Source organism: Momordica charantia, assembly GCF_013281855.1.
Source record: "Momordica charantia cultivar OHB3-1 chromosome 10 unlocalized genomic scaffold, Mcharantia_2.0 BLBB01000010.1, whole genome shotgun sequence".
Taxonomy (NCBI): Eukaryota; Viridiplantae; Streptophyta; class Magnoliopsida; order Cucurbitales; family Cucurbitaceae; genus Momordica; species Momordica charantia.
This window is the reverse complement of record NW_028275158.1, coordinates 14928344-15000432: the sequence shown is the minus strand read 5'-3', so window position 1 is coordinate 15000432 and position 72089 is coordinate 14928344. Positions and strand designations below refer to the sequence as shown.

Below are 72089 nucleotides of genomic sequence, written 5' to 3'. Positions count from 1 at the left end.
TGAGTCATAACGAGAAGAAGTTACTAAAGAAGAAGCCAGGGTCTGTGAGTTTTCCCATAACAAACCAGATGTACAAAAGCTCACTCATATCAGGCCTCAATAGATATTTGTTTATTATTTTATTCATTAAAACCCTAAATATTGTAATATAAATTTTGAGCTTTTGCTCAATCAATGAGACAAGACAAATCAGTGCAACTTTGTGAATTTCTTGTAATTCTCAATTTTGAGCAATTTCTCTTACTAAGGATAGAACATAACAGAGGAGAAAGAAAATACAAAAATTATAATGAGTGCAAAATTAGTTCTCATACTTCAAAATGTCACGTATAAAAATAATTTATAAACTTAACAATTTTTGTAAATTTTCGAATATATACCTATTTAAAAAATTTTATGTAATTATTTTTTTAATAGAGAATAGATGAACCCGCGACAGCCAATTACTCCAGCCTGCTCTAAAGGCTTTCGAACAACTTCCTTGGGTAAAATCACATATATACCATTTGTATGGTATTTTAGTGCTATATATATTTCACTGATATACCAGTTTTACATTAATACGAGGTCATTTGGTTCAACGTTTCAAAAAATAATCCTAACTATGTTTGGTTGTGTATGGAAAAATGTTATCAGATTTTTATGGAAATAAATGATTAATTGCAGTTAGTTAATTATAAAGTATTAAAATTAATCAAAATTAACTTCTATTAATTAACTTGAGTTTAGCCCAAGGGCCACTTATTGATGTTACAAATTGTGACGATTTATTTGTTTCACATAATAAACGACCATGACATGAAAATACTCCCCCTTCCAGTGTGTTCCAACGGGAAAGAAACAAAAAAAATACGTCACAAAAGAAAATTGTGGAGCCCTATCTTTCTGATGGTGCTAGTTTATCTCTACGGTTATCGGCGGCGCCTACGTTGCAGACTCGCCGATCGCCATGACAATCCTATTTTGGAATGCTCGTGGCCTGGGGTCTCTTCGGGCATTTCGGTGGCTGCACAATTTGGTGCAATTGAAACGACCCCAATCTGATTTTTCTTTCTAAAACGAAGTCTTTATCTAGTCGTATGGATTCTATTAAAAGGCAACTTAATTTTGGCAACTGTTTTAATGTGGATTGTGTTGGGCGAAGTGGTGGTCTGGCTATATTATGGTCTTCTAAGGTCTTTTTTAGTCTAGTATCTTCTCCCAAAATCATATTAATGGTATGGTAGATTGGCTGAGGGTCCAGTGGCATTTCACAGGTTTCTATGGCCATCTTGAGGCAGATGTGAAATATTTATCATGGTCCCTGCTTCGATCTCTCTGAGGTAATTTTGATTCTTACTGGCTTATTGGTGGAGATTTTAATGAGATTTTGAGTTTGGAAGAAAAGCGGGATGGTCGGGACCGATCCAACAGTGACATTCGTGATTTTCGTATTGTGGTGGATGATTGTGGTCTTCTGGACTGGGTTTTGAAGGGACACTATTTACGTGGGTTAACTGCCACCCTGGTGCAGCTTTTATTGAAGAATGTTTGGACAAAGTTTTTTGTAATCTGGCTTGGCATTGAGCATCGTGCTCCTTTTCTGCAAGATCCCTGATGCCGCATTCTTCGATTTGATGACTTAAATTTATTGACTATGTTGAAGTAGTCGCACAAAGCTAGTTTCCCGCTTCATATACATCAAGTTCATCTTTGATTGTGCAGAAAACAAAAGCATGTATGCGGAACTTGTCCACTTGGGGTTGACAGAAAATTAGGGGTTATAAGGCTAAAATTCGAGTCACTTCTGCCAAGTTCAGTTTGCTATATCTAGTCTCTCGTCTGCTCATAACCGAGATAATCTTTTTGTCGCTGAGGCCAATCTTGAAAATATCCTACTGGAGGAAGAACAATATTGGAAATAGCGGTCCCGTGAATAGTGGTTGCAATGAGGGGACAGGAATACCGTTGGTTCCATAATCAGGCTTCTTATAGGCGAAATGCTAATTCTATTCATGGCCTGTTGGATTCTATTGGTCAGTGGTGTACAGATCAGGTTGACGTTATACATATACTTTCAGACTATTTCTCTAATATTTTGCTTCTTCTAGGCCTTCTACCGAAGATCTCCATTTAGCGTTATGTGATGTCAAATTCAAGGTGACTAAAGAGATGAATCATGACACTTCCAAACGTTTTACTGAGGTCGACATACAGTTTAACTCTTAAACAAATTCATCCTCACAAAGCCCCTAGGCCTGACGGCCTATCCGACACTTTCTTTTGGAGTCAATAGGAGACTGTGGGTTTCGTACGCTCCACGTTGAGACTGATTTGTTGCGCTTCTTTCGTCTTTTGACAGATGATATTGAGGACATATCAGAAGTGGAGATGCTTCTCTTTAATGTTCGGCGTTGCTGCAATCTGTCATATTTTATTAATTTTTGCATTACTTTTCAGGAGGGTATTGATGTTGCATACCAGTTAGCTAAAGTTGCTCTAGTGCAGCGTGTTAATAGGGTGTGGCTTAAGGAAGATCCCACATCCATCACCCGAGCTCTTGCTTCTGATCATCTTTATTGCTTCGTTGTTATAAAAAAAATCACTTGAGTTAATTTTAAATAATTAATTGTAGTTAGTTAATTTATTTCTATTAAGTCAAATTTAAAAGAAATGCAGTTAATAAACTTATATGAACGTTTCATTGTAATTAATTAATACAATAATCAAATCAAGTAAATAATAAATTATAAAAATCATATTTTATAAATCAATTATAATCAAATCATTGGTAGGAAAAGATTATTGTGTTTGGTTAGGATAGAAATACTTTGAAATAAATAAAATATTGATGGAAATTAATCTCAAAATATTTTATAATTATAATATTTCAATGAATAAATTAATTAAATTTATTTCAGAAATATATATAAATTTATTAATTACAAATAATCACTAAATTTATATATAATTATTAAAAATTAATTTTTAATATTAAATTTAATTTAACTAAGCTAAATTAATTAACCTTTAGGGGCCATTTGTTTCGTCCACATTTATTTTGCAGTAATGTAAGATACTCGGCTATCTCGAGATGCCCATACGGAAGACATCCGAGTCAATTTGGATACCCCTTTTGAAACATGGGTTTCCATGAATCCCATGTCGAGGGCATCCTATATTGACATTTTTGCCCCTCATATATTTTCTTTTATCAAATTTCTTTAGTTTTATTTATAATTTTATAATTTAAATAAATTAATGTACTATTGACTAATAAGCAATTAAGTATATTTATGTATTACACGTACGTACAAAATAAACTTCAATTAAATTATATAATATATCCATCTACTTTTAATATTTGGAATGACTTATTATTAATAATATCTATTATCTTAAATACATAATTTTAAAATAACATTTTTTTAACTATCAACCTACCTTTGATATTCTTCTTCTTAAAAGAATATAATTTGATAATATAATAAATGAATTGCACAAAATATAAGATTAATTATAAATTGTATTTTTTAAATATTATAGTTGAAAATGAAATTTATATTCAATATTAATTACTTTTAAAAAAGTCTTATATTAATATGAATTCTACTAACATACAAAAATTAATACATATATGGAATTAATATAAAAAAACATAAAATATTAAATTAATTTTAAGAAAATGTATTATATAAATGTAAATTATATTATATTATATTAATGTATAAATTATATAAATATTCATAAGGGTATTTTTGGAACATTGTAGAAATTTAGACATTCCCATCAATAAATCTTGGAAAACAAACGTGGCTATCCAAATATTCCCGGATATCCTTATATATTTTTCTACGAAACAAACGTGGTCATCTCAAGATGTCAAACATCTATAATTCCGAACATCTGAAATTTCAGGCATCTGAAGATCCCGACATCTACATTCCCAAAAAACGAACGACCCTTAGTAAATGTAGCGAGAAGAAACTCCCCAGGTTTGGGATAGTAGTCCGGAAGAAATTCCTGTATAGTTGACTGAGAAAAATTTACTTTCTTAATGTATTTACTTTTAGTTTCTAAAAAAAAAACCTTTTAGTAAATTTAAGTTCTAAAATAATTTAATTATTTAGTTTTCATGTAAAAAATAAAAAAAATCACATCAATTTAGTTTAATTAGTAAATTGATGGTAAAAAGTGTGTTTAAGTTGTTATAGTTAATCCGTTGAAAATCAATCTATTGAATTGATTTTATTTAGTAATCCCTTTTAAATTATAAAACTATATTAAAATATAGTAAATATAAATCATATAAATTTTAAATTTTTGTTATACCAAATAATTAGCACAATTGTCAATTGAATAACTAATAGTCAATGTTTTTTTTACTAAAATTAATTGTGAATGTTATTTAAATAAACTTCAACATATACCTATTAATTTTATAATTAATTAGTAAAAAAAATTTTTTTACAAAAATTAGTATAGATTTTTATTGGAAAGTTAAAAAGATATATCTGAGTTTAAAAATATTTAAAAAACTGTAGTTTCTGAATTTATTAGAGTAGTATAAGAAAATATATAGATATATATAATAAATTATAGGCTTTTATATGTTGTTTAAGAGATAAACTCATGGGCAAATTCATGAAAATAGAAGGATAAATAAAACTCTGGTCAGGAGTAATAATTGATGCATGAGAATAAGTGATTCCCAAGTAAAAGTATTAAAAAAATGTGTACCAAACATGAATTTAGATTAACAATGCTCTTTTCCACACCACAAAACCTCCCACTAAACGGATCTGATTAATGTCTAGATATGTAGGGTTAAAAAAATGTTGATGTACCTTTTTTACTTTTAAAACAATTTTTTTGGGTTGGGCAAAAATTGTGTTATATTTGCGCAAAAAAATAAATTATACTGTGCTAAATTTTGTTGTTATTTTGGGTCAATTGGATATGTACGTAGATATCTTAATATTAATGAATTTTACATAGATATCTTAATATTAATGAATTTTACATTGAAAATAGTTTAGGGCCTAGTAACGTTATTGTTTATTTTAGTTTTGTTAAAATAAAATATAACACTATGTCTAGAAGCTTCTTAAGGTATCTACACAAAATAACTTTCTTTAAATTTATCTTAAAGATTGCAAATAAATATCTAAGGAAAATGATCTAGAAATATGTTAGCTTTTCCTTAGGTGGTAAGTAATTCTAGAGAACGTTTGAATAAGGATATACTAATTATAATTAGAAGTATCTAGAATATGGTGAGATCTAAGAAGTGTCTAGAAAAATCTATCCATTGAGCTCCAAGAATCCTTCTTTGGAGAGATGTCCAATACGTGAGACAATTAAGGGAATTAGGTAAAGAGGGTGAATGAAGGAAGTGAGGGAAGTTAGAAAGTGGGAGAGTTTAAGTTAGAAAGTGAGGTTAAGACACATATTTCTAACCAAAAGATCATAAGTTCGAATCCCCACCCCTACGTGTTGGGTACTTAAAAAAAAAAAATTATTCAACAAGTTTTTGTTTCTCATTTCTAGAGTTTGAGAAATATTAGCATTTGATAATTGTTTCATTTCTCTTTCTCTTTCTCGTTTCTTATAAACATTTCCAAATCTGTTAGAAATTTTGAAAATAACAAAATCAAGCTTTTTATTTATGGTAAATACACTTTTGGTCAAGTTTCTATTTGGTCATTGAGTTTCAAAAATCGATAGTTTAGTCCTTGATCTTTAGAAAATAGTTCTAAAAGATCCTTAGAGACTAACACTGTTAAATGTCACTAACGGAATGCTGACGTGCTTTTCGTGAGTTGCCCAAAATTTTTATTAATTTTATATTAATTTTAGGTTATTGTGACATTTTTTTTCCTTCACTCTCCTCTTTCTCTCTCTTCTTCTTCCTGTTTCCCCCCATTTCTGCAAATTGCTCAAGCCGTCAATGGCAAAATTGATGATAGGTTATGAAACAATTTGATACGCGACAACTCAACCTTATGGACTACTCGAGCCACTAACCACTTGAATCCAATCGTACAAGAGGTTCAACCTGAAAGGCTAAGGGTTACCTTTGCAGTCGTTACGTTGAGCAGACAGAATACTCACTATGTTCGAGGTCGAAAACACTCCACGAGTTTGGTGACCAATCAAAAAAGCATGCTCCGAGGGGGTAAAATATGAGATTGTAAGTTCAACCACACAAAGAAAATTGATATTTTGGGGGAGGGGAGTGTTGCACACGACAATGAAGAGAAAACTCTCACAATTTTATTCAATTTGATAATTCCAAGATGTCTAAAACAAGAGAGGAAGGCCCATGGTCTTTACGAGAAAAATTGTAAAATTAAAATAATAAAAATTGTAAAAAGCAAATAAATGACCCTAAGGATAGCTTCGGCGGCTTGGGGCCTCAAGGAATATCTTTGAGATCTTGAGTTCAAGTCACATGGACAAAACTAAAAGTTTATTTTACCCATAAAAGTCTTATTATATAAAGATTGAGTTATAGAATGGCATTAAATAATAAATATAACATAAAATTTGAATATTTAATTTAAATCAAATTACTTTTCAATAAACTCTACATTTTTTTTTATATATCCTTACCCTACCTAAGTTTGAAAACAAAAACAAGAAATAGTTATAATTTATTTTGTATTTTTAACAATAAATAAATAAATAAAAACAAAAGGCAAGAAACAAGGAACAATTAACAAATACCAAATACAACTTTTTATTTTTATTTATTAAAAAAGAATACACAAAAAATGAAAAATAAGAAATAAGAAACAAAAAAAAACCGCCGCAATGCATTTAATTAATCTTAATCTCGGTAGGAGGGAATTATCAATAATTAATATTAATTTTTTTTTTGACATCCTTGAGTGTTTGAGTCAGCTTGCAAGCATCTCGACTAAATATTAAATAATTTATCATCCAAAAAACTAAAGCAACCCAACTCAATAATTGGGTTGAGAAACTTTACAAATAATTTATCATCCGAATGGATTTGTATGTTGGGAGAGTTTGTAGCTTAATGCCATAGTGGAGTAGTGGTATTGGGTTAGAGAGACTTTGAAGGGTAGTAGCCTAAGTAGTGGGTTAGTGGCCTAAGTAGTGTGTTAGTGATCGGTTTTCTTATTTTCCTATAAATTCTTGTCACAATTTCTTTGTATGATTGGGTTAGAGAGACTTTGAAGGGTAGTGGCCTAAGTAGTGGGTTAGTGGCCTAAGTAGTGTGTTAGTGATCGATTTTCTTATTTCCCTATAAATTCTTGTAACAAATTCCTCCTTCGTACGATTTCTCTCTTGCTTCCGATTTTTTCTTCATCTTCATTTTCATTACACTATGTTCATATAACAATTATGATCGTCATACTTTCTAATCATCCATAGAACAATGTCTCTATAACGAGATGCTCTAACATACCATTGACAACCCAACTGATGCATTCATACTCGACTATTTTGAAGTTTGATTTCAAAATCTTGAACTGAAAATTATTATTTATAGCCATAAACTGAAAAGCTTTTTACAAGGTTCCTTATTTGCAAATAGATCCTTCTCAGTTGAAATGTAGAAAACATACTAGTAATATCAACATATTTATAAACTTTAAAATTCCTTTCAATTATAACAAAAAAATTAGCATAGGAAGGCACTAAATTTTCACTCCCTGAATTAATAACACCAAATGACTCCTCCAAAGGCATATTAGTTATATAAGCAACTAAAGGATATCTTGCGCTGTCATCCTTAACCAAAGTCAAGAACCAAGCAACAACTTTATCTTCATTAATTTCAATAACACTCTGCACTCCACTACTACCCAAATTTAATAGAATTGAAAACCGAACAAAACATGTTGATGGATCCAATCTCACTTCATTCAATATCAAATTTTTAAAGTTCTCAAAAATCATATCTTCATCAACCAAAACCCCAATAGTTTTGTAATTGACATAGTAGTGACTATTATCTCATTCACCACTGTGAAAAACAAGTAATTGCAAGCTTGCTTGTAACTACAAATACTACAATAATATAAAACATTGATGATATTAGTATATTAATCAACAACTAACATAGAATAAAATAGCAATGATAAACTATAATATAAATAACTAATATGCCACTCAAAATTTAAAAAATAATCAATGTACTACTAAAATTAAAAAACCTAATATACTTAATTTAAGCAGTTGATATATTCTATATTGATAATATCATTTATAGATATATCCTATATACTCTATATGAGTTATAGACATACCTAATATAGAATATATATAAATGTGATATACCTCACTGATATACTTCATTCAATATATCTGCAATTAATATCACTCACATATAATAAGTGAAATACATGAACAATAAATATCACTAATATCAATTCATAGCCAAATCCAAAAAACTAATCGATGACTCAAAAACCCAACAATTACCAATTCATCAATCATTGAATATTACAATTCCTCTCTTAGATCTCAATCAATTCCTCTGTTAAATATCTAACAATTTCATCACATAAAAAATCTAGTAAAAACTCGAACAGAAATGGGTTAAAAATTGAAGCTAAAAATTAGGATTCTCATAAAGTTGCTATATCTGAAAATATGAAAAACGCATCTCATATCGCTAAATATTGAAAATTAATGTGCTACCCAATACAAATCCCCAAAAACAAATGACCCCCCTTTAGGTTTATTTCATTTTGTTCTTAAATTTTTAAAATCTTCATTTTGGTCGTTGAACTTGTTATACGGATAGAAAATTACTTTTCACTCCTCTCCCAAGGTTGTGCCTTATTTTTCTCTTTCAAATTTTTTCTTAGATTCTTTATTTTGTTTTTCAAATTTTTTTTATTCCTTAATTTTCTCTTTTAAAATTTTTTTCTAATTATTTATTTTGTTTCTTAAATTATTTATTTTGTTTTTCAAGTTTTCTCATAATCTTCATATTTCTCATCGTCATGAGAGAAATTCGCTAGATTTAGCGAGAGCGATAAAGAGAGAGGAGAGAAAGATAGGAAAAAAAGAGAAGATCAATAGAAAAAAATGAGCAGATCGATAGAAAAAAGGGAACAAAAGGAACAAATCGATAGAAGAAAAAAAGTTAGTGATCGATAGGAAAAAAAGGTAGCGATCGATAGGAAAAAAAGGGTAGCAATTGGTAGGGAAAAAAAAGGTAGCGATGATTACGAGTGTACAACGAAACCGACCAAACTGGTCAGATCGACCAAAACCAAAGTTGATCGGTCGTTTTCAATGACTGGTCGGTTGGCCGGCGGTCGATTGTCGACGGTCGGTTTGACATTTTTCATAATGTCGGTCAGTTGGCTAGTAGAAAACCCTTATAACCGACCGAACCGACCGAAATATACCTTTTTTAAAAAATTATTATTTGTATATATATATATATATATAATGATTCATTTTTTCAGGGTTTACATACCCCGTCGCCAGCCTCCCTCTCATTTCCTTTTTCACTCTTTCTCTCCTCTACTATTCTTTCTCCCTCTCTTGATTAGTTTCCCTCATGGTGTAGCCATCGCTGCTCAGACCTTCGCGCCGTCCACCCTCACCCATGTGCTCCCTCTCCCTCGCTCACCTCGTCTCGCGCCACTGCACCCAACGTCCTGTTTCAACCGCTACCTAGCCCCCACCGCCCCATTTCAGCCGCTACCCTGTCACAGATCCGTCAATCGAAAAACACGTGTTTGGGGGTAAAATACCCTGAACACTTGGAGGACAGCCATTGGTGCTCTGAAGATGATTGGAGAGCCAGGTCCACCCCGAGTCGCTAAGAAGTTCGACGACGACCATTGGTGAGACTAAGTGTAAAGGCCGAGGTGCGACCTAGTCCGGGTCCGACCTACCGTGAGTCCCGACAGGTCCGATGTGAGAGAAGATAAGTAACCGTCAGTCGCGAGATTGTCGGGAGTAACCGTCGGACGCGAGATTGTCGGGTGTAACCGTCGCGAGATTGTCGGGTATGCCACCCATAAATGGAAGACTTCATTTCACACTCAGGTATGAAATCGAACCTGGAACTAAATTGAGAGTCCGACCTATACTGACTTGAGCGTCGGAGTGCTTACCCTCTTGTGCAGGCCCACTCAGGTGTTCAGGTCGAACCGGAGACCGGGTTCGAGCTAGGTTCGGAAAGATACAGTTATGCATATCTTTGCATAAACATTTGGCGCCGTCTGTGGGAAAGGACTATCTAAGTCATCCCGATTAACAAACGCGAACAAAAATGGTTCAACCAGCGAATTCAACCAACACCTCCAACCGAAGAGCTCTGGCTGCCAATGATGGCCACCAGAGGGAGGTTGGGGCAGAGGTGGTAGAGGGGCAAGTTCATGAAGGCCTGGGGACGGAGCCTCTCCGCAGGTCGGCACGTATCACCACGCCCGTACTACCACCAGCACACCCAAAGCCATCCAAGGCCCATCGAGGCTGAGGTGGAGCTTCCAAGAAAACCACCCGAGGGCCAGCTCCACTCTCGTCGGACCCTAAGCTATCATCGCTAAAAGAGGAAGACATGAGGACTACGCTTGAAAAAAGAAAGTGAAAAGGGGAAAGAAATCGACCTACCGAGGGTTCGAGCTGCCTTCAGATCGAACTCCAAGAATTCAGGAAGCGTAGAGAATGACCTGAAGATTCGGAGCTATTTATAGCTCATCGGAAAAATCTCTGCACCGTACATGTGTAATCAACGAGCGGCTGAGATTGTCTTGAAAGACGAAACGACGGAAAACTTAGATGCTCCGATCGATTTGCCTTCCCCAACGATCAAATTCCTTCAACAAATTAAAAGTCGCCACGTGTCCAAGATAAAGTCGAATGAACTTCTCTGCCAGATCGAGATTGAACCTGACAGAGAGGGGGCCAATGTTTGGGGGTAAAATACCCTGAACACGTGGAGGACAGCCATTGGTACTCTGAAGATGATTGGAGGGCCAGGTCCACCCCGAGCCGCTAAGAAGTTCGACGGCGACCATTGGTGAGACTAAATGTAAAGGCCGAGGTGCGACCTAGTTAGGGTCCGACCTACCGTGAGTCCCGACAGGTCTGATGTGAGAGAAGATAAGTAACCGTCAGTCGCGAGATTGTCGGGAGTAACCGTCGGACGCGAGATTGTCGGGTGTAACCGTCGCGAGATTGTCGGGTATGCCACCCATAAATAGAAGACTTCATTTCACACTCAGGTATGAAATCGAACCTGGAACTAAATTGAGAGTCCGACCTATACTGACTTGAGCATCGGAGTGCTTACCCTCTTGTGCAGGCCCACTCAGGTGTTCAGGTCGAACCGGAGACCGGGTTCGAGCTAGGTTCGGAAAGATACAGTGTGCATATCTTTGCATAAACAACACGAAAGGTAAAAAGAAAAGAAAGAAAGAAAGAGGGAGAGATCGGTTTGTCGACAACTGACCGATCGAACCGACAATGAAACATCGATCGGCGGGAGTTTTGGTTGGAAAACCGACCCGACCAACCGATGTATACCCCTAGCAATGATCAATAGAGAAAAAAAAGGTAACAATGATCCATAGAAAAAAAAAGTAGTGATAGAGAGAGGAGAGAAAAAAAATGAAGGAAGAGAGAGAAAGAGAAAAAAAGATCTCTATGAGAAAGGAGAGGCAAAAAATTATTTGTAAGTGGAGAGTGAGAATTAAAGATTGCAAATGAGATGAGATAGAACAATATTGCAGGCGATAGTAATATGGAACGAAAAAGAGATAGATGGCAAGAGGAGGGGGAAATCGACGAGATAAGGGGAGGGGGAGAGGAGAGGTGAACGAGGGTAGAGAGAGGGTTAGAGATTGAGTGAAGTTACAAAGAAAGGAAAAACAAAGATTTTGATTTTATTCCATAGTAAAATTTGATAAAGAAAAGTAAATAAATAGAAATGGAATAAAATAATGTGGGGGCGGGGATCAGATTCAGAGTGGGGGCGGGGAATGCAGTGGATTGAGATGGGCCAGGAGAATAATATGGGCCCAGGACGTCAAAAAGGCCCAAAAATTAAAAATGAAAAATAAAACTTTCTGGAACACGGAAACGACACCGTTTTTGAAGTCGAAGAATTCGACCGTTGGGATGGAAGGGAAATGTATCCGTTGGAAGCGCCCCTTGATTCCAATAGTCATCATCCATCAGGCGTTATTCAACAAACTGTTTAAGTATCATCCAACTTCCCCCTCTGTCTCCACGATTCAATCTCAATTTCCATTGTAATGGCAAACGCCCACGTCGTGGAAATCCAAATTCCAATCCCAGCGGGGCAAGAAGATGACGAGAATAAGAAGCTAATTTGTATGGCCATCGAACAGCACCCGTTAAGGGAAATCTCCGAGAGGCCAGGGCATCTGCTCCTGCTGAAGCTATGGCAGCGAGAGGAGCGTCTGTTGGGGGTCCGAATGGCGGGCCGGGAAGCCAGAATGGAGTCTCAGAAGCAGCAGATCTTCCACCTCTGCTGCTTCTTCCTGCTCTTCCACGCCCTCGCCCTCACGCTCCTGTTCACGGCCCCGGAAGACGGCGGAGCGTGCAGGCGGTGGTGGGCTGCGGGGGTGGCGGTGGGGGCGACGTCGGCCGTGATGGCGGTGCTGGTGCAGGCGCGGGTGTGGGCGTACTGGAAGGCGGCGGGGCGGCTGCAGAGGGACAGAGACTCCAACAGGGCTCTCCTCAGATGCGTGCAGGAGCTGAGGATGAAAGGAGGCTCCTTCAATTTGAACAAACAGCCCATCGTCGGGAAGAGGATGAAGAGCTCCAGCGTGGAGATTAAGTGGGGCCCGCTCACTTGGTGCTCCAGGAATTTGCCTGCGGTTTCTCTGCTCTGCTCTGCTGGGGCTGTTGTTGCGGCTTCCAGGTTCCTCCTCTGTGGATGAACCATTGGTTTCTCTAAGCAACACCAACACTACTTGTGGTGCACCCTCTGTTTTGTTTTTCTTCTTTTTTTCACTACAATTAAATTAATTGGAATTTGTATTTTAACATTTTTTCACTAAAAATTTCAATTCCTTTTTTATCATTTTACTATTTACTCTTTCGATCTATGAATTAAGGTGGCCTTGTGTGAATGGAAAGTTGATAAATTTTAGAAGAAAGCTTAGATCAAGTTTTGCTGACTTTTAAAAAAATTTGAGAGAGAATTAGAAAGTTTTATATCAAAATTGTGTAATGCCTCAAGCCCGTGATTTGAACTAAGATTTGAAATTCGAATTCGTCACCACTTGGTGAAATGTGAGACTCGAGTAGAGAGAATTCTGTACATGAATGATGAATGAACCAACTACTCATCATAATGAGGAAGGGAAGGATCTTTAGTTCATTTATACACCTTCCTTTATGAACCTTCTTTTTTTTATGTTCTCAATTATAAAAACTTCAAATTTAAGACTTAGAGCTGGTTAGTGAAAATAAAGTTGATTTGCAGAGACTGTTTTCACTATTAAAATCAACTTACATCAAGAAGGTACACAACCCTCATGGGACATCTGACAACAATACCAAAGAATTCGAATTCCAAAATTTGAGTCTAAGACGTTACAAAATTATACCTAACGTTTTGCTAATTTGCCAAGTATCATATATTTATCATCAACCAATTTTAACAACGAAGTATAATTAATAAATGTTAAAAGGTAAGGGATTAAATTGAAAAGTTTTGAATAGTGATGGAAGGAGAAACTGAAAAAATAGTCAAATATTAAAGTAATAAACACATATTTAGCCTAAATTACATGACTAAATTATTTAAACATTGAAAGTTGCTTTTTTTAAAAAAAAAAATCTAAATTATCTCATACCCACTAACAATGGGAAAGTACACTTACATATAGAATCTCTAAACCAGAAATGAACGAACAGAATAAATTCATCTCAGAATTGAAAAGTAGTTGATCCCATTTCTCATGCACTTTCAAACCCAAAGATCCTAAAAATACCTGCAACAAGAAAATAAAGATCAAACTTGTGAAATCTTGTAAGTAAAATTACATTAAATAAAAAAGATAACTTGCCTTCATCAGCCTGATACTTGTTCTTGTCATCCCCAGCATATGCAAGTAAATTGTGTTTTGGATTCCACTCCACGCTGTTCATCGCCGCCCGACAAGGAATCTGATGTACCGTTCTTCCCGTTTGGACATTCGACTGTTTCGTGCGAAACAAAAATGCTACTAATGAACCCGTTTTTGCCAACTACCCATCCACAAATTTAGAAGTCTGAGGGGGAGGGGGAGATTCATAGATTTCAGACATTCAAGAAATGGAGAGCTTACTATATCAATGAACAAGTCCTCGCTGGCAGAAGCAATGTATTTTCCAGTGTAGTTGAAACTTATTGTCCTCACAGGCCATCTGAGGAGAGTATAAGAAGTGACAAGAAAATGTAATTTTCAGCCTACGAAAACGCCCAAGTTTCCAACAGACAAGATATGGACAGAGGCAAGAATTTACTCGAGTTTCGTAAATGTTCGCACGCAGAGCATCTGAGAGATATCCCATAGGCTAACTAAGGAATCAGCACTTCCAACGGCAAAATACCTATATGTAAGAAAGAATCCGTTTATCTTTCCCAATGGCTAATTGCAGAAGTAATTTTCTCAAGAAACGAAGCAAGAAAACAATCAAAAGATCAAAACCAACAGTATTTTTTATCAAAGAAATCATATGCATGACTGCAGATTGCATGCAGGAGTTGTGCACAGTTCTTTAATCATGGAACTCAGAATGATCACTCAAGTTAGGAAGGGAAGTTAACTTTGAAACTTACGCTCCAACTGGGTCAATTGCAATGCAGTAACAACCAGCTGTATGAGCCATAAGAGTTTCAAGTGGTCGAAGCGACGGGTATGCTAGTACTTCAACAGTACCTGAGCACAAAAAAATAGACATGCAATTTTTTTTTTTCCAAAATAGTGAAAAAAGACAATCTACCCAATCATTGCATTAAAAAGAAAGGTAATTGCTGCAGATCATCACCATTTCCAGTTGTCAGGAAAAACATCTCCCCAGTCATGTTCCAAGCAATTTCATTCACCTGGAAGAGATACGCAAAAAGTTGTGTCAACATAATCAAAGTGAAACAAACATGGCCGTGAAAATCAAGCAAATAGAATTAGCAGAAAGGAGGGTTAGATAGTACGGGGTTGATAGAATATAATCCACTAGATTTCAAGAGTATCGAGAATCCACTATTCAAAAGTTCCCTATCTCTCCCCACCCACCAAACTATCACAGTCTAAGCATGTCTTCTCTCTTCACAAAAGACTTAGGTGAGTTGGCATACCTTCTAAGTTAATCGCTTTTAAAAATATATATATTTTTTCTTACAACACTTTCTATAAAATAGTTTTATTTGAAATACTCGTGTGTTTGGTTACATTTTCTTAAATGTGAGTTTAACCACAACTTTGTATCTTTTCATCTATTAATGAAAAGTTGTTTCTTGTTAAAAAAAAAAAAAAAAAAAAAAAAAAAAAAAAAAAAAAAAGAGTGAAAAAAGGTGACTCTACACATGTCAAATTGCTATAAAGTGATTCTAAAATGATTCCTGGTCAATTGCTATAGAATCACTCCGGGGAGAATCAACTTTAAAGTGATTCTTCTAAAAATTATAATAAACCAATTTGAATACTGTAAAAATGATTTTCATTTGTTACCAACCATTCTAGATTTGTAAAGAAATATTTTTGGACCTCCAAATCACTTAGGTAGTTAATCCAAACATACTTTTAGTATATACTACAACAGATTCCCACCTGCACCAGTTATTCTTACTAATTAACTCGACAAAGGGTCCACATTACACATTACATCACATTATTTACACAATACATTAGTCCCTCCCCTCACATGTTTCCTTCCTCCTATACACATTAATAACAATTAACAAGCGGCCGCTCAAGGGCTTTCAAGAACAGAGCAAAGACAGCCTCAAATAAAATTGAACTTATAATTTTAAAGGGTCCAATACTCTATCCTCAATATATTTCAATAATCAACCCTAAAATGGGTTACAAATCATACAAAATTCTTGAGCACTTCGAGAGGCCAAGAACCCTCCCTCTCAAGGATTATCTCCTCAAGCCTAAACCATACTAATCACGGCCTACCGCCCCCTTTCTCCTTACTATCTTTATAACAATTCTCCCTAACAATTTCTCTATCTAATTACTAACCTACCCTTATTATTCTACTAATAACCCTAAATACCCCTAAAGGCCATTTCTAACAGAAGACCAACATGACTACGTCAAAGCATTCACATCACATCCATGACATTATGTCCTGTTGTGATTTGTTAAACTTATTTAACACAATCCTCTTTTTATGTTTTCATAAATGACCAATGGTTAAGTCACTGTCGTTTATCTATATAAACATTACCTCATAATTGAACTTGCGCTTGTGAATTGGCTTGAACTTCCTAACGTCTAGTATTGTGAGTTCATCATCCTGCAAAATGATGTAGAAAACAGTGAGAATTGAAATGGTCAAGTACTTCCACAGGGATAAAAATTTTCAAATGTACATTACAGAAATAACAAGTCTGAATTGGCTTTATAATGCACAAATTTCACCCTAGAACATACCCTATTCCCAACAGCTACGTGTGTCCCGTCAGGTTTGTAGGTGATGTTGATATTTTCCCCACTGAGTTCAACTTGCTGTGAGCATTTCCCACCTACCGGACAGAGAGAAATTACGAACCATATTCTAAACTTCAATTAGATCGGTACTTCAGAAATCTCAGTTCAAATGCTTACTACGAGCATCCCATAGTCGAACAGTCTTGTCCCCAGAAGCAGTTGCTATAAGATCAGAATGTTTAGGATCCCAACATAGCTGATCTACACTATCAGTATGCCCTTTCAACTCAACATCCTTAACCTTACCCTGAAGCAAACATCATCTGAGATGATTGAAATGATTTGTTTCAGGGTAGTAAGTAAATACATAAAAACAAGACAACACTGAGTGTTATGGTGGAACAGCATCGTGGGAAAACAACCAAGTCCTATAAGGTACCAATGATAAATGATGCAAATGGAACATACAAAAATATACACAACTAGAGAGTTATGCACGCTGTACCCCCTACTTTCAAGAACTTAAACGCAAGAGCTTAAGAAAAAAGGAAAGTAGGCAATAGAATTAAGCTGAAGCTTTCTTTAACTTCATTCTTCAACGAATAAAAACCGGAGTGACCAAGGCTTATCCTCTTTCCTTAATAATTTAAAAGATCATGTTGTCTCTCGGAATTGGCCTTACAGCGGGCAGAGCCTCCAGAGGAAAGCCATGAGAGCATGGAGCCCAGTGTTTTCTTACTTCAATTAAAATCTATTTCGATAACTTCATTCATGTGACAACTAGGAAATTCGTCCATACGCAGCTAAATTTTATCAGCAAAGAAAGTTGAGCGAGAGACAAAAAGTGTTAGAGATCGTGCTAGCCAGTACAAACTCCAAAACGCTACTTGTGTAAGAGACAAATATGATTTAGCGAGAAAAAGAAAACCCACAGGGAGAACGGAATAAAAGACAAGTAGAAACGAATTTGAGTACAAGATTCCACAAGAGAAACAACGAACTGACAAAACACCACGAAGAGAAACAAGTGCGATAAGAAAGTATACATGTCCATGAGGCTCAATGTGCCAAACTCGAGCAGTTTGATCCACAGAACCGGAAGCAAGCTTCATGCCCGTGCAATTCCATGCCACAGAATGTACCTTGAGAAGATGAAATTTAAGATTAAAACAAGAATGAATCGCAATAAAGAAGAGAACAGCAGGCAGAGGCGCGGAGGGATTTGATAAAAACCTTCTTCTTGTGACCTTGATACTCTCTGCTCTGAAGATTCTTAAAAGGTAGGGCAGCTTCTTCCATGGCCTCCTGGAATCGGACAATTTCAAATCCAGCGATTTTTGTTCATGAGAAGACCCATTTTGCGTAGGGGACTAATTGCCCTCGCAAAATTTCACATTCGATTAATAATACTTCATAATTCTTAAAAATTCATTTTTCCTCGATAAATTTGGTAAGATTCATCCGTTTCACTCAAAATTTCATTTTTTTTTTTTTACTGCAACAACATGGTGAATCCGTGATTTACTTTTGCCCTTCATCTTTTAATTTCATCTAATTAATTTATGCGCTAAGTTTAACAAAAATAATAACATAAAGATTTTGAAAAACTCACTTATTCAATGAAAATAAGTTTGGTGCACGATCATGTACTTCATTTCTTTCTTTCTTACTAAGTTAAGTATAGTTGAGTTTCCATTTTATGAAAATATCAATAGAAATATATTAAACCGTGTTCGGTTGATTCTAAAATTAAGGAGAAAAAAAATTATTAAAAAGTATTTAAATTAATATACAGGCATTTCCCACCTTTAATTAAGTTTAGTTAAAAATCTTATCATTAGTATTTATGTTTGCATTAATGATATATTTTTTTAATTTTTTTATGAGCTAAATACATGTTTTAGTCCCAAATATTGGAGTGTTTTTTAAATTTAGTTTCTAATATTTAAGAATTTTTTCAAATTAGTCCATTGCGTTTTAATATTTTCCAATTATACCCTTACTTATAGTGAACATTCATTAAAATTGAGAGATAATAACTTAAATGATACTTGGTGAGTTAACAAAATTTTTTATGAAAAAATAAGCCGCTCAAGAGATGAAATTTTCTAATATCTTCTCCAAATCTCTTAAAAGCTAGCATGAATTTTCACTTATCGTATATAGCCTAAATTTATAATTAAAAAAATGTTAAAATGTAAGAGGATATACTAAAAAAAAACTTTAAACAATAAGAAAAAAATTGAAAAAAATCCTAAAACATTCAGGATAAAAAAAATATATAGGTTTTTGCAACTTTTATACATTATTATCAATACTTTCACTGTGTAATAGAACTATTATCATAAATAAATATATCACATTATCGATACTTTAAACAAGCTCGGACTACTTAGAATCATAATTCAAAAGGTCAATGACGTTATTGAAACATTTTAAAGCTTACGGTCTAAACAAACTCGAACATTATTAGTTTGGTTCGACTTTGTGATATTAATGCAAAAAGAGGAGAGAAGGAAAAAAAACAGTCCCTAATATTGTGAGCAAGTTAAAGAAATCCAGAGAAAATTCAGACAGTAAAGCTCAACAAGTTGGCATGGAGAAAAATCATGAACAAAAACATTCCCCACATGAAAAAGGCTCAAGCTTGGCTTTCTCCAACATCACTTCAATTATATCAATCAGTACTCCTACTCTTCACAGTACACAGTATTTACATGGAAAAGCATTGACAAACCATTGTTATCCTTACTTTCACTACCCTACCACGGTTTCACCATCATCGAACTAACAACAACTGGAAAAAGGATATTCCAAGATTTCATGTTTCATTCCTCCTCCTCTCCGTCCTCATTCTCGCCGAGTCCGACCCAACGGGTGAATGCGAAAAGAAACTCTTTAAAGTTTACCATTCCATTTTTATCCCAGTCCATCTCCTCTGCAATGTCAAGTGAGTGAACAAGCTCAACCATTAATCCACTGATGCAGCAATCAGTATACAAATGGACAGACCATATAGTTTATGAGTGTTACCGAATCTCTTCATCGCTATCCGTCCTGAAGAGCGTTCTCCGGATGTGGTTTCGTGTATTGCAGATACCATCTCACTCTTGCTTACATAACCGTCCTTATTCTTGTCCAAGAACACGAATGCATCAACCAATGACTCAAATGTCTCCTCCAGTTTTGGCATTCCGAATTGCGATTTCTGTTGAAGTCAAGGAATACGAAAGAAAAGAAAAGAAAAGCACACACATAAAGAATGAAGCAAGAAACTTTCTGAATAGAGAAACGTTATAAATCGAACTGTCCGGATACAGCAAATACAGCAGCAGTTGGATCATCCCTGAGAAGATATACAAGGGAGAGAAGTACAATGAATTCATTGAACTTCACTCCCATAGCTGTACTAATATCGCATGCCTCAAAGAGATCATCAATTTCCTCCTCGGTAAGCAAAATTTCCAGCCCATCAAAGCATTTCTTAAGCTCCCGACGGTCAATTATCCCGTTTGAATCCTCATCTACAAATAAATCATAACTTCTAAGAATTGTGTTGAGTGTAAGATTCAATTAAACTCAGGTTCAAACCACCTCGGGCTGTAACATAAACTGTGTAGAGTGTACTCACCAAACTGTTGAAAAGTAGATATGCAGTTTCTGAAGCTATCATCAATTTTGGGGAATTTCAAGATGATGCTATCAAATGACCTAATGATGCTTCCTTTAGAGGCCCTTTGTATCATTGCCTCAACCATCTTGGCTTCAAGTTTTGTTTCTGGCACACAATCCCTGGGAGACTCGTACTTTCCCACAGCACTCCCCATTTGCAACAAACTTCACAACACAAAATGGGCTAATGCTAGGGAATCAATCAACCAACAATCTCTCTCTCTCTCTCTGCCCACACAACAAACAATCAGTCTACACCATATAATAAAAAATTAAAGAAAGATAAAGATTATCAATTCATAGAGAAAAAGGGTTTAGATTCTCCTTTAGTATCTAAGTTATTTTACTTTGATCTCTAAAGTTTCATTCAATCATTATACTGAATTGTGCATAAAAAACAGTTTAGTCTCATTGTTAGATTCTTGTTGTTCAATAAAACCTAATATAGTCGTAGACACCTTTCTTGTTTACTTACCAGTTACCTATCATGATGAATGTTTGAAACTATATGAGTAGGTAAGATTCGAGTGATCAATGAAAACTATCGAAAAGAACTAAAAGAAAAAGATAAAGATTGTCAATTCATAGAGAAAAAAAGGTTTAGATTCTCCTTAGTATCTGAACTTTTAAAGTTACTTTTATTTGGTCTCTAAAGTTTCAATCATTATACTGAATTTTGCACAAAAAGCAGTTTAGTCTCCTTTTTAGATTCTTGATGTTCAATAAAACCTAATATAGCCATAGAAACTTACCAGTTACCCATCGTGAAAATGTCGAGTGATCCATGAAAAGTTATCGAAAAGAACTAAACTAGTTTTTCTTTTCTTCTTTTTTTTTTTTCCTAATGTACATATGAAATTGAGGATTAAAATCAAAACAATTGAAAGTTAAGGGAGGACACAAAGAAAGTCGAGGACCAAAACAAGAATTAAATCAAGAACAGGTGTATCTACACATGGACCAATAACGGAACCCTAGGATTGAGACAAAAAGAAAAAGGAAATGAGAGGAGGAAACATTACCCTGGAACCGGAAAAGATGGATCCGCACAAGCTTTTGTGACCAAAATGGGTTCTGGAGACTGGAAATCCGAAGAAATCCGGATGAAAACCGCGAGCAGTGAGCTTCGTCTCCTGGTTGTGGTTGAGGAATCCGAGAAGGCGAAGAACAAGAAGAAGAAAGAAAGAAGCGGCGAGCGCAGGGGTTGGATGAAGAAAACTGAAGACAGAAAACGGAAATGAGAATTCGGGCCTTCGATTTTGTTGCGATTATGGAGGAGACGAAGAGGAGTTTGGTGGAGGTTCGTTGGGAAGAATGAAGAATGGCAATGGCGGATTCTTTGTTTCTTTGCTGCGTCGTTGGATTCTGTAGCGCTTTCTGAGGTCCACCCACCACGTTTCTGTTTCTCTATCGGCCTCGCCTCCGTATTATATAATCACCATAAATTATAATTTATAAATTAATAATAATAATAATAAATACATCACATACAGTAATTAAACAACCTTTATCTTAGCGAAAGCCACGAAATCACCTGTGTTTTGACCTCTCTTTTTTATATTATGTAAAATGTCAATCAAGTTTATTTATTTATTTTAGTACGGGTGGGATCCAACTTACCCCCTCGGTGGGACATAATCGTAATTAATTATCATTTGTGACTAATAACATCGACATAGTTCAACGATTAAGACATTTTGTTGAAAGCTCAATCTTCACCCTCTCATTTCTTGCACTATAATATGATTAAAATAATAATTATTTTTTAATTTAGAAAAAAATATACATTTTAAATTTTAAATATCAAAATAGAACTTAAATCAATATTCGATGGAGGCAGAATTTTGGTAGAGAGACACATCATTGATAGCTCAACAGAAAGTCACCTGCGCATGTACCAATCCAACGGGGTGTAGTTCAGAGGCAAGTTCAGATAAGTTACTCAACAAATTACCAAACAAAATCACTCATGCAGTCGAACTTAATCCAAATGTTCAAAAATGTAACCGTACAACTATATTTTGCCCTTAATGCGTACTCACGCCTACAATCTCGAAAATAACCGTTAATTTGAATTCTTGGCACCAATGCTTATCCATACTTCATATAAATTCCTTGAAATTGAACAACGAAGGTACGCAAACTTTGATATTATAAATTTATTAAATTGAATCCTATCTTAGGAATGCTAACTCTTTTTTTTGCAGGATTCATCTCTTATCTTTCAGTATTCTTGGAGATCGTATTGTTTTAATTGAAATTCTTGATAAAAACAATATTTTATAAATAAACATAAAAAAAAAAGTAGTAAATGCATTTATGTGATATTTGTTATTATTTATAATTAAAAAACATTTAGACTCTGTGTCTGATAGTTTCATGAACTTAAAAAAAATGTTTAATTAAATTTTAAAATTTCAATGTTGTGTTTGATAGGTAATTTGATTTTTTTTAAATGTCTAATATGTTCTTATACTTTCAATTTTGTGTCTAGTCTCAACCCTATTAAACATTTTTTAAAATTCGAGGACCTATTATATAATTTTGTGTTTATTAGGTCCGGACTTGTTTAACTTTTTGTCTAATAGATCCCTAAACTTGTTCGGTTGAATAGATTCCTAAATTTTCAAGTGTTTAGTAAATCTTTCAACTTTCAATATGGTACCTATTGAAATTTTAGGTCTCTGTTTGATAACGATTTCGCTTTTGGTTTTCTATTTTAAAAAATTAAGCTTAGAAACATTATTTTCACAGATGTGTTCTTTTGTTTTGTTATATGGTTTTTGTAAAAATTTTCAAATTCTATGCCAAATTTTGAGAAAAAAAAAATCAAATATTTATTTTTGTTTTTGAAATTTTTCTAAGAATTCAAATATATTCCGAAGAGAAATGAAAAATTTACTAATGAAATTGTTACAAAAAAAAATAATGGAAAACTAAAAAAAAATGTTATCAAACAACCCATTGGAAACCTAGTCAATAAACTCAATATTCAAAATTTAGGAACCTATCAAACACAATTCTAAAAGCTGGAAAACTAAAATTGCAATTTAACCTTTATTTAAATAGAAAAGAAATAAATTTATACCCCTAAACATACGCAGGTGATTTTCTTTGTTTACAAGGATAAAAAAAACTAGTTAGGTGCTGTTTTCAATCATTTTACCCTCGAAAACAGTATTTTAAGCTTAGTTTAGTGTCTAAAACCTTTCATTCGGAGTTATCTTGGGTTATAAATGCATTTATAGCATTTTTATATTATCTAAATTTCATTTCTAACAGAAATTATCATGTTGTGCAGGGAAATTTTAAGCTAGGCGCCTGACACCTTGCCTAATACTGAGATTGCCTTTAATGTTAAACGCGAGTTTTGGTGTGTTTAAAAGCTTCTCACAACCCTTCCACATGTTTTCCATGCAATGATAAAAGGCAAATTCAATAACCAACTAAGCTAAAGAGGTCGTGAAGGGATGACTACCCACGAAAGGCTTAACTTCCTAACCGACTTGGAGTTCCCTATAAATTCAGCAACCTTCTACACTTAATTCATCATCCAAGTGATCATTTTCAAGCTTTAGTCACTTTACTATCAGTCTTTATTTTTCAGCTTGTTACTCTTCAATGGTAAGTTTTGAATTCCTTCCAAAGTATTCCAAAGTAATTCTAGCAAGTTTATTGTTTTTACATCTCCATCCTTATTTTCTACAAAGTTTGTAATCACACAATTTTGTGAAATCGACTTAGATCGGTATGACAACTCTAGAGGGGGTGAATAGGGTTTAATCACAATTTATAAACTTTTTAACACGGTGGGCCAATTCAAACAATGATGTAAACTTTTTATGAATAAATAATATTAACACAAATTATTCAATAAAGTAGACATATATTTCAAGCATTCTAATTAGTTCTAATATAAAGATTCACAATAAACATGAAGAATAAATTATAGCAATTAATTCATGCAACAAATAAAAATATAAAATTAATTGTATAAATTAAATAAACGAGGATTAGAAAAAATGAACACCGGAAATTTATAGTGGTTCGGCAACACCGACCTACCCCACTTCCCAAGCTTCTCTTGGGTGTTCAATTGAAGAACTTGACTCTTTCCATCAATTAAAGTCCAACCGATACAATGTTCTTTTTCTGGGAGAAAGAACAAACCTGATTCTTTCAACATATAAGAATCAAACTGTTACAACACTCGTTTTTCAGACTCAATAACAACCCTTACAATAGAATTGTAAGAAACTCACAAAATTTGTAAGAAAAATTCTTACAGGTAAAAAGCCCTCAATTGACTATAAGAAAATAAAATTGGAAGAACAATTATCTTTCAAAATAAAATCTCTCAATAAATTAGAACAAAAAAATTGAAGCTTTTGGAGAGATGAACATAGAGAAATTGGAGAAAATTGATTGTGAAATTTTAAGAGAATGAAGGGTTTAAATAGAGGATGAAAAATTGGAAAGAAATTTCAAATCCAAATTAGATTCGGGCAATTAGATCTTTAAATGATTAAGATCAAAATGAGATTTTAATTGAACACAATAATAATAAAATTGTCATAAAAAAATATAATATAATATGTGTGTCTAACGATGATTTTTTATTTTATTTTTTTAATCTCATGTCAGGCTTAAGAGCCTGAGGATTTGATATATACTTTTTTTCTTTTTTTTTTCAAGTTATTAGACAGTAACTTTTCACTTTTTTTTTTTCACTTTCTTTTTCTTTTCTTTATTTCTTTTCATTTTTTCTTCTTATTTTTTTTTTCTTTTCAATTTTTCCTTCCAACTTATTTCGACCATAATTTCTTCGTCTAAGCTTTGAATTGGGTGATTCAAGATCCGTTGAATTGTTGTAATGAGCTCTACGTTGTTCACACTTTAAAACACTAAAACTCGTTGTTAAACAAAATATGTATTATCAATAAATCATATAATATTATTGAATCTCATAATAAATTTATGTTTTACAATAATTCTTACACACCAAAAATAATTAATATTAAGTGTGTTTGCTATCATCAAAATATTAATTAATTAAATTAATTAACCGAGATTAAGGCAAAAAAAACCAACAATCTCCCCATTTTTTATGATGACAAACCACGCAAGAAAAATGTAATCAAAGTAGTGTGTGTGAGATAACATGAAACACAATCAAAACAAGCATAAATTTAAATTTAATTGTAACACAATTTCTCACAAGATTATTCATTTTCTTTTTAGCTCTCCCCTTTTGGAATCAATAAAAAATAATAATTAAGAAAAATAAATAAATAAACATGAAAGCTCCCTTTTTCAAGCAATTTAACACTTCCATTTAAATAAGGGACAAAAAGACAATTAGCACAAGTTTTTATAAAACTCCCCCTATCAAAGATGCCTAAGCAAAAATTAACAAGTAAATCAAGAGACATAAATTATAAGAAATTATAAAGTAAATTTTAATTTCATATATAACTACTCCCCTAAATAAATAAACAATATATATAAAAGGGGTAAAGTTTTATCATACCCTCTCAGAAAAGAGGAAGATTGTTGGTTTTTTTTATGATCACAAACACACTTATGCTTTTTAATCACCATTTTCAAAACCCATGTTTTCTAAGTGTTTGCTGACATCACCCAATTGCCAATTTACTCTCACTACCTCACTCATTTTTTAGATTTCTCTCTTATTCCCTCTCTCTATCTCCATCATTGTTTTTCGAGAATCCCTCCCTCTATTTCCCTCTCTCTCTCTTTCCAGTATTTTTTTCTTCTCTCATTTTCCATTAACCTATTATTTCTCTCTTCTGCCATGGTTTTTTTTTCTCTCATTCTCTCTAAAATTTTCTTGGGTTTCTCATTCCCTTCTTCTTTACTCTAAAAAAAACCTTAAATCTCTTACCCTTCTCTCTTTTTTTCTTTTCTTTTTAACCATCAGCCTCCATGATTCTAGTGACCTTCAGCAATCACCAGCGACGAGTGCATCAAAATCGACGAGGAAGGTCGTTTGTCGAAGAAGGAAGCTCAGGGAAGGAGAAAGTTCGGCCTAACCATGGGGATAGGGACGGGGAAGGAGATAAAGAGAGAAAGTTGAGTGAGAGAAAGAGAGAAAGAGAAAAAGTTGAGGGAGTGAGAGAAAGTTGAGATAAAATGTTATCTAAATAATAATAATAATAATAATAAAATTTAGTTAATTTAAATGAAATCATAATCAGATTAAATAGATCATAACTAAATAAATAAATTTCGAAATAGTTTGGTCTATATGCCTAGTACAGTGGTTGTATGCCTGCTATATCCTTTGCAAAAAAAAAAAAAAACAGTTTAGTCAAATTCAAATTTAAAATGAATTAATAAATAATTAGAGACTAAAGATTCTTTTAATTAAAAATTTGAAAATTGAAATTCAAATAAACAGAATCTCAATCTCTCCTGAACCTCCTTAATTTTAGTCATTTGGTATTCAAATTTAAAATTTAATCTAAATTTGTTTCCTTAAATTTCTCCTCAATCTCATTTAATCTCTCGTAGTTTTAATTTTTTTTTTTTGTAAAACTCAAGCGAAAAAAGAGAATAAGGTGGAATATTATGTACAACTCAAACAAAAAAAGATGAGAGGTGTTTTGTAATAACCAAACAGGAAAAAAAAAAGAAAAGAAAAAGAGAGATGGTGTAGAGAAAAAAATGGGAGGAGAAAAAGGGGAGATGAGAGAGAGGACGGAGAGAGAATGTATTGTATAAGTCTAGGGGAGTGAAAAGAAAATTGGCAATTGGGTGATGTCAGCAAACGTTTAGAAAACATTGGTTTTGAAAAGGGTGATTAAAAAACATAAAAAGGTATGGGAGAACACCTATTCCATCCAATTTCCCATAAGCTTTTATATAAGCTCATTTACCTTTTTCATCTTGTCAAGTTTAGTGGAGTGCTCAGGGGAGTTTTTGTAATTTTAACTTTAATGCACTTTAAACTTTTGAGCAACTTCTCCCATCTCATTTAAAATTCATTATTCATGCTCTTAAAATTTACACAAAAAGAATAAACAAAAAGAGCAATATGAAACATCAATATCATAAAAAGAATAAAATTCACAGTAAATGGTATAACTCCCCCTAAAACATGCAATCTCCTCTTAAAAAATATCAATAAATATAAATAGATACCAAGGAGATATACACACAAGCAAAACTTTCTCAACAACTTGCACAAGATAGATATATTAAAAAAAAAAAAAACATGGTAGGTCAACTATCTTAAACAAATTATCAAAATATTCTACAAAATTTTGATTCAATAAAATATGGTATAAGACAAGTATAATTCAAAGAGAGCAATTTAAATTCTTCTGATTAAGCACAACAATATTCATATACATAAAAGATACTCTCAATTGAATTTATCAACTTATCTAAAAAATAAACATCAAGAATTAAAACACGATCGATATGTCAAAAATATCAGCAAGATACCAAATTGTAAAAAATAATCAAATAAGCATCAATTGATGAAAAACAAACAAACATTAAGGGCCCGTTTAATAATATTTTAGTTTTTGGTTTTTGGTTTTCTGTTTTTAAAAAACAAAAACCATATATGTTTGATAACCATTTTTTGTTTTTTGTTTTTAAAAAGTTAGAAAATTGAAAATAAATATTAGAGAGAGAAAATTTTATGTAAACTAGAGATGACAACGGTGTGGGTGCGAGTGAGGATGCTCTCCCCCATTCTCGGGCTCGTGAAAATTTTTAGTCTCCGTCTCCACCTCGTTCTCGTGTCCGAGAGATGTTCTCCAGAAAAATTATCGGTTTTATAATTGTTTTTAATTATTTTTAGAATTTAAGTATAAAAAAGTGTAATAAATATATATTTATTATTTAAAAAATGGAATCGGGGACGAGGTCGGGACATGCATTTTCTATTTTTGGGACTCGACCTTGCGGAAATTTTTGTCTTCCCCTAATGAAGATTCAGTATAATAAAGGGTTAAAAAAAGATTTGAAAGATTGCGGCACACCTTGAAGATTCAGTTTAAAAAAAAGGAATTTTTTTCACCGCATGTTGATTCAGTTTTTCTTTTTAAAAAAATTATAGGTTGCAACACTCCACTGGAGTGTCGTGTGAGGCTACTGTGCATAATTGTTACAGTGGGCTAACTTAAAGTTATTTTTTTTTCTTTTTAATTTTTATTTTTTTTAAATTTAATTTTTAATAAGTATTTTATATATTTATAAAATACTATAAATATTTTGGGCATAAAAATATGGAGGACTGTTTTTTTTTTAAATTGTGCTAATTAAAGTTGACTATTATGGTGAATAAATTTAGATTTTATTTATTTATTGGTAGCACAATTTGTCTAATTTCTTTAAATGTCTTGATGCATGAAATATGCTACCAAAGTAGTCTATATTTTATAAATTGGAACATTTAAAGTTCTTAGATGTAGTGTATTTGTTGCTTATGCGGATTGTGATTGGCCTAAAGGAAGGTTGCAATTTGGCCAAACCACAAACACACATGCAATAATAAATATGGATAACATAAGGTTGTGTCCTTGAAGTTGTTAGTCGGCCCAAAGGAAGGCTATCATCTAAAAGAGATTAGTCATTAATGTTTTATTATTGTACTGAGAGTATCACTAACAAATGAACATTTTTGTCCAAAGACTGAATGTAGATGTTGCATTAAGTATCTCACTTGTCCTCATAAAGTTTATTTAGAATGTCATTAATATTTATATATATATGTGTGACATTAATTACTATATTGAGCTCGTGTTCTTTATACAGTTAAGGTTGCTAATTCTGATAATATGTCCACCCAAGTCAACAGCATTCCTAGACTGAATGAGGCTAATTTTAAGGACTGGAAAGAAGACAGTTAGTATTTGGGTGTATGGATTTAGACCTTGCATTAAGGGTAGACCGTCCTACTTCAACTGAGGAAAATCCTAATAAGGTTGAAATTGAGAAGTGGGATAGGTCTAATCGCATGTGTCTAATGATCACGTGGAAGTCTCCAATAGTGAGGTCATTACACATGTTGTGGACAACAGTAAGGAAAGTATGAAAATCTCTATTGGTCCATGTCAATTAGAGACCAAAAGTGACAAAAGGAAGGAGTGTGAGACAAAAATATTAGAGGATCATCGTATGGAGATTGATGTTGAGAAGGGTCTTGTTACAAGACTTTGTGAGGCTAGCATCGTTTTGTTTTCAAAACGACACGTACATGAACTTGTAAATGAAAGGACCTGCATACTAATGGGTGTACTTAAGCCAAGTGTGCCAAGCTTTTCATTGGAATTCTTGCAGGAAGTTAAAATGCTTATTGAAAAGCAAGATCCAAGGGTTGCTTCTCAAATGAGCCAATATTATTCACATGTGAAGTATGAGACAAGGAGGATACTTAAGAAGCATCTTCCCAATTCACTTCTATCATCAATGACCAAAAAATACAACGTGAAAAGGAATCCAAGAAGAGCAAGTCCATGGGATGGACGTGATTTCAAATTTGCTTTACAAGAAGATCCTTTAGATTCGAGGACGAATCCTTTCGAAGAGGGGGAGAATGATATGAATCCACAACATAATAAAAATGAATAAAATCCAATACGAGTCAATAAGAGTCTACTCTTACATGGTCAAGTGAAGCACCTTCAAATCTCATCCAAAGAAGTCAAAATTAGTCAAAATTCTTCTTATTATGAACGAGATTTAATAATTTTGTTGACTTTTATTTCTAATCTTTTCAAATTCTAGGCTATTTTTTTGCTTGTCTTTTCAATTATTGTAAGTATGAGTCTTTCCATATGGTTGAGACTCTTCATATGGTTTATGTGGCTAAATAAACCCGTGTTAGTTCTTTGTATCATAATATAGAATATAGAATTGATATGTAATGAAATGAGCCTTTGAGCCTTTATTTTAGCCAAGAGATAATGTACTTTGCAATCTAGTGATAGCTTGCATGTTTAAGATCATTCAAGTGAGACTTGATCTATTTTGTTTGTGGAGTGATTCAGATCTTAAACAAGGAACGAGTTTTATTGTCTTGAGAATTTTGATCAGCAAGATAATCTGATTTTTACTTTCCTTGGGTTGAGTCCATAATCATTTTCGGGGTTTTTGGTGTAGACACCGTATTTGGTCCAGCTCGCTTTTGTTAAAAAGAATTATTATTATTGATTATTTTATTATGTTTATTGATTTGGTTTAAAATAACATAATTTACTTAATTATAAGTTTTAATGTAAAGTTTTAATTAAATCAAATTAAGTTTTAAAATTAGATTTTGTTTGAAAATAATTAGTTTTATTAGGATTTTATTTAATTGATTACAAGATTTAAAAAACTGTTTTTTCTCTCCTTTGATTTTTTACTTCATACGTGTCTTCTCTCCCCTTTTTCTCCTCCCTCTTTTTCTCTCTTCTCTTGTCTCTTTTTCTTTTTTACCGTTATATTTATGTGTATTTAAAGAGGGCTGCAGTGGAGAGAAGGAAAAGATAGAACCCATACAGAGAAGAGGAACAAATTTTTTTTTTCACTTCCTTCTTTCTCTCCACCATCACCTTTTTTTCTTCTCCACCCACATCGGCGACCCCACGACATCGACAGGCAGGCCCAACAACCTCTGGCGACGATACTCCAGCTGCACACATCTCTCGACGACCAAGAGTTCCGACAACCCGCAGCACAGTAGTCCAGTGCAAAGCTCTACAATCCCGACGGACAACAATAATATAAGGAACTGGGCTACTCACCTGCAATAGCACGAAATTTCGACAACTTCTACAACCGACGCACAGATCTTCGGGAACCTGACTACCACCTCAAGTGCTCCTTTACGGCTTCAGACTCGCGAGCCACCAAGGAATTCCGCTTTGCAGTACGTGATGTAAAAAAAATGCTTTTAGAAATGATTTGATTTTTTAAATAAGTTTGTTTTAAATGAGTTTTTAAATAAGTTTGTTTTAAATTTGATATATATATATATATATATATATATATTTTAATAAGTTTGTTTTAAATATGATTCTTTTTTAAATGAATTTGTGTTAAATTTGATTTTTCTTTAAAAACAAGTTTGTTTTAAATATGATTTTTTTAAAAACAAGTTTGTGTTAAATGTTTTTTTTTAAGTTTTAAGGCAGTTTGTTATACGGATTTCAAATCTAAAATAAAATAAAGTTTTTTTTGGGTTTCAGTTTTAGTTTTTATTTTTCTTTTTTTTTAAACAAAATTTCAAAATAAAGATTTGTCTTTTAAGAAGTAAATTTAGGTTGTATCTGTTGGGTACTCTGTCCTAAAACTCGTAGTTTGTAAACAGTGAACATTAATGTGAGGTTATTCAGACAAATGTTGTTAAATAAAACTGAATTTGTTTTTTAATAAATCCAATAAACTACGAACTCTTGGCTATTATAATGAGTACTTGGACTTTATGTGGAGACATAAACTGGATCAAGTTCAAGTAAATAGCCTAAACAGTCTATAGTACATGGATCAAGTTGGGTACCTTTTCCTGGAGACACTGTTGAATATGGCCCGCTTTATGATTGTTACAAATGTTGTAAGGTGTCATAAACGAAGTGATCCTGATTCGTTCGTGTAGAAACATGTGAGCGGGGGTGTTCTACACAATGACATTGTGTAAGACTGACCCTGAAATAATCACTGTTACGTATTAACACCGTTTACGGATAACACTGATTAATTTCATTTATCGATGACCTAAATAACTTGATCTAAATCCTGAGCCATCTATGAACTCCTATTTATTTAGGATTCTCCCTTGATCTGCATAGGTGAGAGTAAGCTCATCAGCGCTGCTCAATATGCCTCTCATTTCAGGGATAAGACTGGGTAGATAGCTGGGGACATAGAATTAGCAAGACGGAATTCACTCCTACCCGATTTAGGGATAGTAGAGAGGTTGTTCCCTTGAGGGCTGATCCCGGATCTTGAACAAGGGCCCCATCCTCTCACTGGCCCGAGAGGAATTGGATTTAGTGATTTGATCCTAAATCAATTGTTCATTAGAGGGATAGTGGTACTTAAGGAGAAAAGATGTAACTCAGGGGTAAAACAGTTTTTTTTGACCTAGCTGAGGTTACGAACGGCCTGTGAAGGATCAACTTACCGATGACGGTTATATCGAATTAACACAAATATATCTACAGTGAGGGGAGTGCATCTACAGGCTATAGTGGACAGTCCTGTTAGTTAACGAATGTTGATTAACTAAGTTAAAGAGTTTGACCGGTTAGTCTCAAATCGTTGGAGCCCATGATCTGTAGGTTCAACGGGTCTCCATGCTAGCTCATAAAGGATAAAATTGATGAACTAGCTGAAGCAAGAATTTGAAGTGTTCAAATTCGGTTTTTAAGGGAACATTGTATTTTATATGAGATATAATATATAATCTAATTGACATTTAATTATTATGGAGAGTATGACTTATTTAAATTAGTTTTAAATAAGTTCAAAGCATAAAAAAGAGTTGTAATTTGATTAATGTGATTAATCAAGCTTAGGTGTCAAAGACCAATTAATATGAGATATTGATTTGGCTTGATTTTTGTTTTAATAGAAAATTGATATTTCAATTTTTGTTTTTATAAAAATTAGTTTTATCAAAGTTTTATTTAAAAAATCAAGTTAGTAAAGTTGGATTTTCCCACTAACTAGTGGTTTTTGAAGTGTTTCTTCAAGGCAATGACACCTATCTTTTACATGCTAGTGAAGTTTGAAGTGGAAGGCATGCAAGGCTTGTCTTTGCATGCATTTGGTCTTTATATAGGTGATGAAGATCACTTGGATAAGGCTAATGCTTCCTTGCATAAATGCAGAATTTTTCCACTCAAATTTCTATTGTCTTCTCCTAGCCATTAGTGTTTTCCCTTTATTTTCACTCAAAATTCGGTCCCACAACCGTGTTCATCAACCCGAGGATAGCACGAATTTGTCGTTAGTGGTCCCATTGAGTTAGGAGAAGAAGTTATAATGGAGGTCTTCAAAGGTATAAATTTAATCTCTTTCTCTTTACCTTTTTCATTATTTTTCCAAGCATGCTTATTTTAGTTAAATTGCTTCATTAAGTGTATTATGATCCCTAGCTTCCGCTGTGCATATCTAAGAGTTCCATCAGTATCTTGTGTGAAGGGATGTGAATCCCAGAGCGAAATCGGATCATCGTTTATGATTTTTTGAGAAAACAAAATAAAAGTGCAAAGAAGAAAATACAGGGGAAACTTATTTTCCCTTACCTTTGAAGAACTCTTCTTCAATGATTCAATCTCCCGAACAACACCAAATGGTCTTCCGTGCTATCCTCTAGGTATCGAGATCGGGCTTGTGGGAGCAATACGTTTGGAGGAATCTCAGGGAGAATTCAGAGAGAGAGCTTGATGGAGAGAGATGTAATTTTTCAAGCAAAAAGCACAACTGTACAGAACTCTTCTGTACAGTTTAACCAAATATGACGTGGGGTAACTCCCCACGTCACAACTTCCCACTCCCCTACAATTTTGCAGGGGTGTTTTTAATTAATTAACATAATAATTAATTAATTATTAACAAATTTAATTATTAATTATTAATCTAATTAATAATTAATTAATTAAATCTAATATTAATTAAATAAATAATTAACAATTAATTATTTAAAATTAAATATCACATATTTAATTAAACTCATATATTTGAATTTTATTCAAATACATCTCTCTCGTATAACCTATAGTCGTAATGTACATCTTATGCACATTATTTTTAACCTATAGTTTTAATATGAATCTTATTCATATTAATTTTTTTTGAATCTCATTCGAATAATTTCTCTCATAATATATAGTTTTAATTTAAAATTAACTATATATTATAATGTATCAATATACATATATTCCCTTAAGAAATTTGAACAGCTCAAATTCTTCCAAAATCTTGATCCTCGTTTTATCTGTCATGAGCTAGCAAGGGGACCTCATGGACCTACAGATCAGAAACTCCAACGATGTGAGATTAATCAGTCAAACTCATTGACCGAGTTAATCAACATTCGTTAACTACGGTCACTCCACTAAAGACCCACAGTTGCACTATTCTCGCTGCAGAATGTTTTCGTGTCCATGGATATACGACCATTAATGACAAGTTAATCCTTCACGAGTGCTCGTAACTCAAGTTGGGTCAAATTACCGTTTTACCCCTGAGTTACATCTTACTCCTTAAATACCACTGGTCCTCTAATGAACAACCCGGTTATGGTCCGACCAATAACCGGAAGTCCCTCTCAGGACAATGAGAGGGTGGGGCCCCTTGTTCAAGTCTCGGAGTCAGCATTTAAGAGAACATCCATCTATTCCCCTAAAGTCAGGGAGGAGTGAATTCCATCTTGTGAAGTTATGTTCCCAGCTCCCCACTCGGTCTCGTCCGCAAAATGGTAGGAATATTGAGTCGGCAATTCGGGCCACTCTCACCCATACAGATAAAAGGACGAGCCCTCACGGGTAGGAGTCCATAACTCAATCGAGAATGAGTTGTTTGGTCATCCTATGAAATAACAATCTGTTAGTCAACGGCATTACATCTAAAGATTGACTATTTTGCAGTCTAGTCTTATACAAACTAATTGTATAGGATACCTCCACTCGCATGTCTCTACACGAACGACCTGGATCGAGTCATCTGTAACATTTACAAAGTGGGCCGTATCCATAGTGTTGCCAGGATAAGGTACCCAGCCTTATTCATATACTATAGACCCTTCAGGTTATTCACGGGACATTATCCACTCGTATTTCAAGAGTATATCAAATATATACCTCGTATATCAGGGGTATATCAAATATATACCTAGTATATCAAATATATACCCAGTATATATACTGTCCCGGTTACATGATAATAACCTTGGATGTTTAGTTTATTGGATTTTGGATAATGCAATTCTATGAATTCAACAACAAATTTATTGAATATACATTTGTTTTTGCATAAATACAAACTACGAGTTTATGGCAACACACCCAACATTGTGGTGCTAGCATAGTGGTAGGTTTCTTAGGAGTAATTCACATGTCTCAGGTTTAAGTCTTTGCTTGTCCAAATTAATGTTATTTTTATATCATTGTTTTTACTAAACAACTATTTTAAATAAAATGTTTTTTTAAATAAAAAACTTTTCATTTTTTTAAAAACAAATTTCAAACATTAAAACATTTATATTGTAAAAAAGAAATTAAGTAGTATCCTAAGGTGTTGGCACATTGGTAAAAAGTTTGAATATTGACTTTATGTCACAAGTTCAAGTCTCAATGTGCCATTAATTAAAAAATTAATTTATTTATTATTATTTTTCTACTAAATAATTATTTTGAAAACCAAAATGACGGAAATTGGAACCTTCCAATATTCATTAATGGAATTTCGGTTATTGATTAAGTTGAAGTTCCGTAAAACCCCTGCCTTCTTTAAAATATCATGAAAATGTGCCATTAATTAAAAAAATTATTTATTTATTATTTTTTTCTACTAAATAATTATTTTGAAAACCACAATGACAGAAATTGGAACCTTCCAATATTCATTAATGGAATTTCGATTATTGATTAAGTTGAAGTTCCGTAAAAACCCCTGCCTTCTTTAAAATATCATGAACAGTTCCTATAGGTTGAGCCCCTTTTTCAAGGAAATATAGAATAGCAGGAACATTTAAATAGGTTTGATTCTTTATCGGATCATAACAACCCACTTTACAAAGATCCCTTCCTTCTCTTCGGGATCGAACATCAATTGCAATGATTCGATAAACGGCTCATTGGGATAGATGTAAATTAACAATACCCCCCCCCCCCCCGAACCGTATAAGAAGTTTTCTCCTAGTATGGCTCGAGGAAATTAAAAGTTATGTATAAAATTCTAATTAATGTCAAATAGATCCATAGATTATTAAATCAATTAGACTATGATTTAAATATTTTTTTCTTATTATTTTGTTTATTTTTTATTCATTTTTGAAAAAAAAAAACTCATTCTTATCCCCATAACTCAAGTTGTATAACTCTCACTCAAAGGAAAACAACCCTTAAGCTTAAACATTTCATTTTTTGGTGATAAAATTTTTCTAATGGCTTTCGTGCCACTCATACCTATTAATTCATATCTTATAACATAGTGTGAATTAATATAACGTGGGACATTGCAATCAAAATACAAAAATAATTTTCTTTTTGACCAAATAAAATAATAGGATAATTATTGACAAAATATGGTACCGTTTTTTAACGGGTGTCGTAAGGTGCTAATATTTTCCCTACGTTCAGCCGACTCCCGTACCTAAATCTATTTTTCGTAGACCAAGTTTTTAAAATAGGTGACCAATCACACCTCGTAGATGATTCATGGCGACTCCAAACCCTTATCTTGAAAGAGACCCATCAGGAGATGACGTCGGCCACTCCACGTCGCGATGACATTGCGACCACTTGACTAACTCCACTAGGGATCTTTAGAGAGTCAAGCCATTATTTTTGTCATTTATTATCCTATTATATTTCTCTTTTTTTCCGCTTTGTTTTTTTAATGTTGTATTATTTTAAATATTCTATTGTATAATTTAATTTCATTTGACATCACATGCATCTCGCACAAATACACAAGCCTCCTACGCAGGCTTTACTTTTAAGATTAGATCGGAGACTGAGTAGTGTGACCTTCTTGAAATTTCGATTCCCATGCAGGCGCATAAAATTCTCCACTCAAGTTAACCATACTGCGAAAGCGTATGGAAGATTTGGGGGCCATTTTCCTCTAGGTTGTGTAGGCATTAACCGTACACTCATTTTAGCATCAGATTTCCACTATTTATTTATTTGTTTAGTTTGTTTGCGTTGGTGTTAATAAAGTGATTTGTTTAAAAGAGTCTCATGCATTTACATAAGTTTCTCATTTTCTCACTTTATTTATTTTTACTATTATTATTATAATAATCATTATTTTTTTACAACAATAAAAAAAAGAGTTTCACAACTTTCTTTTTTCCTTTAAAATTATTTTTCTGCCAATTGTGCCAAAATTGACCTAAATCTTAAATCAATAACATTGACAGTAAATTAAAGCATGAGTTCCAGTAAGGCTCCTACCCAAGAGTGGAAGAGCAAGACAAAGAAACTGTCCGTCAATGGTCAGAGAACATGCAACATACGCATGGTGACGCATTATCATAGAATATCATCACGCCATTTCAAAGTGTAATGTTCCTAGAAAATCAATTGGATGTCTTGAGACGATTTTGGGAAGGCTTAAGACCAGACAGAAAGACTCAGTTCATAAAAAAATATGGCCACATAGCACAGCTTATGTACGTGCGAGTCAACTTCTCAGTGTTGAGAGCATTAGTTCAACATTGGGATCCGACCTATAGATGCTTCACTTTTAGCTCAATGGATATAACCCCAACTATCGAGGAATACCACACTCTCTTACAAATACCACTGCAAGAGAAAATTGAGGTTTATTCCTATGATGATGGGTTTACATTGAAAAGGGCAGTATTGCTGCTTGTAGGAAAGATATCTGCTGGTGAGATTGAGAAACATGTGAAAAGGAAGGGAGAAAACACATGCTTGGCAATTGAAGCAATTGAAGCGTGTTAGAGCTACCGTCTTTTATAAATAATCAATCAAGTAATTGCCCATTTTCCCCCTCATTTTCTTAATTAATAAATTAATTTTCTATTCCCTATGTATTCTATCTAGACATATCATTTGTCTATAATTCTTCCATATTAATAAAGTTTAAATTCATTCACTTTGTTTCTTTCCTTTGCTATTTCTCTTGGCCAATTTATTCATTTGTTTCCTTTTCCTTTATTTTCTCCCTTATTATGTCTTAAGCAGTAATACTGAGATTGAATGTGATAATGATTCGAAATACAAACTCGATACACCTATATACAACGTCGAGTTTGATGAGGACATGGATGATGAGCCCTCTGCTAAGTTATTAAGAATGCTAGAAGAAGAAAAGATGTTGGGACCCCATGAGAAATTAACTGAGACAGTTAACTTGGGATCACAAGCCGAGGCTAAAGAGGTTAAAATAAGCACTAATATGTCTTCAGAGAGTAGCAAAAAGTTGATAGAGTTACTTCATGAATATGCTGATGTTTTTGCTTGGTCCTATCAGGATATGCCTGGTTTAGATACAGACATTGTAGTGCACAAATTACCCATCAACCCATAGTTCAAGCTGGTGAGGCAGAAGTTACAAAAAATGAGGCCAGATATGTTGATCAAGATAAAGGATGAAGTAAGGAAACAAATTGATTCAAGGTTTCTTACGGTATCTAATTACCCTTAGTGGGTGGCGAACATTGTCCCTGTACCAAAGAAAAATGGACAAGTAAGAATGTGTGTGGATTATAGAGACTTGAATTGTGCAAGTCCAAAAGACAACTTGCCGTTTCCTCATATCGATGTTTTGGTGGATAATACTGTTGGATTCTCAACCTTCTCCTTTATGGATGGGTTCTCAGGATACAATCAAATCAAGATGGCACCTGAGGATCATGAAAAGACCACATTCATTACACTATGGGGAACTTTATGCTACAAAGTTATGCCGTTTGGGCTAAAAAACGCTAGGGCAACCTACCAGCGTGCCATGGTTACCCTTTTTCATGACTTGATGCACAAAGAAATTAAAGTTTACGTGGATGATATGATTGCAAAGTCAAAACAGGGCGAGGAGCACACGATTATTTTAAGGAAGCTATTTGATCGATTGAGGAAGTTCAAATTGATCAATCCCAACAAATGTATATTTTGGGTAACCCCTGGAAAACTTCTGGGCTTTGTAGTAAGCCAAGAAGGCATTAAACTTGACCCGGATAAAGTCAAAGCAATCTTAGAGATGCCACCTCTACAGACGTAGAAAGAAGTTAGAGGGTTTCTAGGACGACTCAATTATATCGCAAGGTTCATATCTCACTTAACAGCAACTTGCGAACCCATCTTTAAATTGCTCTACAAGAACAACGATGGTGTATGGAGTGAAGATTGTCAAATAGCATTTGATAAGTTTGTTAAGCTAGTATTTGCAAGACCCTTCAGTTTTTGTGCCACCAACTCCAGAACATCCACTGATTTTATATCTCACAGTGACTGAAAACTCAATGGGATGTGTATTGGGGTAGCATGATGACTCAGGCAGAAAATAACAGGCAATATATTATTTGAGTAAGAAGTTTACAGATTGCGAGACTATATACTTTAAAGTAGAAAAAACTTGTTGTGCTCTAGCTTGGGCTGCCCGACGTTTAAGACAATACATGTTGTATTATACCACATGGCTCATTTCAAAGATGGACCCCATAAAGTACATTTTTGAAAAGCCATCTCTCATAGGTCGAATTGCAAGGTGGCAGGTTCTCTTGTCCAAATACAATATTGTCTATGTGACTCAAAAGACTATTAAAGGGAATGCTCTAGTCAACTACCTAGCTCAACAACCTATAAATAACTACATACCGGTGAAGTTTGACTTTCCAGACGAGTATATCTCCACCATAACCGCAGTGAGGAAAGTTTAGACCTACAAACTTGGACCATGATGTTTGACGGTGCCTCTAACGAGCTAGGTCATGGCATAGGGGCTATCTTGATATCACCCAAACAGGATCTATACCCTCTTACTGACAGGTTATGTTTTGACTGCACACATAATATGTCTGAGTATGAAGCATGCTCGATGAGTGTCAAGGCTGCTATTGATATGAAGGTCAAGAATGGGAAACAAGATGCTAAGTTGTTGCCTTACAAACAGCTCATAAAAGAAATTGTCACAAGAATTTGATGAGATCTTATTTGATTATTTGCTCAATAGTAGATGCATTGGACACATTAGCAGTGATGTTCAATTTAGAACTCAATGAAGAGGTCCGTCCGATTAAAGTTTGGAGGAGAGATGTCCCAACTTTTTATATGAGCATTGAAGAAGAACTCGACGGTAACCCTTGGTTTTATGACATCAAATAATATATCAAGAGTAAATAATATCCACCAAATGCTTCAAAAAATGATAAGCGCACTCTTCGCGAGTTGGCAATGAAGTTTTTCTTAAACGAAAGATAATGTACAAGAGAAACCATGACATGGTTCTCTTAAGGTGCGTCGAAGGAAGAGAGACCAATAGGATTATGGAGGAAATCCATGAAGGAGTTTGTGGCAGTCATGCAAATGGGCACATGACGGCTAGACAAATTTTAAGAGCTGGCTATTACTGGCTGACTCTAAAGACAGATTGTATTAAATATGCAAGAAAATGTCACAAATGTCAAATTTACTCGGACAAGACTCATGCTCATGCTTCTCGTTTGCATACTTTGACAACTCCTTGGCGTTTCTTTATGTGGGGCATGGATTTGATAGGACCTATCAAACCTAAAGCATCAAATGGGCACCGATTCATTTTTATAGCAATAGATTATTTTACTAAGTGAGTAGAAGCAGCTTCTTATCGAGATGTGACAAAAGAAGTCATAGTCAAATTCATCAAGAAAGAAATTATTTGTCGTTATGGTCTTCTTGAAACCATAATTTCTGATAATGCAAGGAATTTGAACAATAAATTGATGAGCGAGCTTTGCAAGCAGTTTAAGATCAAGCATCTCAACTCAACTTCTTATCAACCTAAGATGAATGGTGCAGTGGAAGCTGCTAACAAAAATATAAAAAAAATCGTTGAAAAGATGAGTGTCACTTATAGGGACTGGTATGAAATGCTTCCGTTTGCCTTACATGGTTAACACACCTCAGTCCGTACTTCAACTGGGGCAACGCCATTTTCATTAGTTTATGGTGTGGAAGCTGTTCTTCCCATTCAAGTAGAAATTCCATCATTGAAAGTTATCATGGAAGCTAAGTTACAAGAGGCTGAATGGGTCCAAAGGTGTTATGAGCAGCTAAATTTTGTAGAAGAAAATAGGTTGACGACATTATGCAGAGGACAACTGTACCAAACAGGAATGATGAAAGCCTATGACAAGAAGGTGCGCCCAAGAAGGTTTAGAGAGGGAGATTTGGTTCTAAAAAAAATACTCCCGTTGCAGAAAGATCATCGAGGGAAATGGACCCCAAATTATTAAGGACTGAAAAACGCTTTCTCTGGAGGAGCACTAGTTTTGGCTAACATGGATGGCAACGAGTTTTTAAATCCAGTCAATTCAGATCATGTTTGAAAGTATTATGCATAATTTCTCGTGTATCTCGGAAAATTTCACATTGATCAAAGTATTTTGCTTGAAAGGCATTTTGTGTATTCATTCTCTATTATAGCTTACAAATTTGAACAACATTTTTGAGATATGTGTCCTTTGTCATAATTGAAAATCTCATTTATAAATTCTGTTATCTATTCGTCTCTTTATTTATGAATGACGGTAGTGGCTTACATTCACATTCTCCAAGGTCACTTGTTGCTCGAAATCAAACGTAGGGGCACAAGAAGCCTAAAGATAAGGATATTTGTTCTCTAGAATCATTGGGGCAAATATCACATTTTAGGGGCCAAGTCGTCATCCCGTTTAAGGAATGTTTGGCTAAGTCTCAGTACTCTCGATCCAGTTAAAAGAGTTTTGAAGGAAAGCGAAATGCGGTGATCTGGCTATCTAGACAATCCCAAGTTTTATTACAAAAGCAAGTGATTTCACTCTATTTTTTCACATCCAAGATAAAATTTTATGTTATCATCATGCGTCAAACGCATTTCATGCATTGTTTGTTCATGCATTCTCCACATTTTTCTTGAAGAAATCTCCAAAAGGCCCCAGGGTAGGAAATTTCGTGACAACTCATTTTGCTCAAGCAAGCGTGTTTAATTAATTTGTTGGATAAATCGAACCCGATCAATGATCGTGGTCGAAGCTTGTGTCAAGCCAGGTTCGTTGGCTTTTAGTTTTCTATTGGTTAAATCGAACCCGATCTAAGATCGGGGTCGAAACCTGTGTCAAGCTAGGTCCGTTGCCTTTTATTTTCTCGTTGGTTATATCGAACCCGATCTAATATCGTGGTCGAAGCCTATGTCAAGCCAGGTCCGTTGTTTTCTGTCGGTTATATCGAACCCGATCAAAGATCATGGTCGAAGCCTGTGTCAAGCCAGGTCAGTTGCCTTTTATTTTTCCGTTCGTTAAATCAAACCCGATCTAAGATCGTGGTCGAAGCCTTTGTCAAGCAAGGTTCGTTGCCTTTTATTTTCCCGTTGGTTAAATCGAACCCGATCTAAGATCATGGTCGAAGCATGTATCAAGTCAGGTCCGTTGCCTTTTAGTTTTCCGTCGGTTAAATCGAACCCGATAGAGATCATGGTCGAACCCTGTGTCAAGCCATGTCAATTGCCTTATATTTTTCCGTTAGTTAAATCGAACCCGATCTAAGATCGTGGTCGAAGCCTGTGTCAATCCAGGTTCGTTTCCTTTTATTTTCCCATTGGTTAAATCGAACCCGATCTAAGATCGTGGTTAAAGCCTGTGTCAAGTTAGGTCCGTTGCATTTTAGTTTTACGTCAGCTAAATGGAACCCGATCAAAGATCGTGGTCGAAGCCTATGTCAAGCCAGGTCCGTTGCCTTTTATTTTCCCGTTGGTTAATCGAATCCGATCTAAAATCGTGGTCGAAACCTGTGTCAAGCCAGAACTGTTGCCTTTTATTTTCGCGTTGGTTAAATCGAACCCGATCAGAGATCGTGGTCGAAGCCAGTGTCAAGCTAGGTCTGTTACCTTTTAGTTTTTCTGTTGGTTAAATCGAACTCAATCTAAGATCATGGTCAAAGCTTGTGTCAAGCCAGGTCCGTTGCCTTCTATTTTACCGTTGGTTAAATCGAACCCGATCGAAGATGGTCAAAGCCTGTATCAAGCGAGGTCTGTTGCCTTTTATTTTCTCGTTGGTTAAATCGAACCTGATCTAAGATCGTGGTCGAAGCCTGTGTCAAGTTAGGTCCATTGCCTTTCATTTTTGCATTGGTTAAATCGAACTCAATTAGAGATCGTGGTCGAAGCTTGTGTCAAGCCAGGTCCGTTACCTTTTAGTTTTCCGTCGGTTAAATCGAACCCGATCAGAAATCGTGGTCGAAGCCTGTGTCAAGCTAGGTCCATTACCTATTAGTTTCCCGTCGGTTAAATCGAACCTGATCAGAGATCGTGGTCGAAGCATTTGAAGTTGGGTCTGTTACCTTTTAGTTTCCCATTAGTTAAATCGAATCCTATCGAAAATCGTGGTCGAAGCCTGTGTCAAGCCAGGTCCGCCACCTTTTATTTTCCCATCGGTTAAATCGAACGCGATCAAAGATCGTGGTCGAAGTCTATCAAGCAAAATTTGTCATTCTAGCCCACTTTAAATAAAAATCTCACTTTCCAAATACTTTGTCTTTTGCCTTTGTCTACCCTTTTAGTTCTGCAAGGATACACAAAGGGGGGCAAGCTGTAGACACTGTATCTAGTCCGGCTCGCTTTTGTTAAAAAAATATTAGTATCGATTTATTTATTATTGATTATTGATTATTTTTTATGTTTATTGATTTAGTTTAAAATAACATAATTTATTTTATTATAATTTTTAATGTAAATTAAGTTTTAAAATTAGATTTTGTTTGAAAATAATTAGTTTTATTAAGATTTTATTTAATTGATTATAAGATTTTTAAAACTGTTTTTTCTCTCCTTTGATTTTTTCCTTCATACTTGCCTCTCCCCTTCTTCTCCTCCCTCTTTTTCTCTCTTCTCTTGTCTCTTTTCCCTTTTTAACGTTATATTTATGTGTATTTAAAGAGGGTTGCAGTGGAGTTTACAGCTTCAGCTCCTCCACCGGCTACACAGGAATCGCCGAGAAGAGGAAAAGACTTCCTTCTTTCTCTCCACCATCACCTTCTCTTCTTCTCCACCCACACCGGTGATCCAACGACATCGGCAGGCAGGCCCAACGACCTCTGGCGATGATACTCTGCACACGTCCCCCGGCGACCACAAGTTCCGACAACCTGCAGCACAGTAGTCCGGCACAAAGCTCTACAATCCCGACAGACAACAATAATATAACGAACCGAGCTACGCACCTGCAATAGCATGAAATTTCGACAACTTTTACAACCGACACACAGATCTCCAGCAACTTGACTCCCACCTCAAGTGCTCCTTTACGGCTTCAGACCCGCGGGCACACCAAGGAATTCTGTTTCGCAGTACATGATGTAAAAAAAAAATGCTTTTAGAAATGATATGAGTTTTTAAATAAGTTTGTTTTAAATTTCATATATATATATATATTTTAATAAGTTTGTTTTAAATATGATTTGATTTTTTTTTAAATAAGTTTGTTTTAAATATGATTCTTTTTTAAATGAATTGGTGTTAAATTTGATTTTTTTTAAACAAGTTTGTTTTAAATGTTTTCTTTTTTCAAATTTTAAGGAAGTTTTTTATACGGATTTCAAATCTAAAACAAAATAAAGTTTTTTTTTTTTCGGTTTTAGTTTTTATTTTTCTTTTTTTAAACAAAATTTTAAAATAAAGATTTGTATTTTAAGAAAGAAATTTAACTTGTATCTTGTGGTGCTGGCATAGTAGTAGATTTCTTACGAGTATTTTGCATGTCTCAGGTTTGAGTATTTACTTGCCTAAATTAATGTTAGTATCCTAGGGTGTTAGCACATTGGTAAGAGGTTTGAATATTGACTCTTAAGTCCCAAGTTCAAAATTTTTTTAATGGCTTTCGTGCCACTCATACCTATTAATTCATATCTTATAACAAAGTGTAAATTAATATAACGTGGGATATTTCAATCAAAATACAAAAATAATTTTCTTTTGGACCAAATAAAATAATAGGATAATTCTTGACAAAATATGGTATCGTTTCCGAGCGGGTTTGTCGTAGGGCGCTGACACCTTCCCTACGCTCAGTCGACTCCCGAACCTAAATCTGTTTTTCGTAAACCAAGTTTTTAAAATAGGTGACCAATCACACCTCGTAGATGATTGGTAGCGACTCCAAACCCTTATCTCGAAAGAGACCCATCAGGGGATGACGTCGGGCCTTCCGCGTCGCGATGACGTTACGACATTTGAGGATGAGTTCTATTGGTCTTGTTTGTTAGCAAGGTTCTTAGTTACATTCTCAAAGGTTTCTTAACACTTGCATTGCAGTGGTTGCTCCAAAAATCTTCTCAAAATTTGTATCATCAATGGCTTGATGAATAATGGTGAGGGCATTCTAATCTTTCTTTTTGATATTCTGCAAAGTCTCTCGTTGAGCTTGATTTAAAACCACATCCTCTGCTGGTTCTTCATAGCCTCTATCAACAATCTCTCATGCATCTTGCGAACCAAGCAAATTCTTCATACGAACATACCAACAACTATAATTGTCTTTGGTAAGACGAGACAATTGGAAAGGAACCAAATTGTTGTTTGCCATTTGCAAAAAGAATTCTCTTTTCAAATTCAAGCTCTAATACCACTTTGTTGGAAGCGTGTGATGAACAATCACAAATTTAGAATCAACATAACTTGTTTGAGAATAACCAGCTCAACTTGTGTTGAAAAATTTCTCACAAAATACACTTGGTCCACAAAACTCTCTCAAACTCTCTTGTTTTTCTTCTCCACACACTTGCTTCAAATACAACAAATGACCATCTTATTTATAGGACTCCATGGAACAACCTAGATCCATAAACATCCTATGAACCTATACAAACATGAACACACAATTAATTCATCTTACAAAACTAAATACTATATACTAGTTCATGTACATGTATCATGTACCTAGGAATGTATATGCATAATGTATCTAGAATATGTATTAACATGTTTAATTTTCAACATTGACGAAGAAGAATGGAGTACTAGGAAAGGAGGAATGAAGAGGGAGGAATAAAAGTAAAGGAAATTTAACTAAAAGTAATATAAGATTAATAAATATTATTTACATTATCAACTCATTGTCACGTCACCATTCTGTCAGTGACACTAACAAAATTTTAACCCAATGATCTTTTAGAACTATTTTCAAAAGGTTAGGGATGAAACTGTCACTTTTTCAACTTTAGAGACCAAATAGAAATATATCATCAAACTCAGGACCAAAAGTGTATTTTACTCTAAAAAAATAGATATAGGTAAAGTAATAAATAAATTATAATGTTCTATCCATTATAAAAATAATTTATTTATTTTAACTCATTATTTAATATAATGTTTTTTTTAATAATTTTATAATTTTAAATCACTTTGGAACCAAAACATCAATAATTTAAAATTACTTTAATGGAATGAAAATCAATTTTAAGTTGATCCAAACATTAAAATGATTATGTAATAACCACTTCTTCAATAATCCCTCTCAAACACACCATAAATGGATTATTTCAAAAATGATTTTTATTTGTTACCAAACATTCTAGATTTAAAAAAAAAAAAACATGTTTCGCCCTTCATAGATAGATGTTGCAATATTTATGTTAAACTTGAACAAGTGTTTCAAATTTTACCTTCTAAAAAAAATTTTATTTGAAAATTCGTTAAAAAATTATTTTCATCTGTGTTCAATAAATTAATAGAACATAGCTTTAGTATGAAATTGATAAGATTAGGGTGAAAAAAAACACTAGAACTTTTTTTTTTTGGGTGAAATTTGTTAGATTTGAGAGAGCTATTTAATGGTCATTTTTGTTCGTTAATGAAATATAATTTTGTGCAAAACCTAATTTCATTGAGATTAGTGAGTTTTTTTTTTCTTTGTGAAGATTTTTACATTATTTTTTTTGTTAAAATTAGTGAGTGAATAAGCAAAAATTGAAAGGAAGTAAAAATTAAACATGTTGATGTAGAAATTTGGCCCTATGGGATTCCGCCAAATTCGCACCAATCTTCTAGAATAAAGGGATGGACGAGACCTGCAAAACAGAATAACACTAAAGACCGGTGTGGTTCTTGCCACACAGGCTCCGATGCTTAAGTTAGAATCGGAGTAGTTGAGTATAAAGTGTAGAGTGTTGTGAGCATCTCAAATAGTAGGGATTTGTAGCAAACCTTTAGGGTTTGACTTACTTCCTATTTATAGAAGTTGAATCCTGATCCCTCTAGGGATTGTGGAATTCGAATCCTAATACATCTAGAAAATCTGATTATCTGAATCTAGGGAGAATCTTTGAGGCAATCAGAATATCTTCTTCTTTTGAATATAGGATACCTTCTTCTGAATCATAAAGTCATCAAGATACATCTTCCTTTTTGAAATCCTAGGGGGAATTCGAATAGTAGAAAATAGAGATTTTCTCATCCATAACAATAGCACCCACTCTCAAAGTTGAAGATTGTCAAAGTTCTACTTTAAGAGTATTTTGTCGTTCATGGCTTGACTATTTTTGTGGAATAGCCTCTTTTTGGTCGTCGTTGATTGTCGTCTTAATTATGCTGACTTTCCTAACCCTCATTTTCTTTTGTTGTAGTTGGCTGCAATCAAGTCTCTTAGTGTTGAGAGTATTTGTGAGAGTATTTGTCGTTAGCAGTTGTTGTTTTTACGGGCTGGCTTGTTATAGCCCTCAAACCCTTTTGTTGTAGTCGACTGTAGTCAAGTCTCTTTGTTTACTCTTGGATTTCCATCTTACTTGGCTTTTGCCAATGGTTTTATACCCTGAGTCCAGTCGATACCATTTTGTCGTAGTTGGCTGTAGTTAAGTCTCTTGGTTTACTCTTGAGTTTCCAACCTACTTGGCATTTGCCAATGGTTTTATACCCTGAGTCTAGTCGATACTCTTTTGTTGTTGTCGATTGTCATTTTATGGGCTGGCTGTCAGAGCCCTCATTCTCTTTTACTGTGGTTGGTTGCAATCAAATCTCTTCGGCACTACTATACGGTTAGTTTTAACTGTTAGATTTTGGCCTTGGGATCTAACTTTCAATAGGGCCGGTGGTACTTCCTTTGGGCTTCTAACCTCTTTGGTTTTTGCCCATGTTTTATACCTCAGGGTTTACTCTCGAGTTTCTAACTCATTTGGCTTTTGCCAATGGCTTTTACACCCTAAGTTTAGTCGGCACCCTTGGGTTTTTAACATATTTGGCTTCTGCCGATTTTTTACCCCAAGTTAAATCAACACCCTCGGGTTTCTAACCTATTTTGGGTTTTGCCACATGATTTTTTACCCGTGGGTTTCATTGATTCGTTAGGCTTGTTTACTTTCTGTTTTAACCTTGTTGGGCTTATATCATGCCTTTTTCAGCACCTTGGGATTCTTTTCCGTGGTTTCACTGATTGGCTTTTAGCTAATCTGCCTGCTTCTAGGTCTGTCCCTGTTCGAGTTCCTTGACCAGCTGTTAATTTACTTACCCATGCCCCCACTTGAGGGATTTTCATTTAGAGTAAAAGATAAACGCTCAAGTAGTAAAGATGTGTAATTATATTTTAGATATCAAAAGTCTTATTCATAATATATAAAGAGATAATTGCTCAAGTAATAAGTAATTAATTAAATTTCAGATGCTAGGAACGTTTTTAAATCACAAACGAGTAAGTATCTTTTGAAACATAATATCAATATGTAGTTACCAAAAAATCAGTCCTAAATAATGTGATCTACTAAATATGCGGTTACCATAAAATTAAACCTAAACTCTTGTAATCATAAACAACCATAATTACACAACTTACCATCGTCTGAAGTAGAAACTCCGTAGGTTAATCAGTTGCTTTTTCTTTTCTGGGATTTGTTGACTCGTTTATCCCAAAGTCTGTTTTGGAATCCATCAATTTATCTCATCCAGGATCTGTTTTGGGATTTGTTGATTCGTCCGTTCTAAGTCTTGTCTCAGAACTCATTGAATTTTTTTTTTCTCGGCTACCTTAGGTAGGGGAAGCCCCCAGTTGTATGACATTCGTCGTTAGAAAGTTGTGGTCTACCTCCAGAATACATGTCGATTCGTTTCTCCCAAGATCTCCTTAGATCTAAGTAGTTCTCAGTTAATTCGTCGTCAATCGTCCTGACTTTTAGATCTTAGTCGTTCCCACAGACGGTGCCAATTGTTGATGCAGAGCCACAAGGCTCCGATGCTTAAGTCAGAATCAGAGTAGTTGAGTATAAAGTGTAGAGTGTTGTGAGCATCTCAAATAGTAGGGATTTGTAGCATAGCTTTAGGGTTTGACTTACTTCCTATTTATAGAATTGAATCCTGAATCTATGGAGAATCTTGAGGCAATTAAGATATCTTCTCCTTTTGAATATCTTCTCCTGAATCATAAAGTCATCAAGATATATCTTCCCTTTTGAATTCCTAAGGGGAATTCGAATACTAGAAAATATGGATTTTCTCATCCATAACAAAATATATCTAAAAATGAAATAAAAATTGATACAACTTGCTAGATAAAACTTGGATGAAATTAAAAATTCAGGAAAAAAATTGATACAATATTAAACTCTTATTTCCTCCCCCAAAACTTAATGTATAATAGGATCAAATTAATGTTTAATCTAGCAAATTTGACCATTTTAATTTATAATGAAGTAAAAATAAAATTTGAAATCACACCTTTTATTTTAAAAGAGAACAAATAAAAATAATTAAAATATTATAGTTTCTCAATGCCGTGCAATTTTTTTTTTATTTCGCCGTTTTCTGCTCACGTTAATGGTTTAATTCATGCCAATTCGAACATAACTCAAGGGATAAGACACCAATTATTTATTATACTAAAAATTGGTTTAGTTCATATTTTATCTCTCCCTTTATTTAATGGAACGATTTTATGTTTGCTTGTTAAATTTTTGAATTACAATGAAAACTCTTTGTGAAATGAATTTGCTAAGAAGAACGAATGTTACAAATCTAATATTGATCAGTGACTAATGGTTAATAATCTTCAATTACTCAATTGAAGTTCTCAGATATAGCTTAGCTTTCAAAAACAACTAAAATTGTATCTCAAAAAACGAAAGTGAGCATAGTTTAGTGGTAATTGACATATATCTCCAATCACGTCGTATCTCAAAAAAAGTGAAGATATTAGTAACATTATTTAGTCAAAGTTCGAATTCTCATCCATTAATATATAGTACTATGCTTTCTTAAAAAAGAAAAAAAAAATCTAATTTTAGTAGCATGGGAAGTCTCTACTATCTTGCAGTCCTAACCTTAATTAGTATTCTTATATATTATTTCCTATTAGTTCAATTAATTTGAACCCAATAGAAAAATTGTTTCTTTAAATAGTTTGTTCCTTATGTGGTGATGAATGGAAGAGGGGGAGATCGAACTCACAACCTCATGGTTGTTGGTATATGCCAAGCTATGCTCGCTTTGGCTCTTTCAAGCCTCCCAAGATTGAATCAAATTAACAACATGGAGAACGATTATGGTGTTTTAAAATTGGGTAAGAAACCACACATTTTTATATACACATTTTTTTTAGTTCATCGGATAAAGATTTGAACCTCCAAAATAACACGTGTATTTATATTTTATAGACTATATATGATGAATCAAATAATTACATTTGAAAAACCACTTTTTGGTATAGGATTGTGATTCTGGACAAAAAGGCACTCCTATTGAAAGATCTATTAAATAATTTAATACATAATTTTAATTAAAAAAAGGGAAAAAGTTGCAACTACAATAATTGTGATGTTTGTTGCATATCCATAAATATGCCAACTTCCTAAACATTCACCTCTCTACTATTTTGAGACGTGATATCTAATATTCAGACCACCACTTTTCTCACCAACCTTGAAATATAATTCCATAACGTATAGATATCAAAACCGCTAAAAACAGTACATACTTCTTTTTCACTATTGTTTTACAATACATAATGCATGGGAGATGATATCCATAAAAAGAAAATGAATACTTCAAAGAATAAGGATTAAGAATGTCTATATGAAGTGCATTTTGAAGCTACATACAGAAATATAATATGGTTGCCATACACAAACAGAAGTGATATTTTATTACACTTGTACTTCTTTGTATTTAATTTATTACCAACAATATATTTCAACCAAATCACTCTTATTAAAGGATGCTATTTTCCTATAAAGAGAAGTATATATGACACACTCTTTATCCTCCCTTTATTTTCATTTAATTTTTTTTTTTTTTTTTTTTTAAGTTTCAAAGATACCCCGACCTGAATGATGGCATCGATTTTCACTATTGAGCAAACATCCCGAGATGAATGGTAATCAAAAAATGAGGTTGAGTTTGGACTTCTTTCGAAATTGCTTCTTGGTAATGCACCAACGTTCAGGGAAGGTACTTAGCTGTGCGTAACAGACAATTCAAAACCATATAAAACAATGAGTTAAAATGCATTTTTAGCATGTACTATGATAATTGTAATATTTTGTTCCTTATAATTCTGTCTCGTAACAATTAAGTATTTGACATTAAAAATTCCCTTGTTGTCAAGTTCTATAAATGAGCAAATAGTGAACAGTTTTTGGTTCTTATTTCTCATTTCAAATTTTTGAGAAACATAAAAATTTGATAAATATTCTTCTTTATCGTTTCTTATTATTAAGAAAAGTTTTTGAAATTGTGTAAAAAATCTAAAAACAACAAAATCAAATTTCTTGTTTCATGTTTCCATTTTTTTTTCCAAAACGTACCTAAAAACATTTTTTTTACAGAGGCAGATAAAAATATTATTTTTTTTTTTTTACTTATAAAAATGCATAATAAATATAACATAGAAATTTTGAATACTTAATTTAAAAAATTATTTTTCATATAAAACTGGTACGTTTTTAAAATCAAAATTTTAAACAAGAAATAAGAAATTGTTAACATCACTTTTCTGTTTAATTTTTCAAATAACAGATAAAAAACGAGAAACACTGACCAAAAGCAATGCAACTATATTTTTCTTGATTGAAAAGGAGAAAGCAAAAAATAAAAAACAAAACATTACCAAATGGACCTTGGACCCTAAGTGAACCACTTTTGATTTGGACCATAAAAAGTTCATCATCTTCATTCATATGATGATTGTTTTGATATCAAAATTTTAATGTAATAGTTAATTTTGAAGCACGTGTAGCTGTGGATTAAAAAGCAAGACAGGAAAGGGCATTGTTTAGAAATGCTTTTTCTTTTTTTTTTCCTTTCTTTCTTGAGGACAAAGAAATGCTGTTTAAACAGTCTTCAGCTGAAAATTTTGGTATTTTTAAAGGTTGTTTTCTCCAGTTTTCTTCTAGGTTGTTTTAATGAATGTTCTACTTTTAGAATAATTGAAGTTGTTATAGAATAGTGATTTGAACTGTACAATGATCTTAAAATTTGAGAACCACATGAAATGTTGTTCTTAAAAGTAGCTTTGAAAATATTAGAGAGAAAAAAAAAACAAAAAAAAAAACAGAAAACAACCAAAAATGAGATGAATTAACTTACATTGCTAATAAGCCTTGCCCCAAACCAAGCTGTGTCTGCACCATATGGTGGAGGAATGACTCTGATTCCATTGGCCATGGATGAAGGAAGAAGCCCATAAACTTCCTTCTGCAACCTTTCTGACAACAATTGTAGCACATGTACGAGCATTAGATACCGAATGCTACGTTTTTCGTTCACATCCAAAGAAAACTACTCGCATCAGAAAACCACTCACATATAGTACCCACACATCAACATTTTGGGAGAGAAGGAACAAATTGAAAATCTTAAAATTATAGAGACCAAATCGATCAGATCGAAATCACGCATGAGCACAAGCACAGACACATTGTAGAAACTAAAATGGTAATTTAATCAGAAGAAACCTCAAGAAGTTAAAGAGGAGGAAAGTTCAAGTTGAGAACCTGCCAGTCCTGGAAGGCAAGAACTGCCACCTGATAAGACAACAGTCTTGAACCAAGAATCATCACATGTTAGTTCTGCAGCATGGCAATGGTCCATGCAAAGCACCACAGCCTCGTGCAGCCCCATTGCTCGCCTGACAATGACAAATGAAAAAAAACGTCATATTGACCATCCCATACCAATGGCTTCGAATCATCCCGGGCTTTTCTAGTAAAATGAGTTGTTTCTGGTTAGGTATAAATGCTTCAGTTATCAACGAAATGAAAACATTTTCCTTTTTCAGCAACCTTTTGGTCAAGTTGTGGATGAAATTCTTTTAAAATGCTCAGGATTAAACATTAACAGCAGAGAGAACTTTTGTATTTAACATAGAACATTTTCTAAAAGGCTGAGGTACGACTTACACTCCTGCCATACGTGGTCGGAATAAGATCTCTCCGGTTTGAAATCGCTCTTTGGAAAGAGTAAACCAACCTTCCCCAGCAGCTTCAAAGGATGCTTGAGTATCTTTAGATAATTCAGCTTCATAGTCCTCAGCAACATAACATAGATTCTGAGTTCAAAATTAACAAACATTAGACATTATCCTCATGCCTTCGTCTCTAATCTCTCTCTCCTACTTCTCTTCTATATAGAACAATCATGTGATGCAACCTAACGTCTGAATAAGGAAAAAAGGCATCTTTCTTAAACATAGAACAATTTTACCATTGGAATATATTTTCTTGGCTTAAATGCTATTTTAGTCCTAAATTTCTGTGTTTATTCTATTTTGATCCTTACCCGTTGTCCCTAGTTTTTCAATAAATTATTTAATAGAACCCGGTATCAGTAAATATTTTGTTAATTTATCAAATTAGGAACTAAAATAAAACAACTGAAATTTGAGAGACTTGAATAGAACATGAAAGTTAGGGCCAAAATAAGATTTAAACCAATTCTCTTTCACCGACAAGCCAAACTTTCATCAAGAGGCTACCAAAAAAAAAAAAAAAACAGGGAGGTAAATATCCTACAAAAGCAACCTGAACTGCAAAAACGTGGACTACCCAGTTGCGATAATAACAGTTAAAAAAATAATAATAATTACATCTACTGATGGAAAGCAGAGCAAAGAGAGATTATCTAAAACCATAAAGATTTGGCCCTCCTCATGCAATAGGAATCTAGAGAGTTTGGGATAACTTTTTGAAGTTTTTTTCGATGCACAATTTCATTGCCCATGCTGATTGTGATCTAAATCCAATCCCTCTGATTATAAAAAGGATTCGTTATATACGTGAATTGATACTTAGGGAGATCTTTTTTTTTCAATTAATTCTTAGGGAGGCTTCACCCACCCCAAACCAGTTTGGGCAGGCAACAAGAGTTTAAGTAAAACAACCTTTCAACTAGCATCTTCAGGATTTTTTCTAATTATGTGCTTACTCTAAAAGTACTTTTAAGTATTTCTAAAATTTTTATGACTCAACCCATTTATGTATAACTTTCAAAAAACACACAAGGATGGGAAAAAAAAAAAGAACGCTATTGCTTCCCTTGGCAATTACAAGAGAGGAGATGACATTATGTGGACATGTATAAGTGAAATGTGACGAGCAACAAAAGCATCGAGTCTGCTCAAGGACTCAAGCTAGATTAAAATATTTGAACTTCCAAAATGCTGCTTCGAGCTATTCTTAAAGCTAGAAAGAAAAAAGAGAAGATTAAATTCACATTACTATGGGCATGAAGTATTGTGCTAAACAGAGGTTCAAACGGGTAAAAACAACAAATGCGCTAGATTTCAGCTCCTGGGAGACAACTAGATTAAGTACAAGACAAACTTGCTTACGATATAAATCTTAGAAATGGAAGCTTTAATGTACCTCTTTCAATGCTCGAACAGTGTACATGGACTCAAATTGTATATTATTCTGCTGCATCAGCTCTCGGAGGTACCCCGTGAGCTTCAAAGCTCCCAGTCCCACAACTTCAACGCCCACTTTCCGCATTACTTTGCCATGTAAAACTACAAAAATTTGATAAAAGAATTAGAAAACTCAACATGAAAATTTGTTTCCATGGGAAAGGTGGAGTAGTTGCGTGATTTCTCAGGAAAAAAAAAATTCCTCAAACTAGTTTTCCTTTAGTTTTTTTACTCCTAGTCTAGCAAGCATTAGAAACAAGCTTAAAATGGTGGAAGGTGGAATAAGACACAAGCCAAAATATTGACTTTGCTAGTATTATAGTTAATTAAGATAGATGTAGGTAATCAGTGATTCTCACGTTTTAGAAAATTACTATATTGACAATTGTTATTAAAAAAATGCTATATTTGTGATTACTTTTATAAAAATAAATTTTCTAAACATTTAATTATGCTACCATTAAAATTTGAGCCCAGCATACCATGGTACAATCTTTAAGTGTAGAGTCTATGAAAAGATTATTAAAGATACTTCTGCTGATGGTCGGCAGTCTCCATAGCCATTGTGAAAGGAAGGGCAATTTTTGTTCCTCATATTTTCTTGATAACAAGACCACGGAAAAGAACCCAAGTACCCTGAGTTAGATTCCAACAGCCACCAATTCCTTCTTACAGTCCTAAATTTATTATAATTAATCTTTTAGGAAGGGGCTTTCTCATCCCCTGCCCTTACGTTGCTCTTCCTTTTTTTGATACATACATTCTGTTTCTTATCAAAAAGAAGAATAGTGCTAAAAAGGGGTGAATGACGTGACCATAATATTTGGTTGGCATGGACCAATAAACAGGAGGATATACAATGTTCTTTTCAGTTTTCTAACTAATTTGGGGACGTCATATTAGTGAGCAATTAAGATTTGCTTCGTCAGTACACTTTTGATTAGTACACATTAGCTTAAGAATTCGAGAACATAACAAATTATGTTAGCTTACTTGGGACGATTGAAGTCACCTGGAACCCAACATTAACAACAATTCCTGAAGTTTTTCTTGCAGCATACAAGGCTAGCGTTGCCTACACATGAAAAAATAGACAGTGGATGTAATTATATAAGATTCCCAATTTGGTACTTCTATTCATTTATTATGGTCCAGGAGTTCCATGCCATGATCAATGTTTTTTCACTCTCATAATCGACTGCTAAGGAAGTCCTTCCATCACTACTCATTGGAAACACATAATTTATTAGCTAAATGGTAAAGATCATCCATTTTTAATGAAATGGATGTAGAAGTGGCTAGTTTTGGAGTCTCTTTGTTTGATCCATTTTGGCTCGTTATGTATTGTATTAAGGATCCAAAGATGGTCAAGGAAAAAGGTCCATATTTGAAAGTGTTTCTCCTTGTAACTGTGAATTTCATTGACTAAAAGCACATATCGAAATAGCATAAGCTTGGATAGTATTCATTTCCGGAAGTAATAAGAGGCTTTTTTTGTTAGTAAATCAATGCTCAGAAAATTTATTCTTGAGGTTGACTACATAGTTTAGGAAATGCAACCCATATGCAAGTATTCTTCCTGATTCAAAAGGTTATTAGTTAAGAATATTCATTGTTTGCTTTAATAGTTGTAAGCTATAAGCAGATATAAAGTCAGCATTCTCCGAATCACACCATTTTTTTTTTTGTGAGAAACAATTTCATTGATGAATGAAATTACAAAAGTGGGCCCATGATAGGGGATTACATCAAACTATTCCAACACCAAATCACAACATCGATTTTATTTTATGTCTGACATTTTCCATGCCTCATCATATTAGAACATTAGTGTTTTTTAAAGCATTCTATTCAACATCAGCATGCATTGGTGATTAGATAGGATCTATTGAAACTCTTTTATGAGACGGACTGAGGGTACAAAGAAAAATACTTATAAATAGATATAATGATCTTTTTTATATTGACTTGTATTCATAACAGTCATATTAAAAGAGAGAAGAAAATCATATCTCTGAAGCATAAAATGACCTGATTAACGGCACAAACAGAAGGGACATTCATGTCGAATAACACTGAATGGATGGCTTCTTTGAGCTGCTGTCTTGATGCTTTAGCAGATTCAGTATCTGAAGCAGAAAAGAAGAATTGCATGTCATATTGACAAAGGTGACATGCAAATTTTTTTTCTAGTCAGTGGTTCTAATTCTGCCAAGAAGTTTTCTTTTTTTTTAATGAGAAACCAAATTTTCATTAAGATGAATGAGAAAGATAAGAACTTGGGCAAGACAAAAAGTAAGCTGAAAAAAAAAAAAGAAAAGGCCCAATAAAAAGACTATAAAACGAGATAAAATTAAAGTAAAAAGGCAACAATTATTAAGAATTAAAACAAAGTATTTACAAAATCTTGGTATTGACTCTGAGAAGGTAGGCATTGAAACAAGCCCACACCTCCATTCAAGAGTCCTTTTACCCCTAAACTTATCATAATTTCATTCAAGCCACATGTTAATTGTTACATAAATAATAAAATCAATCATTTAAGGTTTTAAAAATAGAAACTATTTCAATTTATGCGATGTATGAAAATTATCTATCATTTACTACTAATTATATGATTTGGATTGAAGCATAGAAACGGGGATTGTTTATGCAAGATTTGCACAACGATACTTTTTCCAAACCTAGCTCGAACCCGGTCTCCGATCCAACCTGAACACTAAAGTGAACCTGCACGAGAGAATAAACACTCCGACGCGCAAGTCAGTATAGGTTGGACTCTCTATTTAGTTCGAGGTGAGATTCGATACCGAAGCGTGAAATGGAGCCCTCTATTTATAGGTGGTGGATCCGACAGTACGCACGACCGGCGGTTACTTGTCTTTTCTCACATCGGACTTGTCGGGTTTCTCGGTAGGTCGGACCCCGAGCAGGTCGTTCCTCGGCTTTCATACTTAGCCTTTTCATCGATCGTAACTGGTCTCCTCGGGGGCTCGAGGTGGACCTGGTTCTCCGGTTTTCACTTAAGCACCAATGGCTGTTCTTCACATGTCCAGGGTATTTTTACACCCAAACATTGGCCCCCTCTCTGTCAGGTTCAATCTCGACCTGGTAGAGAAGTTCATTCGACTCCATTTTGGACGCGTGGCGATTTTTAACTCGTAGAGGGAATATGACCGTTGGGGAAGACATATCGATCGAAGCATTCAAGTTTTCCGTCGTTTCGGATTTCGAGATGATCTCAGCCGCTTGTTGATTACACGTGTACGGTGCAGAGATTTTTCCGATGAGCTATAAATAGCTCCGATCCTTCAGGTCATACCTTACGTTTCCTGAATTCTTGGAGTTCGATCTGAAAGCAGCTCGAACCTTCGGTAGGTCAGTCTCTTTCCCTTTTTCACTTTCTTTTTCAAGTGTAGTACCCATTTCTTCCTCCTTTAGCAGTGATAGCTTAGGATCTGATGAGAGCTTAGCTCGTAGGTTAGAGTTCGAACTCGAAGAGATAAAAAACTTTAGGTTTTCCGATGACGGGGAGGACAGCGATGCTTCCACCTCGGATCAGGGTTTGGAATACCCTTCTAGGATACCCGAGCATTACCTCGGACCCCTTCGTAGGGGGTTCGCTATCCCAGATAACATCTTCCTTAGGATTCCGGAGGAGGGAGAAAGAGCTGACAATCCTTCAGAGGGATGGGTCACTCTTTATCTCAAAATGTTTGAGTACGGCCTCAGACTTCCTCTGCATCCTTTCGTTCAAGAGTTCTTGAACCGAACTGGACTGGCTCCGACTCAAGTGGCCCCCAATGGATGGGGTGTCATTTTTGCCTTGGCCATCCTGTTTTGGTTACGAGCTCGGGACAACGAAGAGGCCGAGCTGTTGGATGTTGGGCAGCTCCTCGCATGCTTCGAAGCGAAGAGAATAGCCAAGAAGCCTGGTCGGTACTATATGTGCGCAAGGAAGGGCGCAGGAGGTATAGTGAAGGGGCCGACCTCCATCAAGGGATGGGTGAAGAAGTGGTTCTTTGCCTCTGGGAAATGGCTGGCAAAGGATGAGGCGGGTCGTCCCTTCTTTCATGTTCCCACTAGGTTTGGGAACCTAGGTACGAAGTAGATCTTGCTCCCCTTCTTTTTATAGTTTTAAGTTTTTCTTACTATCTTGATGCTTAGATCTAACTCGGATTCTATTTTGTGCAGTGTCGATCAGGCCAGTTCCCGAACTCACCCAAGCCTCCTTCGATACGCTGAAGTACTACAAGGAGCACTTTCCGAAGGACAGGAAGGTCGGAGCTTTGGTGACCGACAAGTTGTTGCTTGAATCTGGGCTGTTAGACTACAACCCACTAGTTCGTCCTGTCGAAGCGTCGAGGTCGAACTCCGAGCTAGGTAAGCTGCGCTTTTCTCTTTTATGTTATCTAACTTGTGCTTCTGATCACTAACCTTTTGTTTCTTATTTTGCAGCCATGGTGTGCGGATTTACAAGTGGCGTAAAGCGCAAATCTAAAAGCCGCGCCCATGCTCTCAAGGCTGTCCAGAGTTCGGAGCCTACAACTCCTGTTGTGGCAGGGCCAGCCTCCGAAGATCCAACTCCAGCCTCCGCAGATCCAACTCCGGTGATCGAGCTGGACTCGGTCGAGGAGCACTCCAAGGAGAAGCGCTCCAGAGGCGAGTCTGAGGCGTTGGATGTGTCTCCCCTCAACGAGGTGAGGGACGTATCTCCTCTGAAGAGGAGAAGGAAGAAGAAGAAGACCACCTCCTTCTCGGAGGTCGGAGCTCGTGGGACCTTGCCTGCGAGCTTCGCAGACCTGGTGGACGATCCTGAAGCAAGAATGGGCGGGACGTCCGATGTGCCGACGCAGTTCCAAATTGATCCGTCGAGCTCTGGGGTGAGGGACCAAGTGTCCCGCATCTCGGCCGCGAGCTTAAACCGCTGCCTCAGAAGGGCGTCCAAATTCGTAAGTGACCTAGGGTCCGTTCTTCAGAGGACCATCGACCATGCCGCCGAGGTAAGATCTGCTTCTCCTTGTGATGTATTTGATTTGTTTAACTGATAGTTCGGTCTAACTTTTATGCTCTTGGTGTTCGCAGGCGTTTGTTGCTTCTATTCACTCGGCTATTGCGATAAAGGCCGAGCTGGATGGAAGAGAAGCTCTGGCAGCAAGGGAGAAGGAAGACTTCTCTGCTGCCTTGGAAGCTGCTACCACCATGAAAGGTGAGCTGCTGAGGGCTCGCTCTGAGGTGGACATTTTGAAGGCCGAGGTGGAGGCCAAGGCCGAGCTGCTGAAAAAAGAGGATAAGAGGCGCAAGGCCCAGCTCCGAGCTGCCCATGCCATCACCAAGGGCCTGGAGAATGAGAAATTCCAACTTCTCAAGGAGAAGGATGACATGCTTCAGGTGCTGGAGTCGAAGGATGAGGAACTCAAGCGTCTGACTGCTGAGCTCGAGACGGCGAAGGAGCATCTCAGCAACGGAGTCTTGCTGGAGAAGTCCTTTAGGGAACACCCTGACTTTGACGGGTTTGCTAAGGACTTTTCCGATGCAGGCTTCAAATTTTTTATGAAGGGTATTGCTGCCGATATGTCTGATCTTCAGATCGACCTTAGTGGTCTGAAAAGGAAGTATGCTGAGAAGTGGGCTTCTGGGCCTAACTGCACTCCTGGCCCCCAGGCGCTAGTGGAGAAGTACGTCAGAGATCTGGACTCTGACTACTCCGATCTTGAAGAGGACCAGGTCGGCACTACCCAGGAGGATGTTCCTTCTCAAGCAAGTGGATCTCAGGAGGTCAACCTGCTTGGGTCGCAAGGCGAGCTCTCTTCCCACCTCGGAAGCAACTGAGGCTTCTTTATTTTTCTTCCATTTTTTTTTGTAAGTTCGAAGGCAGAGCTACAATGTATATAAGCCTTGGCTCTGTCTTCTTTGATCAATGAAATTCTACTCTTCTTTTTTACTTTGATGTAATCAGTTCTACCTCTTACCTCGATCTCTTTTGACATTGCGTCTTTTACTAACATAGCACCTTTAACTAAAGGTTTGAATTTGAGTCTTTATCTGGTCTTCAATGCATCGCACAAACTCTGGACTTTTGACATCGCACCTTCAACTTAAAACGTTCGAAGGTTTGAATTTTAAGTCCATAGCTACTCTTCACATCGCACCTCGTACCCTTAGGTTCAGAGGTTTGAATATTTTGAACTTTCCACATCGCCCCTTTAACTTAATCGTTCAAAGGTTTGAATTTTAAGTTTATTAGTGGTTTTGACATCGCACCTCATACCTATAGGTTTTGAGGATTGAATTTTAACCAACTATTACGTAATTAATTTTTAACCTTTCACATCGCACCTTTAATTCTTAACGTACAAAGGATTGAATTTTGGTTCATTGCCGGTTTTGACATCGCACCTCTTACCCGTAGTTTTTGAGGGTTGAATTTTAACCGATTACCGCAATTTGATCCTGTGGGAGTCCGTGGCCCCATTTAATTTCTGGTCGAACTCGGAATCATGAAATTAAATCACCTCGTCTATTCGGACCACCATCCTCTTGAAAAATTTTACAAGTCCATTTAGGACCATTTTGACATTTCAAGGGTAATAGCGCTTCAGGTGCTCCGCGTTCCATGAATGCGCAAAAACGTCTCCTTTCAGGTCGGCCAGTATGTACGTCCCAGGTCGGACTATTCCTTTAACTTCGAACGGCCCTTCCCAATTGGGGTCAAGGGTGCCCATATGACTTTGAATCCTCCTTAAGACCAGATGTCCGACTTGGAAGGTTCGAGGTCGAACTCGGGCGTTGTAGTGTCTGGCCATTCTGTTTTGATATTCTGTCAGGCGTAGCTGAGCCGTTTCTCTTTTTTCTTCCAGCAAGTCGAGGTTGAGAAGCAGCTCTGCCTCGTTTACTGTGGGCTCGTAGTGCTCCACTCTGTTGGATGGGAGGCCTATTTCAACTGGAACAACAGCTTCGGATCCGAAGGCGAGTGAGAACGGGGTCTCACCAGTTGACTCCCTCGGGGTGGTCCGATATGACCATAGAACCTCTAGTAGCTCCTCGGCCCACCTGCCTTTTCTGGAGTCCAATCTCAACTTGAGGCCTCATTTGATGATCTTGTTCACCGCCTCCACCTGCCCATTCGCTTTCGGATGTGCAAGGGATGAGCTGAGATGACTTATACCGAGCCTTCTGCAAAAGTCCTTGAACTTTGCATTGTCGAATTGCTTTCCGTTGTCGGTCACGATGGCATGTGGTATACCAAAACGGCATACAATGTTTGCCCACACGAAGGACGTGACCTTGGACTCCGTAATGTGGGAGAGCGCCTCGGCCCACTTTGTAAAGTAGTCCACAACCACAACGGCAAACTTTGTCTGTCCTTTGCCCAAAAGGAAAGGACCGATGATGTCAATCCCCCACTGCGCGAATGGCCACGGGGCCGAGATGGGGTGAGTAGCTCGGGCGGCTGGTGGATTATATTTCCGAAGCGCTGGCAGTTGTCGCAAGTTTTTACAAACTTTTTGGCATCCTGGTCGAGGGTAGGCCAGTAATATCCTTGCCGGACCACCTTGGCCGACAACGACCTGGCTCCTGAATGGTTGCCGCACACTCCTTCATGGATCTCCCTGAGGGCATACAGGCCTTCCTCAGGGGTTACACATTTCAACAGAGGGAGAGAGAAGCTGCGTCGGTACAATGCTCCATCTCGAATTATGAACCGAGCTGCTTTCCTTGTCATCTTTTTGTGCTTTTTAGGATCTTGTGGTGGATTTCCTTTAATGAAGTCCACGATTGGATCCATCCACGAGGGCTCCGGAGTGTCGACTTCCATCAAATTTGACTCGGAGATCAAAGGATTCTCCAGGATTTCGACAGGGACCGACCTGGCCAGATCGGTCTCATACGCTGACGCTAATTTAGCTAAGGCATCAGCATTAGAATTTTCTGCTCTTGAAACCTGGCTTACTTCGTAGGTCGTAAACTAGGCGAGGTACGATCTGACCTTGCTCAGGTATTTTTCCATTCGATAGTCTTTTGCCTGATACTCCTCTTTGATCTGGCTCACGACCAGCTGGGAGTCACTGAAGACCTTAATGTGAGAGGCCCCCAGCGCCCTGGCGATCCGCAGACCTGCTAGAAGTGCTTCATACTCGGCCTCGTTGTTGGAAGTCCGGAAGTTGAACCGCAGGGCATATTCGAACCGCTCACCTCCTGGTGCGAGCAAGAGGATTCCCGCCCCCATCCTCTCTCGTTGGAGGATCCGTCGACATAGATCGTCCACGGGAGGTCGGACTTGCTCAGCCTGGGAGATGGTGTGAGCTCGGCTATAAAATCAGCCACTGCTTGTCCTTTCAGCGCAGTTCTGAGCTCGAACTGGATGTCGTACTCACTCAACTTCATTGCCCATTTCATCAAGCATCCAGAAGTTTCTGGCTTATGGAAGATGTTTTTCAAGGGCAGGTTAGTGAGCACCACAACAGTGTGGGCTTGGAAGTACTGCCGAAGCCTGCGGGCCAAGATGACCAAAGCGGAAGCTAGTTTTTCCATTTGAGGGTATCTGGTCTCGACTTCAGTCATGGCCTTACTCGTGTAGTAGACGGGGCTTTGCCGCAGTCCCTCTTCTTGTTTGATTAGGGCCGAGCTGACGGCACTGTCAGATACTGCCAAATATAAGTGGAGCTTGTCTCCCGGCAATGGCTTGGCGAGCAGAGGTAGTTCTTCAACTGCTCCAGTGCTTACTCGCACTCTGCTGTCCATTCGAATGGCCCCTTCTTTCTTAGGACTTTGAAGAAGGAAGGCACTTATCTGTTGACCTTGAAACAAACCTGTTCAGAGCTGCAATCCTGCCACTGAGGCACTGAAGCTGCTTTAGAGTCTTGGGTGCCTCCATCGCGAGCACGGCCTTTATCTTCTCAGGGTTGGCCTCGATCCCCCAGTTGTTTACCATAAAGCCAAGGAACTTCCTTGAGGAGACTCCAAAGGCACACTTGGCTGGATTGAGCTTCATTTGATATTTTCGCAGGACTTCAAAGGTTTCGGCCAGGTCGGAAAGATGCGACTTTAACTGCTTGCTCTTGACAAGCATGTCGTCCACATATACTTCCATATTCCGGCCGATCTGCTTGGCGAACATTTTGTTCACCATTCTTTGGTAGGTTGCCCCTGCGTTCTTTAGGCCAAAAGGCATGACCTTATAGCAGTACAGACCTTGGTCTGTTATAAAGGCGGTATGATCTTAATCTGGGACGTGCATCTTGATTTGGTTGTATCCGGAGTAGGCATCCATGAAGGTGAGCAGCTCGTGTCCGACCATAGCGTCCACAAGCTGGTCGATCCTTGGCCACTAGGAAGCAGTCTTTTGGGCACGCTTTGTTTAAATTTGTGAAGTCTACACACATTCTCCACTTCCTGTTGGACTTTTTAACTAATACAACATTAGAGAGCCACTCAGGATACAGAATTTCTCTTATATATTCAGCTTTCAGTAATTTGTTTACTTCCTCAACTATTACATCACTCATCTCCTTATTTACAGGTCTTCTTTTCTGCTTTACTGGTCGGAATGATGGGTCTATGTTGAAGCGATGCACCATGATCTTCGGATCAATGCCAGACATGTCCTCATGAGACCATGCAAAGACGTCCGAGTTGGTCCTGAGGAAGTTGACCAGTTCCTGCCTATCAGTGGCCCCCAGCTTAGTTCCTATGCTTACCTGTTTCTCGGGACTAAGCAAGGGAACAAGCTCGAGCTCCTCAGTTGGCGCGGAAAACTCCCTTTTACCTACTCTTGGTAGGTCGGCCTCGTGCTTCAATTCATCCCCGTTGGTGTGTTCTTCCAGGGTACATACTGATGACCCTTTAAGTGCAGAGGCATAGCACTCCCTTAAGCTTTCTGCTCTCCTCGGACCGTACCCACTCCATTAGGGGTTGAATACTTCAGAACTTGATGGAGTGTTGAGGGAACGGCCCGGAATGAATGGATGATGGGTCTCCCGAAGATGGCATTATAGGCCGATCTGCCGTCAATCACTACGAACTTGGCCATTTGAGTTACCTGTGTACTGTCCTGCCCAAACGTGACCGGCAAGTCAATACACCCCTCTGGGGAGACCGATTCTCCAGAGAACCCAACTAACGGTGTCGGGCTCTTCTTTAATTGCGCCCTGGTCCATCCCAAGGCAAGGTATGTTGGCAGGGACAAGATGTTGGCAGATGCGCCTCCATCTATCAACACCCTTCTGACCACAACATGGTCAATCAAAGGAGCAATCACGAACGCGTCATTGTGGGGCAAATGGACCCGCTCCAGATCTGTATCGTCAAAGGTAATGGAACAGGTCGGTCTCTGCTCCCTGATGATGCACACCTCGTGCCTGGCTACGCGAGCTAGCTCATTTCTCTTATTTTCGGACTGGTCCCCACTTGGCCCTCCGAAAATAGTGTTTATGACCACAGGTCGGTCATCTCGACGAGGTGGCGTCCTTGAATGCTTCCTCTCTTCTTTCTTCTCTGTCGAGTTGAGACCTCGGCTTACCTACAAATTTTTTGAAGTAGCCATCTTGAATGAGGTCTTCAATCTGACGCTTCAATTCTTAACAGTTCGGTGTATTATGGCCATGATCACGATGGAAACGGCAGTATTTGTCCTTGTTGAGCCTTTCCGGGTCTCCTCCGAGCTTCTCAGGTCGCTTTAGGAGCTTTTCCATTCCAGACTCCTCGATATTTGTAAGGATCTCGGAGATCGGAATGGTGGTCGGAGTGTAGCACTCATAAGGTCGGCTCCAGCTGGGGCCGTTCTCCGTCCTTCGATATTCTGCACGGCCACTGGAGGAAGGTCCCCTGTCCTTGGACTTTGAATCTGCCTTCCCCTTATCTTTTCCACCTTTGCCCTGGTCGATCTTTCTCTCTGGTCGGCCAATTTTGGTTCGGAGGAGCTCTTGCCCATCAATAACTTTCTTCGCCTTTTGTAATACTTCGGCGAAGGTAGCTGGAGCCTCCTCTCCAAGCTTCACGGTGAGGGCCTCGTCGGTCAGGCCGGTGAGGAAGTAGCACATGGCCGAGTCATCAGAGCAGTGCGCGACCTTCAACTGCTCCTCCTGAAACCTCGTGACATACTCCCTTAGCGTCTCACCTTCCTTCTGTCTGATGGTGGCGAGGTGAGTCGCTGTCTTTCTATCATAATGCCGAGAAGAGAATTGAGCAATGAACTCTCTCCTCAACTGGAGTAGGTCGAGATCGACCGGCCTCGACCTGGCCAGCAGTCTTCTATACCATAGGCGCGCTCTACCGGTAAGCGCGATCTGGAAGGCGCGGCATTTGATTGCGTCTGATGCCGCTTGAAAATCCATGAGGCCTTCGAAGACCTCGACATAGTCCTTTAGGTGCTTAGACCCATCATAAGGTTTTACGGTGGGAGTTTTGAACTTCGGAGGGATTGGTGCCTCCAAAACGTCCGAGGTAAATAACGATTCTCCCTGGTCGCCATCATCGAGCGGACTTTCTTTCTTCTCGCACTTGGCCTTAAAGGCCTCAACTTTAGCATCAAACTTACTCTTCAGCTGGTCGAACTCTTCCCTCGTGATCACCCCTTCGGGGGTTACCGGATTGTAGGAGGATTCTGCCTGCTGGTTAGAGTTCCTGTGCGAGCAGGACGGTGACTGTCCCTTTCGAAGGGATGAGCCCCTCTTTCTGTTAAGGTGCTCGCGGAGATCACCCCTCTGGTGAGTGTACTCTTCGTCCTCACCTCTTTCGGGATGTTCTTCCTCGACTGGGCCGGGGTGATTACTCCTCTGCTCGCGCACATCATCGCGCGTCAGCCGGTTTTCAGACCGAGATCCTGTGCCCGCAGCTTGCACCATTTCGTTGTACATCTTTTCCATAGTACGCATCTGAGTGCGCATTGCCTCCATTTCTTTCTGGGGTGCGTCAAAATTCTCCCTTGTTGGAGCTGGGGCTGGTCCTCTTTGAAGCTCTACCTCGGCCACGATTGGCCTTGGATGGCTTTGGATGTGCTGGTGGCAAGACGGGCGTGGTGATACGTGCCGACCTGCGGAGGGGCTCTGTCCCCAGGCCTTCATGAACTTGCCCTTCTACCACCTCCGCTCCAACCTCCCTCTGGTGGCCATCGTTGGCCGCTAGAGCTCTTCGGTCGGCTGTGTTGGTTGAGTTTGCTGGCTGAACCATTTTCGTTCGCGTTCTTAAATCGGGATGGCTTAGATCGTACTTTCCCACGGACGGCGCCAAATGTTTATGCAAGATTTGCACAACGTTACTTTTTTCGAACCTAGCTCGAACCCGGTCTCCGGTCCGACCTGAACACTAAAGTAGACCTGCACATGAGGGTAAACACTCTGACGCTCAAGTCAGTATAGGTCGAACTCTCTATTTAGTTCGAGGTGAGATTCGATATCTGAGCGTGAAATGGAGCCCTCTATTTATAGGTGGTGGATCCGACAATACGCACGACCGGCGGTTACTTGTCTTTTCTCACATCGGACCTGTCGGGTTTCTCAGTAGGTCGGACCCCGAGCAGGTCGTTCCTCAGCTTTCATACTTAGCCTTTTCATCGATCGTAACTAGTCTCCTCGAAGGCTCGAGGTGGACCTGGTTCTCCGGTTTTCACTTAAGCACCAATGGCTGTCCTCCACGTGCCCAGGGTATTTTTACACCCAAACAGAGATTATGAAAAAATCAAAATTAATGATAAAAAAAAAAAACTGTAATTCATAAGAAATAAACATTAACATAATTACCATAAGTCAATAATAATTCATAATTTATTAAAGAAAACATTTTGAAATTCAAAAAGGTTGATGACAATGTAGTTAGGAATATAGAAATATAACCTAAACATGAGATCGTTATATTCATGTTTTTCATCCTATATGTCATTTAATAAGTGAAATTTTAGAAGAGTTTAAAGTTCTAAATTTATATTAGCATCACCGTTCTGTTAATTTGTTTAATGTTATCATCATAACATTTCATTTGTTATTATAACATACTGCAACTGCAATTTTTTATTAGTACAGAAAAATACATTGCAAGGAACATATATAATAAAATATTTCTTTTGATTATTTATTCTGAAAAAATATTAATCTAAAAATTAATATTCATTCTAACAAATAGCTTATTATCTTTTTACTAAAATGATTATCTTTAATATCTTTCTTAATAATTATGAATTTGTTGTTTTTACTTTAACTTTTTGGATACTTTTCCTAGAACTTAGAAGGATTAAAATACTCTTCCATTTCTCCAATGTTATTTTTTTAACTTTAATACTAAAATTTAAAATATATTTAAATAAGAACAATAGCACAAATAACAATGGCAAAATTAGAAAAAGAAGCTGCTGACCATCATAGTGGCAGATTGGCAATGACACTACCACTGGATGGAAAGATGTCTTAACCCGCATCCTAAAATCAGATGCAAAGGACATGTCAGTGCATGCTGCAGCTGAGAATAAGATTAATCACTCAACAAATAAGTTCATCATGCATGTGCTTTCCTTTACTAATCTTTTCCCGTGTTCCTTTTGGTGAAGCAAAGAGAGAAGGAGAGTGCAACAAATAAGCAAAAGAAAAAGAAAAGGACATGCCTGCTATAAATAGTAGCAAAAAAATGCCGAAGTCTAGGATACATGGGAGATTCGATGTTCCCGAATTCCTGTGGACAAAATGAGAAATCCAATGCCCGGACTTAATATAATACCTGCGGTAATATTCCAAATGGAAGTATTTTGACATAAACAGGAACAAGCAGTTGACAGAAAACACTCACCAAAAATGTTGCAGAACGCCCAGATGGACAACTGTATTTGCTCCAACCAAATTTGCAATAGCCAGAACCACCTTCTCAACAGTCAATAACAAACAAGAGAAAAAAAGAGTGCCTTAACATCCAATCCTACAACTTCAAAAATTGAAGATGACATCAAGAAGATGAAAGCTTTACACATTGAAATACTAATAATTTGTTGCACTGTTAAGCTTTTTGGTTGAAAAAATAGCTCTACTGACGTAGAAGATACAATGAAGGTTAGTAAAGTAAATGAATCATATATCATTTCTAAAGAAACCTATCACAGGGAAAACTTAGACTCAGAAATACAAGTATAGAGGCAAATGAGATGGAGAGAACCAAGAGAAAAAGTATACAAGTCCACCGACTCAGCCCCAAAGTGGGAACGTTTTTTCAGGAGAAATCTCACCAACCTTAAATAGAGGACTGGGCCCCTCTTTCCTCTATGGTTCACAATCGTGAACCTAATCATCACGCTGACACAAGTTTTGGTAAACTATAAGGTACTGATCCTTCTGCTATCTTAGTTCAGACGTTTATTCAATGCTAACAATATGTTGGAGCCTATTTTAATTAAGGCTGTGGAAGGCAAAAAACCGAAGAAATTAAGTTCTTTCTGTAGATAGAGGGCTCTAATTATGATATAAAAAGTCCAAAGGAAACATCCTGCCCTTAATATCCAACCTAGTAGATGAGTGTCATGTTCAAAGATGGCAAAACCCAAAATCATTTACTCATGATATGACAAATCTTGAATGTCTCATTGCAATCCTTCAAGAGCTTACTTCCATTCTCTTCATTTGAATGGGCAATTCTTCCAAAGGAAGAACATGGTGTTATATGTCAGCATAGCTGCTAAAAGCTTGCCAAAATAGAAATTTCCATTTTCCGTCAATGGATTCTCACTTGTCGTCATCATTCTTGATCAAACTCTTTAACCTTGCCCTGATACCCAAATGATGCAATCTAGCATCAAATAGTCTGAACTTTAAAAATTATCAACTAAAAGTATTTATTAATATAATACAAGAGTTTAACTTTCTGTTTATGGACCAAGTAAACCAATTATTAACAAACAAAATATAAAACCAATTAACAACTAAAAACTAGCAATTAAAAAAAATCAAATAAACTCAAAACAAAACTACAAAATTAAAAATCCTAGTCACACTATTTCGACTAAAATGCAATCTGATCTGTTTTAGTAAACTTACAAAGTAGGCGTTTGTCTTGCTAAATTTTACACTCATGAATATGTTTTAAGGGGTTTGAATTTGGGGAAGACAATAGGCAATGCTAAAGTGTTCTACATACTCAAAAATCCTTGAACCTATCTGAACATTCTAGGGGATGGTAGGTCTATTTTTTCAGTATCTAGTACTTAATAACAACAATATTATGTTATGGAATCACCACTTGGATCATCCTAATTTTATGTATCTCAAAAAAGTTGTTTTATATATTTTCAACATTTTGTAATCTTTTTGAAGTGAAATTTGTGAACTTGTAAGCATACTCGCCCCTGTTATCCCTCGTGCATTTATAAGGCTACTCAACCTTTCCCTATGGTTGCATAGCAATGTCTCCGGGGAAATAGAGTTAAGAATATTACTCAGTTAGCATCTCTGTTAATAATCACACTAGACTTGCATCTTCTTAATGAGGAAAAGAAACTGAACTAATATCTTCGAAAACCTGTGCTCCATTTCAAAATAATTATTGTCACAAGACTGAAGATAACAAATAAACGAGGCCCTCGAGAGAGATAAATCCAAGGGTCTTGACTTTGACAATGATGAGTGCTTTACTTGTCAAACTTGTCCCTGCATAATATTATGAAAATCATCTGCGCATTCAACTCATTGCACAGAACCTATCAAGAAAATGAATCGATTTCTGTGTACAGTAAAGAAAACAGTTGGCGAAAGGAAGCCTCGATGAAACAAAGAAAACTGGCATATATTCAGAGAATAATATCATACAATGGTATTCTGAATTACAAAGTGCAAGTTCATTTGTCAGAGATGATAAAGTAACAATGTGCAAGAACTGGGGAGGTTCCAGAAACTCACCATCAATGATAACAGTACCGGGTGCTTCAGCCCGTTTTCTATATATTTTCATGAATGACAATGGCGTCAACTGACTGGAGAATGTTCTGCAATCAAAACGCATGGTGAAACCTTCTAATAACTTTACAAGCAGCAACATTATATACATTTTCCCAGTAGAACCACACTTATAATCAGCACAAATTATTCTTGTATTGCCCCTTTTCATGATGAGATTGACATGTAATGAAATCAAATAACACAAGGCGCAGGGAGATTAATTTACAAACTTACTCAAGAGGGTAGCCCGAGGCCAACTTAGTTTCCCCAAACAAAACAGAATCCCAAGGCTCCAGTTGGTTTTGGAGGAAAAAAATCCAAAGACTATTGTCAGAAACAAGCGATCTCCAAGACTTGCAGACCATACCCATTTTCGCTGTGCTGTTGGGCCCAGCTAATTTTAGTATTTGAATCAGTATATCCATGGGAATCTGATCGAATTCTCCCAAAGACGACGACCCTTCAAATCGACGCCGATCACTGGGCGACATTTCCAAGTGCAATCCCGAACGGGTGGACACCGATTCCCACACTTTTCTCAGCAACATAGCCATGGGCAAATCAAAAAGAAAAAAGAACAGGTTCGAAGTATATGCTGCAGCAAAAGCAAATGAAGAGGAACGGAGTCAAATTAGTCAAATCAGAATTTTGTATTCCACAGAGATCAGCTCCTACTCAACCAAACAGAGTAGAACGAAAATGGAATTGTGAGTATTGGAGGAGCAATTGGGTTTTGAATGGATTTTGATAATTTATCGGCCACCGATGACCGACGGCCTTCGAGACTGACGTGGGCAGAGTTGTCGGTCCACACGTGTACCAAAGGGACACCACCAAATGCGAAATCTTTGATTTGGAGGCGGACACAGAAATGCGGTACGGAGAATATTACAGTTTCCCAGTCTTTGGGAGGAATTTGGAATGGAATGGTGTGTGATACGAAAGATTCAAGAATCTGACCAAAGGTAAATGACAGGGTGAAACGGGATACTATTTAAAATGTGAAAAAAAAAAGCAAAAACATTTTCAGGAAGGATTTTGAGTTAGTTGGGCAGGTTTTGTAGCGTTAATATTTTGATTGTGGTGAATTAGATCTTCCACAACAAAGAAATGGAAAATGTCTGATGAATTAGTTTAAACTAGAAGAGG

General features: G+C 36.1%; 4 protein-coding genes across 6 annotated transcripts; 1 reads left to right on the top strand and 3 right to left on the bottom strand.

The window, feature by feature from the left end:
* Window positions 1–12156: 12156 nt before the first annotated feature.
* LOC148208640 (RNA polymerase II elongation factor) lies at window positions 12157–13030 on the top strand. The gene has a single exon (XM_088118944.1). It carries the CDS (start codon window positions 12237–12239, stop codon window positions 12885–12887), a length of 651 nt encoding a protein of 216 aa, XP_087975070.1. The 5' UTR covers window positions 12157–12236; the 3' UTR covers window positions 12888–13030.
* A 644-nt stretch (window positions 13031–13674) lies between these two features.
* Window positions 13675–17990, bottom strand: TEX1 (Transducin/WD40 repeat-like superfamily protein). 2 transcript variants are annotated; one of them, XM_022299316.2, is made up of 11 exons: window positions 17829–17990; window positions 17642–17737; window positions 16773–16902; window positions 16599–16690; window positions 16393–16461; window positions 14986–15043; window positions 14777–14876; window positions 14461–14547; window positions 14283–14361; window positions 14022–14202; window positions 13675–13946 (listed from the first exon to the last, which is right to left on the bottom strand). In XM_022299316.2, the coding sequence occupies exons 1-11, from the start codon at window positions 17892–17894 to the stop codon at window positions 13912–13914; spliced, it is 993 nt and encodes a 330-aa protein (XP_022155008.1). In that variant the 5' UTR covers window positions 17895–17990; the 3' UTR covers window positions 13675–13911. The 2 variants fall into 2 exon arrangements, with proteins under 2 accessions (XP_022155008.1, XP_022155009.1); XM_022299317.2 differs by having other exon boundaries at window positions 14022–14154; window positions 17829–17988.
* Window positions 17991–19226: 1236 nt separating this feature from the next.
* LOC111022149 (Calcium-binding EF-hand family protein) lies at window positions 19227–21678 on the bottom strand. The gene is made up of 5 exons (XM_022299315.2): window positions 21290–21678; window positions 20227–20495; window positions 19914–20119; window positions 19629–19803; window positions 19227–19533 (listed from the first exon to the last, which is right to left on the bottom strand). The coding sequence occupies exons 2-5, from the start codon at window positions 20420–20422 to the stop codon at window positions 19424–19426; spliced, it is 687 nt and encodes a 228-aa protein (XP_022155007.1). The 5' UTR covers window positions 20423–20495; window positions 21290–21678; the 3' UTR covers window positions 19227–19423.
* A 29572-nt stretch (window positions 21679–51250) lies between these two features.
* ARP8 (actin-related protein 8) lies at window positions 51251–71877 on the bottom strand. Of its 2 annotated transcripts, none has more exons than XM_088118550.1 (12): window positions 71175–71877; window positions 70902–70987; window positions 68809–68879; window positions 68627–68694; window positions 68383–68444; window positions 57064–57161; window positions 56026–56107; window positions 54992–55134; window positions 53528–53676; window positions 53123–53256; window positions 52716–52830; window positions 51251–51586 (listed from the first exon to the last, which is right to left on the bottom strand). In XM_088118550.1, the coding sequence occupies exons 1-12, from the start codon at window positions 71492–71494 to the stop codon at window positions 51583–51585; spliced, it is 1332 nt and encodes a 443-aa protein (XP_087974676.1). In that variant the 5' UTR covers window positions 71495–71877; the 3' UTR covers window positions 51251–51582. The 2 variants fall into 2 exon arrangements, with proteins under 2 accessions (XP_087974676.1, XP_087974675.1); XM_088118549.1 differs by having other exon boundaries at window positions 52716–52834; window positions 71175–71873.
* Window positions 71878–72089: the final 212 nt, after the last annotated feature.

Coding starts and splice junctions, on each gene's coding strand:
- LOC111022149 (XM_022299315.2), bottom strand. CDS start 20,422: ATGGGGAGTGCTGTGGGAAAGTACGAGTCTCCCAGGGATTGTGTGCCA. Junction 20,120..20,226: donor ATCTACTTTTCAACAGTTTG/GTGAGTACACTC, acceptor ATTTATTTGTAG/ATGAGGATTCAAACGGGATA. Junction 19,534..19,628: donor GATAGCGATGAAGAGATTCG/GTAACACTCATA, acceptor TTGACATTGCAG/AGGAGATGGACTGGGATAAA.
- LOC148208640 (XM_088118944.1), top strand. CDS start 12,237: ATGGCAAACGCCCACGTCGTGGAAATCCAAATTCCAATCCCAGCGGGG.
- TEX1 (XM_022299316.2), bottom strand. CDS start 17,894: ATGGAAGAAGCTGCCCTACCTTTTAAGAATCTTCAGAGCAGAGAGTAT. Junction 15,044..16,392: donor AGCGCAAGTTCAATTATGAG/GTAATGTTTATA, acceptor TATCTCTTCCAG/GTGAATGAAATTGCTTGGAA. Junction 14,548..14,776: donor GCAATTGACCCAGTTGGAGC/GTAAGTTTCAAA, acceptor TCTTACATATAG/GTATTTTGCCGTTGGAAGTG.
- ARP8 (XM_088118549.1), bottom strand. CDS start 71,494: ATGGCTATGTTGCTGAGAAAAGTGTGGGAATCGGTGTCCACCCGTTCG. Junction 68,445..68,626: donor TTTGCTACTATTTATAGCAG/GCATGTCCTTTT, acceptor ATCTGATTTTAG/GATGCGGGTTAAGACATCTT. Junction 56,108..57,063: donor CTGTTTGTGCCGTTAATCAG/GTCATTTTATGC, acceptor TTTCATGTGTAG/GCAACGCTAGCCTTGTATGC.